At 32.9% G+C, this 72089-nt stretch overlaps 2 protein-coding genes across 7 annotated transcripts in view; both read right to left on the reverse strand.

Annotated features, from left to right (window-relative positions):
- The window catches only part of LOC143245570 (equilibrative nucleoside transporter 3-like), a 63034-nt gene extending 61490 nt beyond the window's left edge, over positions 1 to 1544 (reverse strand). Inside the window, exon 1 of the mRNA XM_076491930.1 lies at positions 1506 to 1544. Coding sequence (XP_076348045.1) covers positions 1506 to 1544 — 39 coding nt within the window. The remainder of the gene's footprint in view (positions 1 to 1505) is intronic.
- Positions 1545 to 6189: 4645 nt separating this feature from the next.
- Positions 6190 to 48419, reverse strand: LOC143244666 (uncharacterized). 6 transcript variants are annotated; one of them, XM_076489761.1, is made up of 6 exons: positions 47986 to 48117; positions 45720 to 45870; positions 32253 to 32653; positions 14618 to 14772; positions 11505 to 11571; positions 6190 to 6705 (listed from the first exon to the last, which is right to left on the reverse strand). In XM_076489761.1, exons 3-6 carry the CDS (start codon positions 32524 to 32526, stop codon positions 6530 to 6532), a joined length of 672 nt encoding a protein of 223 aa, XP_076345876.1. In that variant the 5' UTR covers positions 32527 to 32653; positions 45720 to 45870; positions 47986 to 48117; the 3' UTR covers positions 6190 to 6529. The 6 variants fall into 6 exon arrangements, with proteins under 6 accessions (XP_076345876.1, XP_076345877.1, XP_076345875.1 ...); XM_076489762.1 differs by lacking the exon at positions 45720 to 45870; XM_076489760.1 differs by lacking the exons at positions 45720 to 45870; positions 47986 to 48117 and adding an exon at positions 48180 to 48419 and having other exon boundaries at positions 6193 to 6705.
- Between the last annotated feature and the right edge of the window lie 23670 nt (positions 48420 to 72089).

Genomic DNA, 72089 nt, shown 5'->3' on the forward strand with positions numbered 1-72089 from the left:
TATCTTAGTTTATGCTAGTCATCACCACCCACCGCCAACTCTTGGGCTACTTTTTTTATCAGCAAATAGTAGGATTGACAGCACATTATAACGCCCCCACGGCTGAAAGAGCGAGCATGTTTGTTGCAACGGGGATTCAAACCCACGACACTTAGATTACGAGTACAAAATAGATGGAATAATGGACCTGCGCAAGTACCATCAGATTCTGATCCGTTACGATATGCCCCCTAGTGGCTCAGCGGTATGTCTGCGGATTTACAACGCTAAAAACCGGGTTTCGATAACCGTGTTGGGCATAGCACAGATAGCCCATTGTGTAGCTTTGTGCTTAATTCAAAACAACAACAACAACCTTTACGGTATAACCAGTGGTTTCCGTATCATTGGTAAGGGATTCTATAACCGAGAAATGAATTATTCCGAACACTGATCCAACTTATGCTATGCAAAAATAATTTAGCTTAGAAGAAAGCTGCTGGCGTCATTTAAGTGGTGAAATGGCTCTCGCAAAGTCCCAGTCGCAAACCAATTGAACAGATCTGGGATTTGATATGTCAAAACTTGATAAAATAAAAGTCAGTTTCAAAGAAACTTTACAGGAGTGTATTACAGACATTTGAAGCAAAATCAACTGAGGACACTTTGGTTAAATATGTTACAAAAATGCAACAAAATATTAGCTGTTTGTTTAACTCAAGCACTTCCATAGATTTTCTATTACACTGAATATAAATATTAATAAAATACTAATAAATCACGTGATTTACCTTCCATTGTTCTTTGAAAGAAGTCTTACATCTAATTGTTGACTTTGTCCTAATACTTTTACACATTAATATATATACATATACACACACACACGTGTCTGTATGTGTGTGCACGCAACTAACAAAGGAAAACAATTTCAAAGTCAAATCACACAGTATGGAATACTTCTGAGATGGTACGAATTTCCAACATAAAAGACTACGTTCCTTACTAGACGTAATAAAAGGGTGTGATTTCAGATCATATAGTTCAAAGTGTAAACTGACAGTTTGCAATTCAACAACACATCCAAGAGAATTGTTGAAGAGTATGAGCTTTGATCATATTCTTTCAGCATTAAAAGTGGTTGTTAAAATCAGGAATGAAACCATAATGTTTATAACATACACTGAAAAAAACCAGCATCAAGTTCTTCAGAGATCTATTTACAGATCAGAAAGTGATTTTCTTAGTACCGTGCCTAATATTATCAGTTTTGTAAAAAATTCATCAACACAACCAGAAAGTTCTTAAATAGTTTGTGTCCTTATAATATCATTGTGAGTTTCTTGAAATGTTCTGTGATATCTGTTAGAAATGCCAAAGTTATGAGAAATTCAAGACTCTGTAATTTGTCTCCTGGATTATGTTTGTTCACTTGTATGTGCTCTTTAAAAAAACCAAAAAACGTTACGATTTCTTTCTGTAAATCAAAGAAATATTTGGAGGGATCTACCAAAGCTTAGCCATCATACCTTTGTGTCTAGCAGTAGATCGCCAAAGCAGGTATCCATCTTAACCAGGAATGTTACGAAATGTTGAAAAGACAATAACAGATTATTGCTGTGATCATTACTGTATTAATAGCAACGACTATTTTAAAGACTTCTTGGTGGCTTACTAGATATTCGATCCATTTTTCCTCTGCAACATAGCTAGTCCATTCTGCTTTCCAACCATATACAAGGCTCCACTTGCAAAGTATCCACCTATTTTCCTAACAGCTCCAAAAAAATGTCTATACCTTTTGTGCAACCATGCAAAGAGGTCATATCCACTAATTACTCATGAACAACAAACACATGAACACAAAATAACAAGAATATATTAACAACTGGCTTAAATTCGTTGTGTCTGCACTTTCATTATTGGCTTGTTTGTTTGTTTGTTTGTTTTTGAATTTCGCACAAAGCTACTCGAGGGCTATCTGTGCTAGCCGTCCCTAATTTAGCAGTGTAAGACTAGAGGGAAGGCAGCTAGTCATCACCACCCACCGCCAACTCTTGGGCTACTCTTTTACCAACGAATAGTGGGATTGACCGTCACATTATACACCCCCACGGCTGGGAGGGCGAGCATGTTTAGCGTGACGCGGGCGCGAACCCGCGACCCTCGGATTACGAGTCGCACGCCTTACGCGCTAGGCCATGCCGGGCCGTTCATTATTGGCAAGAAAAACGTAAGCATATTTGATTGCCAAGTCTTTCAACCTACTTGATATATGGCTCGGTGCCAAAAATTTGTCTTATGACTGTTTGTTTAAAACAAAAAGTAAAGCTCTGAAAATACTTGGAAACTGTGTTTTCACTTATAGCCTCTGCCGTTTTACTGACATACTTTGAACTAATTTCCTGTCATTTAGTGGCTTCTTTGCCTTAACGAAAACTGACAACACGATTCCAAAAGAAACATCAACTGAAGTTTCGTAAAGATACTTTCATTGTTAAACGCATAATTTATAACAACAACGATTCCAGATTCACCAGAATATTCTGTAAATTTGAAACTACGATTGGTAACAGAGAATCTCTTTAAGGTGTATTTATTTTGTACTACCATCTATGTAAGCATACAAAGACAATGTGACTTTTTGTTCTTGTCTGAACACAAGAAGTTATCAATTTCACTCTTAAATTCAAAAACCATGACTTCAGTATTCACTTTACGGTTTTTGCTCAATTAACTCGAATTCATAATGCTTAAATTTGTATCACGAAATATTAAAAAAAAATATTTTAAAAGTTAGGCATACTAAATAATCCTCAAATAATACAGAAGAACTAAAACATAAACTCACTCAGTATGTTGCCAACATAATAATGTAACAGCCTTCGAAAGATTGCGGTAAAAAGTATTCAAAGAATTCAAAGACAGTGTCATTGTTCGGGAGGGTAAAAGCCCTTACATTTAATAGAGCAGCCAGTGGCGTCTTACCTCACGTAGAGTGGCAAGGACCCGTTTATACTATAGAGAAAGAGAAAGGGTAAAATAATGGAGTGTCATTATCCACTAAAATGACCACTAGGTAATTGCTTCAAAGAACAGATAAGTTATATATACCTACATTTAATCGTATGGTGTTGAATAAATATCCGAGTTAATATTTAAAGAAAATTCTCAAAACTGACTAGTTTTCTTGACCACGGTTTCGTTTTGCTAGTTTGAGCAAAAAAAAAAAAAAAAAGCACGTCCCGATATAATATTTTCTCTAACCGCTCGTTCACCATCTTTAGTGAATGATTTAACACCCAATATTTTATAAAAGCCGTTTGCTTATTTTACATCTTTTTCTCTTTTTGACAATTTTTAAGTTAGTGTTTTTTGTTTGTTTTAAAAAATTGTTTCCTATATACTTTTGTATACAGAAAATCGTTTCCGGTTGCTGCCATATGCTAAATGATATAATGCATTATCACATCAAATGACTTCGTTTTCGTCTTTTGAACAAAGGGAATTTTGTGTGGAACTAAGAACAAAGCCACATAATGGGCTATCTGTACTCTTCCCACCATGGATATCGAAACCCAGCTTCTAGTGATGTGTGTCCATTGGCATTCCGCCGTGTTACTAGAGAGCTTCTACAAAGTGTCGTTAATATTTCTTCATATAATAAAGACATTGTTAGAAGTGAATTATTTAAAATACATAACAATTAATAGAGGGTATCAAACTAATAACACAGATAGGGCTTATAAAAGATATGCTGTAAAAAATTACGAATTTCTAGATGTGCCAAATTGCAGACAACAAAAAAGGAAGTAAAAATATGTCTACCATATACACTGCTGGCCAAAATGTTAAGGCCAATGAACATAAAGAAAAAATATGCATTTTGCGTTGTTAGACTCAACCATTTATTTGAGTAGAGCTCAGAAAGATGAAAATAAGAAAAGGGAAAACAATAATAAAAAAACCTTTTTAGCATTTAATGGGGAATATGAAATTAGGCTAAATACTAGCTGGTCAAAAGTTTAAGACCATACTGAAACTAAGCGTTAATCGGTAAACACATTACGAAGTTTAGTCATTTGTGTTCAAGCATTAGCGTTGTCAACATCTCCCACTGACACCTCCTGTGATACATTTGGTAAAAACATGGCAAAGGCTAAAAAGTTGACAGAGTTTGAATGTGACAGAACTGTCGAGTTGCAAAAGCAAGGTCTCTCTCAATGTACTATCGCTGGTGAGATTGGGCGCAGTAAAACTGCTGTTACAAATTTCTTTAAAATTCCTGAGGGATACGGAACGAGAATTTCAAGTGATCGTCCCAAGAAAATTTCGCCGGCGTTGAGCAGGAGGATTCGACAGGTTGTCCGGCAAGACACCAGCCGATCGTCGAACCAAATTAAGGCTCTTACGGACGCAGAATGCAGCTCAAGAACAATAAGACGGCATCTACGAGAGAAAGGCTTTAAAAACCGTAAACGTCTTCAAAGGCCACGCCTCCTTCCATACCACGAAACAGCTCGGTTAAACTTTGCTGAGAAGCACCAAACATGGTACGTAAAAAGTTGACGATGGTTTTGTTCTCTGATGAGAAACAATTTAACCTGGATGTTCCAGATGGCTTCCAACGTTACTGACACGATCAAGATATCCCACTGGAGACATTTTCTAGACGACACAGTGGAAAAAGTTCCATCATGATATGGGGTGCTTTCTCCTTCCATGGAACAATGGAACTTTAGGTTATACACGGGCGTCTAACAGCGGATGGCTACATTGACATGTTGGAAAAAGCATCCTAATTGACTGAAGGCTCTCGCTTGTGTGGAAATGACTGGATCTTCCAGCAAGACAACGGTACAATCCACAATGTCCGCAGGATAAAGGACTTTTTCATAGATAATAACGTGATTCTTTTGGATCATCCAGCGTGTTCGCCCAAATTGAACCTCATTGGAAATGTTTGAGGGTGGATGGCAAGGGAAGTCTATAGAAATGGACGTCAATTCCGAACAGTGCATGATCTTCGTGAAGCCATCTTCACCACTTGGAATAACAGTCCAGCCAGCCTTCTGCAAACGCTTATATCGACCATGCTAAAGAGAATGTTTGCAGTTATTCGCAATGACGGCCGTGCAACTCACTACGGAGACCTCTTGTTGGACATTTCCTACCCTGTTTAGGACTTCTTTTTGGTATGGTCTTAAACTTTTGACCAGCTAGTATTTAGGCTAATTTCATAATGTTCATATTTTCCCTCTTAAATGCTAAAAAGTTTTTTATTTTTATTTTCCCTTTTCTTCTTTTCATCTTTCGAAACTCTACTCAAATAAGTGGTTGAGTCTAACAACGCAAAATGCATATTTTTTTTCTTTTATGTTCATTGGCCTTAAGATTTTGGCCAGCAGAGTATGTTCATGTTCCACCATTATAAAAAAAAAAAACGTGTTAATTAAAAGTACAGGTTGTAAAACAACTCTTATTCCAAAATTAAAATTATTAGTGGTGCGAAAAATAAAATTCAAAACATCAAATACCTGTGGAATATTCAAAATTTCATGTAGTTGTGGTTTAACTGGACAGACAAGTTGAAAGTTGAAACATAGAAAAAAAGAACATAAAAATGTTGTTGCTAAGTTAAGAATGAGTGATTGATCTTGATGAAACATGTGGCGAACTCTTCATATATCACTGATGGGGCAATGCAAATAAACAAATATAAGAGAATCGTTAGAAATTATCAAAATAAAATACATTTGATATAACATAGAAGTAAACTTTTGAAGTCGATTTTGTAAATGGCGACATTGTACAAGATACAAACTGTAATGGTATCTTTACCTTTCGCGCAAGTTACATGAGGGCTATCTGCACTAGCCATCCCTAATTTATCAGTGTAAGACTAGAAAGAAGGCAGCTCGTCATCACTACCCACCGCCAACTCTTAGGCTGCTCTTTTACCAATAACAAGTGGCACTGACTATCACATTATAGCGTCCCCACGGCTGAAAGGGCGAGCATGTTTGGTGTGACGGAGATTCGAACCCGCGATCCTCGGATTACGAGTCGAGTGCCTTAAAGGTGAATTTTCAACAAATTTAATAATTGCCTTAGAAACTGTACTTTGATTAAGTATAATTCCTGTGTGGTTGCTATATTTTTAAACACTTTCGTTTCTGAGTAAAAAATGAAACAAAATATGCGGGTCCTCTCGGTCGTTCGGCTGTTTCCGTGACGTTTTACAACTATGACGTAATAGCTGCCTGTTTTATGTGCTGGTGTTTTATGTAAATCTATTGGTGCTTTTTTCGGATTACATACTTTGCGAGACTATTTTTGTCTTGATGTTGATACTTTATGTTTGTTTTATGATAACATGGTTTACTGCGTTGCTGATGTTCGTGAAAACGGTTCGGCATCGGGCAAAAGCTTCTTTTCGTTTCCGTGCAAGGAGAAGGAACTGGCAAGGTGACGACAGTCGGTGCGGATGGTCAATAGGAAGAACTGGACTCCTTCACACCATGCAAAGCTTTGTCAAGATCACTTTGAACGCTCATGTTTTGTGTCGGATCCCACTGTTTTGGATTCCGTGGGTTTCAAGCCAGGCAGGTTGAGACTGAAAAAAAACCATCTGCAGTAGACAGGATCGTCCCCACCATCTTTCCTCGTGTAGAGCTGAGGACTGATCACAGCCTGCAGCGTACAGGTTCCACTCCTCTGGAGCCATCCCTTGCCATCACGAAAAAAACAAACTTAAAGGTATGTGTGCAGTATAAAGCGATAAACAATAACTAGTATAATATAATAATTTAAAAAGTACAAGTTTTTGAAGAATGTAACTAGACATACACATTTCACATTCATGAGCGTGTTTTGCATTTGTGGCACCTGAAAGTCAACGAAACCTTGATTTCCTAGTCTAGACAGTGGACAAATCTATCCCAAATAGAGTATATTCCAAGTTTAAAAGCTGGTAGATCATTCTGTAGATGCTTTTGTATCATTTTTACATATGGAAAAGTTTGAAGAATACCATTTTTCAAGTTTAACATTTCAAGATAAATTGATATAAGACTATGTCTTGAACATGTTGAAGTAATCAAGTACATGTTATGTATTTAAAAAAACAAAAAAAACAATCAAATATAAACTCCATAACATATTTCCATAATTCATCATAATAAAATTAATCTTAACACAGTACTTTGACATTGTCATATTAAATGTAAATCTCATAAACCTCATAAAGCATGTTGTTTTAATATATAATCTTATTTCTTCAGTATCACTCACAGTTCCGCTACTCTCGCTCGTGGAACTGTCCTCATCACTAGACCTTGTCAGATCTGTATCAAAGGTAACTGTTCTAGGTTCGTTCAGAGTAGGTTCGAATTGATATGGCGCTATTCGACACTGTTCAGAACACAAAGTCAAAACAGACTCCGCCTCTGTTTCTCCGTATGCACTGGCTATGTTTATTTACATTCAACGCGCTGGCGTTGGCGGTTTGTTTGGCAAGTATTACGTCACAGTACTTGTCCTAGCGGTAAACGTAAAAACTAAAACGTTCGGATTGCCGCTCGGAAATGGCTTTTTCTGCACCAAGTTCTATGTTTCATTTATTAGCACATATGTTTTATGAAAAATATGAACCTGCAAAATTAATCAGTATGAGTAGTTCTTTTGACTGCAAAGTTTTTTTTTTCTGTAAAATTCACCTTTAACCACCTGAATGAAAAGTACAATCTAAATATTTTTCATGCAACATATCAGTTTCATTAAAATGTAAGATGTATAAAAAAATTTAACAAGCACCAAAAGTATAGCTATGTCATTGTAGCGCCGTTTACTAGCAGTTGACTAGTTGAGACTTTCAGGCTCAGTCATGTAAAAGGTTAAAAAAATTACACATACAAGAAAGATTCTATTTAGACAGAAAACGTGTCTTAGAAAAGTTTCATCCTATAAGGTGTTTCCCAAATCTTTATGAGTTCTCGAAACACTACTGATTTTCACGATAATAGCATTAAAAGAAAACAACGATAAGGGGAGTTTGGTGTTTTTTCCTTCTCTTAAGCCCGGTATGACCAGGTAGTTAGGGCGCTGGAGTCATAATTTGAGGGTCGCGAGTTCGAATCCACGTCACACCAAACATGTTCGCCCTTTCAACCGTGGGAGTTATAATGTGAGATCAATCCCACTATTTGTTGACAAAAGAGTATGGTTTGTTTGTTTTTTATTTCGCGCAAAGCTACAGAAGGGCTATCTGCGATAGCCGTCGCTAATTTAGCAGTGTAAGACTAGAGGGAAGGCAGCTAGCCATCATCACCCACCGCCAACTTTTGGGCTTGTCTTTTACCAACAAATAGTGGGATTAACCGCACTTTATAACGCCCATACGGCTGAAAGGGCAAGCATGTTTGGTGTGGGTAAAAGAGTAACCCAAGAGTTGACGGTGGCTGGTGATTACTAGCTCTGGTCTTACGCTGCTAAATTAGGGACGGCTAGTGCAGATAACCCTCGTGTACTTTTGCGCGATATTCAAAACCAAACCAAACGTTTTGTTGATTAAATGTACTGTTTTTAATTTCCTGTAATATTTAAACGCGGACTAGATAGCTGAGATTCTAGCGAACAGCACATATGCACTGTGTAGTTTAAAAGAAGTTATGACTTTGACGTTAAGTGATTAAAACATTTGAATCACAATTTAACCTAAACGATGCATTATGTGCACATGGGCTAAATAAACTGTCAATTCAAAGATTCAATATGATTCAGATGTAGTCCTTCCTAATTTTGAATTATTTATCAAAAGGAAGGTAGCCAGTCAGTAGTACCCACTGACACAAGACTTATATAACCTAATAACGGGAATGATTCTCACTTTTATAACGCATCCACAGATGAAAGTGCGAAACGTATTCAGCAGAATCACGTTTGGAATTCCTGAGCTTTGATCTTTAGACTGACACGCCGTAGATAAAAAGAAAATGCACGAAAAATCCATTTACGTAAAACAATATTATAATATTCGTTAAAACAAAATAATTATTTTTATATTGAACAGTTTTTATGAGTACATATAAAAATAATAACCCTCTTCTAGAATTCTGTTTATTTCTAAAGCACATAAACAAAAAACTACATCTAATATAAACATAGGTTGCTTATGAACGTTTGGCAACTAGAGACGACGGACGTTACAATACAACGGCTTTAATGGTTTAGTCTTAACTTCGGCACTCGGTATGATACGCAGTACTGATAAGGGTAGCTTAACGACGTGTGCAATATGTTCTTTCAGTGTCATATAGATGTTAAACGCCATGAACGAAAACGACTGCATGTGATAGGGAAGTTTGACATCATGGAGAATGTCCCCCGCTGAAGATCAATACCGTGGTTTAAGACAGAAACCCTGGAAGAATCAAAAGCTATACATTCATCAGTCTTGACAGTCAAGAAAATGGATAGTCGTTCACCAGATCAGAGAATGATTTACTGTTACAAGTCACGCACGATCAATCAGAAAGTTCTGATCTTTCACTTGATAAACCCCACTCAACTGAAAGAAACATCCTACACTATACATTGCAAGCCGCCGTTTTGTGACTGTGAACTTACTATCAAAATGATAGAAGTGCAAGGTTTACTTTTCTTACCAAAAGCTCTGGGCTTCTTGAAAAGCTACAGGTGGTTTATACTGTTAATTGTAATTGTTTTTTTCTAAGACTACTTTGTGAATATATCATTAATCTCAATAAATGAAATATTTGAATTAACTTAAAACTAATTAAAACAAATAAATAAAACAAAATTCAATTACATTGCAGACAGAATTAAATAGTGTGTATTACAATAGTGTGCAAATATATACTTTCATTATCTTCATAAAACAAAATTATACTACAATATAAAAAAATTATACTGTTGTACATGTGGCTGAATTACAATATTATCGTATGATTGGTCTTGTACAGTTCCTATTAAAGGTGGACCTAGTGATTCATGATCAGTCTCCTACAGTCACTATTAAAGGTGGACCTAGTGACTAATGATCAGTCTCATAGTCACTATTGAAGGTGGACCTAGTAGCTAATAATCAATCCAATAATGTTGCTATTAAAGGTGGACCTAGTGACTAATGATCAGTCTCATACAGTTGCTCTTAAAGGTGGACCTGGTGGCTGATGATCAGTCTCATACAGTTGATATTAAAGGTGAACCTAGTGACTCATGATCAGTCTCATACAGTTGCTATTAAAGGTGGATGTAGTGACTAACAATCAGTCTCGTACAGTTGCCATTAAAGGTGGATCTAGTGATTAATGATCAGTCTCATACAGTCACTATTAAAGGTGGACCCAGTAACTAATAATCAATCTGATAATGTTGCTATTATAAGGTGGACCTAGTAACTAATAATAAATCTGATAATGCTGCTATTACAGGTGAACCTAGTGACTACCATAGCAGTTTGCTTATCATATGTTCAAGGTACAACTTCATGATATGGCACTGAACATGCTACCCACTTCTGATGTGGGTACGATATATAAATGTTAAACCAATCAATTCTGATATTTGGTTAAGATTAGCCACATTAGAGGTGGAATTCTGCTTACTTAATGCCTCCCTCTAACCTGCACAATGAATTTGGGGATGGTTCTAACTGAACCCTGTCTCAGAGCATCATTCAGATTTTCACTGTTGTCCACATTATGAAAAATAAGTTTCATTTAATGTGTATCATTTTCAGTAGAAAACATCTTCATCATGCAGTACTAGTCATATTTGACTCTCAAACATACAAAATTGTGTCAGTATATCCATTTTTAGCAGGACAATGAGGAATAATATTTACATATTTCCACTAAGTTTCATCAAAATCTTATCATTTTGACCGAGTTATAGAGCAAAAATAGTGTGAAAATCTCTCCTTAGGCTAACATATGTTTTTTTTTTATTTTCATGGTCTTATTTTTATCTTGACTTCTGCCCTTGACCCTCTAAAAATTATTACTTTTAAGTTGGGTCATAGGTTAAATTCATTCAGTGATGTGAAAAACTTTGCTGAAAAACACAAACACAGAGGAAAAACATAACTTTCATGCACCTTCGGTGGCAGAAGTAGTAAATTAGCTTCCACTTGCAGCTTTAAATATAATATTTTCACATAAAAAAGACCTACAAATAAGTTGTTTGTAAACATTTTATAGAAGTAAATATCACTAACATATGAACACAAACACAAAAGATTCACAAAGAATATTATGTAACATATAAGCTTCTCTGTGAAATAAAACAATAACCAAGTTCAACAAAGAATTGTAATATTCGGTACAGCTAGGTAGGTAATAGTAAGTGGTATAAAATATGCAACATAACAATAACCAACAAGAAGGGACCTTTCAGTTCATCTAGGCTGTCCTATCCACTAAATTAAACAAAATCCTTAAAACAAATAAAAGGAAGAAATAAACCTGAAATAAAGTCTTTATCATTCAAATACTCATCATGCTTACCCTTAAACTCCTTTAATTTAACTGTATCCACCACATGTGAAGGCAAACTGTTCCAAAGGCCAACCCCCCGTCAGAAAAATAAAGATGTCATAGCTGAAAACGACTCCTGCCCTGCTAAACATTTATATTTTATGTCCCCTTACACTTACCTTTCTTACCATTAATTCTCTTAAATATCTTAAACTCCTCAATCAGATATCCTCTAACTTTCCTTTTCTTAAGAGAAAACAAGTTCAGAGATTTTAACCTATCCTCGTATGATAACATTTCTGTCCTCAGTATTATCCCAAGATTGAAAATGTTACTCACGATGTTGCCTAACCAATAACTTACACAACATTTTTAGACTTATATTCAGTATTTCAGTAGATAAAACCTAACATTTTCTTGGCCCCAACTACTGCCAATAGCACATTGCTTAGATGGCTTAAAAGATTGATCAACCAGAACACCAATTTTATTTTTTAAAATGTCCATAACACTGTTATTTCCATTGAAATTATACTCATATTTTAAACTGTGATATCCCCCATGCATTACCCTACATTTATTATGATTAAAAGCTATCTGCCATTTACTTGCACAAATCACCAAATAATCTAAATCCTTTAGAAAGGCAGTAGCTTTCTTCTCACAGCCAGCAATACTTAAATACTCTGTTGACCATTCCTTCGTCTATGTCATTCACTTTACTTACGATAGTACTTAACAGTAGGGCTTGACATAGATTCAAAATAATTCATGTGCTGACAAACCACCCTATCAAATTCCAAAAAATTCTAAACCAGCAACTTTTTCATCTACCATGTACTTGACCACCTCAGTGGGACAAGCCCCTAGACAGCTCAGAATATCATTACAAAATTTCTCCAGCTCACATGACTGGTCTTGCACCTACTTCAATATGTTTCTCAACACAATAGAGGGTGATATGTGTCAATGAATAGACACACTAGAGTTTCTAAAGGTAAAGTATATACTTTGTACAGGTATAATACAAAAATTAAACAAAGAAGAGTATTAAAAATATGCATTTTACAATGAAGCAGGGTTCAAAAATTAATGAAATAAAAATTGAAACCACAATCACAAATTTATAAAGTTTATTCCCTACTTTTGCAGCTTTATACACTTATCTGTAGGCCTAAGTAAGGATTACCTTTTACATATTTGTGATTGTGGTTTTAATTCTTGTAAAAGTTTTAGCTATCATGGATATGGCTATACTAAAAATTTAGAGATATTGTCCATTCTAGGGGCATATATATACTCAACAAATAAACAGGAAAAAATATTAAAATTTTATTGCAAAGTAGAGATCATCAGTTATTCACGAAATTGCTATATGAAGTATCCAAAACAAAATAAATGCTGCAATAAAAGTACATCAGCAAGTAAAGTGATATTAATTGGATGGATTTTAAAACGATTTTCAATCCCTACTTTGGTTGGTATTGTGGATCATGCAACTAAATGCAGCAGTATTTTATATTGCAGCACTTAGTTTGTTTTGGATACTTCTTATCCCAATTCATTTAATAATCAATAATCCCCACTTTCCATTAAATTTTCTTTTTTTTTCCTATTTATTGCAATCAAAAAGAGCAAAAGTCTTAACACTGAGCCCTGAGGTGTCCCACTTGTGACATTAATCCATTTTGACTATGCTCATTTATGACAACTTTCTGCCTTTGTGACTTAACTGTACTTATATTAAACACTGTGCTTTCTTTCATCCAGCCAGTTTTATATCAAATGATCCAACTTATCCCCCACACCTACAGAAATCACTTCCATTTTAACAATATTTTTACTTGGCATCTTAATAAGTGCTTTTTATAATCCAGATAAACCACATCCACACCCATAAATCTACATGAACAGTAACCTTTCATCATTGAATGCTTGAAACCCATCAGGGTTAGATCTAGATGTAAAACTGTACAGCTTTAATCATTGCTTTTGAAATGGAAATGTTGAAAAATAAAGTTAGCTGTATAAACAAAAATCTCTTTAACCTACAACCATATATATTTCATATTTGTTTTAATGTTTCAACTATCAAAAGAGAAAAAAATATAGAACAAATAAAATATAGCAGATAAAAGAGAAAAAGAAAAAAAGGATGAGACAGACAAATGAGCATATGGAAAAGACGACAAAAGGAGCAGACAAAGAATAGAATAATTAAACTAGAGAACAGAGAAAGAATATATATATATATATGTATGTTCATTCATTCTTGCTTTTCACATTTACCTTGATATTAAAATACTCAGAATGGTTTTCAATAACAAGCAAACTACAAGACAGTAAAACTTACTAACTTTCTTTTATCTGATCACACCCATACCTCTCTCTCAGATTAATATTTACCTCTACAACAACACACAATGATCTTTTAGTTTCAAAATATATTAAAATTAATGTGAGCTCTACATTCTCGTACTTTAAATGTTCCAATTATTCCAGAAAGAATAAACCTAAACATGGCAACTATATAATGAAGTTAATGTTGTGTTTAGCTCCAAAGATACATTCTTGTTTCTTCAAGTCTTGTTATTTTTGCTACATTAATATGGTTTCTGGATGTAAGTTAAGGAAATACAACATGCAGCACCAAGCAGGGTATTTTATATATATATATATATGAAGCTTCCTACTTAAGTTATACTAATATGATTATTAAATGGAAAATTGGCTACTTTATATATCAAATGTGGACAATCTATAATTTGTGAAATATATGTGTATAATGTATTGAACGTTTTTACTGCTCAAATTTTTACTGTGGCTTTGGTTCTTTCTTGAAAAACTTCCAGTCTAATACACTGACCACAACACTGTCAACAACTTAACATTTTAAATAAGTATTTGTAGACTGATAATCATTTATTGTATATTTAAATAACAGCCTTTAATACCTCTGAAGATGATCCTAGGAGTTTATAATGAATCCAAGATTTCCAAAAATCAAAGCTTTACATTTCAAGACTCTGTGAAGTTTGAAGTATAATATTGATGCACAGTATTATGTGACTCATATAATGCAAGGAAACACATAATCAGAAAGACAAGGTATCTTCCTTCACATCCAGATGAAAACCCTCTTACCTGTCTTTTGGTGGTTCCCCAGCAGGCTCTTCTGTGTTGGCAACATTCTTGAAGTTCAGTTCATCATTAGGAATATTCCTTGATTCCCAGCTGGAACCAAATTTTACAGGTCCTTGCTCCAGCAAAGCTTCACTTTCCATGGGATTCAAGAGTTCTTAAAGCATTATTAAACACAATTTAACTGTAACAAGCTTTTGAAAATCTGACTTTAAAATTCAAATTACAGAACAGGTTAATAATGCATCATAAGAAAACATTAATTTTGTTTTTAATGACTAAACACTTTACTGTTAAAAATGTAAGCATGCCATTATACAAACATATATTTTGTACCAGTAATACCTGATTAGGAAATTGAGAGATAGCAAATTCTACCTTTCTCTTATGGTTTTTACACTGTTCATTAATTTTTTATTCTATCATTTACTTTATCTCTGAATTTTTAGTTATAATTAAGCCCTTCTATCTAGAGCACATTGATATTGAGTAGGTATGTACATATTACAAAACTGACACAAGTTTCTCCTAGTGATGATATACATATATTAATGTTGTAAAAGATTATGCAGATTTCTGGTAATAGCTAGTCACATGAGATGCAACCATGTGGTATAACCACAAAAAGTTCTTGCTTTTTTTTGAAAATGAGATAGTTAAAAAAGATATAGTTAGAAATAATTATTGCTCAACATTGTTTGTAATATTGAGAAGTAAATTAATTTTGGAATATCGTGTTATTCTCTGGTAAATTAGGTTTTTCTTATCTTCTCCTGGTTTTTTTTTTTTTCTAATTCCTCTGATATTTACTGAAATCAATGAGATTTCTGTTTCGTTGGTTTGTACCTAGTCCTGACCAGGCACAAGAGGTAACTAATTGTTTTTTGGAAATTATAAAATTTTTATTCTAATTGATTGAAATATTTTCTTTGGATTTCTGTTTTTATATTTAATAGTTTTTGTTTGTCTCTGGTTGGCAGCATTTTGTTTAGGAACTAATTAAATAATCAATTATTTGAACTTATAATATTCCTAAACTTACCTGTAATATCAATTATCTTTCATGTAATGCTTAGAACACCTACACACACACACACACACAGATGGTGCTTGTACATTTAATACATAAGAATACAGTTTCATTTTTCACTATTTCTTTCTCTGTAACATCAAAGTGGTCTGTGGTGATAGCTTTAAACAGAGAAAATAGAAGAGCAATTTTGGTAGAGAACTCTGTGTAAAATCCAAAAAAATATCTTAAAAAAAAATCTTCAAATGTTCCTTCATGTACATACTTTAAAGTAGTTACAAGCAGTCAATAATTACCCTGTGAACTAGCCAGTCAAGATTACCTTTTAATATATTAATATTAGCCACCACCTGCTATCCAAAAGCTGTTGCACTGTTAATTTTTTTTTTTTTATGACTTATCAACTTTTTCATCACATCTGTTTGTTACATTTATGCATTTTTTTCATTTTCTTAGCTTCTTCATTATTACAAATCTTGTTGATTCTGAAAAGTATGCAATTTTTGACACATCTTTATGTTATTGGAATGATTTAATTTAGTCAGAATATTCACTCATATTGCTGAATTTCCTATAAACTCCTGTAACATTTGATTTATGTATCTTTATTACCATCACTTCAGGAATAGAAACTTATTTCTCTTTCCTAATTCACTTACGAAATTCAGAGTGTAAAGTGGTCTGTTAAGGTGATTTGTGTATTCTTGGATCTTGTTTGTACTTTGTGGCCATATTGCAAATGCATTAACTCATTAGTGTCTTATTTTCTGGGGTAGATCAGTTGGTTTGAAAGCATTAACTTTAAAATGTTTCATGTAGAAGTTACCAAGTGCTGTTGATTGAGGTAAGCCCATAGCTAAGATTTCTTTTTGGTCATAATATGCAACTTCAAATTGGAAAAGGTTAAGTTAACACAGAAAATTGCAAGTTTTATTATTGTGTAGATTGGATCAGTGTGGTGCCTTTCCGGTTCTCCCATTTTCAAGCTGTTGGGAAAGTACTTGTAGCATGTCAATAGTTGATATGCATATAAGAAGGCTGTAAACATCAAAGCTGATCATTGTGTTTTGTGAGGTTATTGTGGTTACTTTTATAATCAATACAAAGTGGGCTGAATTCTTAACAAATAAGATGATTTACCTATGAAAGAAAATATTAAATATACCATATATCTAGCTGAAGGGTGGCATGTTAAATCTCTGCAGTCAATTATGGAAAAGAGGGTAGCCTTGTTTGTGAATTATATGTCAACCACAGTGACATATTGTCTTCAAACTTGTCTTGCTATTTCTTGAGGATTTGGTTATTTTTCCTATTAATGTTAGGTTTGAACTGGACTATCTATTATTTCATTTTCAACTAGTGTTTGGAGTTTGATGGAGTATTTCTCTTTGTATATGATGACAGTGGCATTACCTTTGTCTACTGGTACAGCTGTTATGATGTTGTATTTCTTCATTTTCTGGTAGCAGTTTTTATTATTTTAGGGTGGTATTATAGTTCAATTTATATTTCCAAACTGCTGACTTCATTTTCATTCTGAATTATTCTTTTTTCTTCTATTATCTTGTTACACACTACTAATCATGATAATGACATATTGTAGTTGATGTCTTATATGTTAGTAATAAATATGAAATGTAAAGCACTCATTTCAGTGACACTTTACATTAAGTTATGTTTTATGAAATGTTTAACTAATAATCTCTAAATTCCAGGATAAACTAATATGTCTAACTTGAGGTTTAAAAATAAAAAATAAAGTAAATGAAAAATTGTGTCAAATAATGAAGATTCTTTCACATATACTGTATCAAACAAGTTCTAATTTAATTTATCAATTTAATAGATAAATGGTTCTCAAACTTTTTCTGGCTCGTGTTCCACTGTTGTTGAAACTTTTTTGAAACATACATTCAAGGACTTATTTAAAAGCAAAAAAACAAAAAGAAACTTAGTAGTAAAAATTATTTTTAACACTCATACAAGAAGGATGACCACTTTTTATGACTGAAAAATACATCAACTTGAAGGGAAGAAAACACTAGTGAGACTATGCAGGTATTAAGAAGAGTCTATAAATGAGAAGATCAAAAACAGCTTATTACAGTGTATTATTATGTATTTCCAATAGATGCTTATTCGTTGCACAGAATAGCTATTCCTTATGTGTCTACTTTTGAAATTTTGCACATGCCACTGACCATGAACTACCTCCCATCTAAGATAACGTGTTTTAATAAGAATTGCACTAGCAAATGATATAATCAATATGTGACAATAGCCCTTCACCAATAGAAAGGCAACACATTATCCATGTGCAATAGATCCCCATAAAAACTTGTACTCAAAATTAAATTCATATGTAGTTAAGGTAAGAATATTGTGCAATGAAGTAAGTATGAAGTATGCAGAGAGATATCTATCAGAAATACATCAGGTAAGGAAAAAGTTAAATTCCAAAACTATATCCTTATAATAGCTGGAATCCCACACTGATGTAGTGAAGGATTCAGTGCAATTGCAATATCTTGCAGGAACTCCTTTTCAAGAAGGTGACTGAACTGACCCATGGAGTATCTCACACTATAATGGGAGAAGGAAGGCAAAAAAACCAATGTGTCACACTGATGGGCAGAAATGTGCATGACCAACCTAGCATTTTCACACAGCCTCTCAGTTGGACATGTGGTGTAGTGTGGATATGGCAATGATCTGACTATACTGTTAGGTATGTGTTCTGTTGTATCATATGCTATTTATTACAAGAACAGGATCAAACATCCCTTCCTATCTCAGGATAAGAAACTTTTTCCTATTTGCTTGGCCAGATCACTGGGAGATTGGCATATTATATAACAGTGAGAGATCCCTGCCTAACTTTCCACTACATTATGCTGTCCACTCAGATTCTCTCTAGAGGGGTTACATTTTTGGTGAGGAATTCTCAGTCATTCACCTCAGCAGCTAGGGAATGGCAAACAAGGGTCTCCCTTGCCCGATGTGATGATCAGAGGGAGAGAGGAAATTGCAATGGGGATACATCTATGATGTACCTAGACTTGAACAGGTGTAACTGCTTCAAATTTCTTCTACTGGAGAATTTGTATGGTGTTACTATGAAATCTAATTCCATAAGATAGATTGTGTGAGCCAAGGAATTTGGCAGACATTTCCCTGGTACTGGGTTTGAGATACTGGTCCAGGGAAGGTATAGTCTGAAATAGACAAGGAAATATAAATATATACCATAGTAATGGTCTTTCAGAAAACACCATCTCAACAGTGAGCACATCTAGAGCAAGAGCAGATGGATTTAACACTTTCTGTTACTCCTAACTCAATGTACATTTAGGGAAGTAAGTACATTTTATGAGACAACAGCTACCACAGGATTGTTTCAGAGAAGTGAATCATATAAAAACAGAAATGGGTAAGAAAATACAAAGAGGAACTCATCCATCAAAAATGGTAAATAGACTGAACAAATGTAACTGGATGTAGACAATATCCTGAGGGCAACAAAACTACCAAATGATAGAGGTAATGAGAGATAAAGGTGTTGGGTATACTCTATATTCCAGCCTGTAGAATTTCTTCCTAGGTTTGCTAAAAGTTTGAGGTCAGAGAGTGAGTCAAGTGGTAGATACAATGTGATAAGACACAACACAGCCTGCAAACATCTCTGTCCAGGGAGGAATATATGATCAAGATGAGTTAATGACTCTATCCAGTAAGCTTAGAAAACAAGAGACTAGATGAGTCCTGGCTGATGATATCCACCACTAGAGTCACTGGATGAAGTACTGGAGACCAGAAGATTGGAAGTTTGTAATTGAGAGGAGTGGCAAAGACATTGAATATTGATGTGCCAAACTAGGAATAGCTCAAATGAAAGTCCTGAGGATGGAGTGGGAACTGTGTAAGGATAATCCTGTCTCATCAAGAAAAAGATAATCTGTCATAATGTTCAAAGCTCCCAGTACCTGGCAGGTGGTAAGATGAACCTGCCATTAATGAGCCCTGACAGTAAGCAGAAAATCTAACATGTGATAGGAAAAATTCTTGAAGCAAATCCAACCTTGACAATTAATATGGGAAATTATCACAAAACTACATCAGAGTGAATCATAACCAAATGATCAAAAATACAATGTAACAAATAGGAACATCTCCAACTGGTGGGTATGAGTTTCAGAACAATGATTTTGAAATTTTGCTCGACATGAAATCCAATCCCTGAGGACATGAGTCATCCAGAAATGCACCTGAAACTTTAAATAGGTGGAGATCCAGAGATAAATACAGCAGTGAATGCTGTATGTAGTGTTGGCACAATCCAACTGTTAAGACAGATCTTCAAAAATAGGAGGGGAAGCATCAAAAGAAAAGACAGTGGATCACAGAAAAAGCTGGGAGGTGGTAAGAAATAATCAGAATTTTTATCCTCTTGACTGGGTTTGGAGAGAGATGAATGCATTTGTAATGTAGGGAAAGGGAAATGAGGCAAAGAAGGCACTAGCAAGTTCAACATTGAACAATGGCATCAATGTCCTCCACAATCAGTGAAACTCCACTGGTTAGAATCAAAATATGAGAAAGGTTGTCAACATGACCAAAACTTCAGGATGATATATTATTTACTGTCACAGCAGAATTCCTTTTTGTGAAAGTAATTCTTTCCATCAGTTTTTGGTTAGGTAGTAATTGAAAAGCAAAGTATTTTGAAACCAATTCTGAAACAAAAGTAAATGGGCAAGAGTTAAAATTGGAAGAGATGCAGTGCAACTGTCATTAAACTGAACAAACTTTAAATTTTAATAAACATGCAATTACAATGTTGGCAAAGGAAAGAATGAAGTTAATTTCGAGTGCAGTGCTTATAGGAATCTACTATGAATGGAAGACGTGTTGCATTACAACTAGAGGAGGGATATTTTCACATACTGATTACATTATACACAAGTACAGTTTACATTAAAACATGCAACTCAGGTGAAAGGTAGGTCAAGGCTAGTAGCATGAGTAAAATCTTAAAGACAGATGTATGTTAATAGGTTTACATTTTCACAAGGTTGGTGTCTTTGGGGGAGTGTGTACATAAGAGGATATCACTTTGTATTTTTTTCAGTCAGTTTTTCATATCACTGACACTGACTTTGTGCTCCACAATTTGAAAATCTTTGTTCCAGATCATTGGGTTTATTCACTAAATATTTCATTATTTTACAATTATAAAGTGAACATTAAAGTAAGAAGCTTGAAGATGTAGTTTGAGGTGTGTGTGCATAATCTTTCAACACTCAAATAACAGTGGAGTTAAGTTTTAACAGTGTTAATAATTATAAAAATTGCTGTTCGATTTGGGAATCTTATAGTTAACAAACTTTCTAAAAGAATGCTGGTACATTCTGGCTTTGATTTTTATGATTAGTCTCAAATTGACAAAACTGATACCAATGGAAGTGCATACAAACCATACAAAGATATGCACTAAAAATATGACAGCAATGTTTCAATGTATAAATACTTAACTGGGGAGAGATATAAAAAAAAAAGGGTTATGAAAGTTAACATTTTCTTTACCTGAAAATAATTTCCCATAAGATACTCATCTCCATATACAAATAACTTCTTTCTTCTTTGATAAGCCAGTGAGTAAATGTTCATCAGAAAAGTGAGGAAATGAGTGGAAATATATATGGAGAAAAGTGTACCTTTTGTAAATACATTATCAGATAAAGAAAATGTTAACTTTTGAAAGAAATACCTCCTTACATGCAGCTACAATTCCACTTTAAGATACTGGAGGAACCAATGCAAAAATGTAGATAACTCCATTTAGAAAGCATACACTGGATGCCCATGGGTTGTGATGCCTTATGGAAGGGGCTTCATAGGGGCATGCACATGGGAAACTACATCTTGTCTCATTCATATACTCTTTACTCATGTGGGAGAAAAGAACAGGCAAAAAGCCAAATATGTGTTGCAAAGATAGGTAGAATAGGTACATGGTTAATGGAGAACTTCCACCTCCTCAACAGGCCCAGGCCAGCTGCAGGTGGAGAGCACCATATGAAAACATTAACATGTCTTTATGGATACTTATACAAACCTTTACTCAGTCATTAATCACTACATGCTCCTTGCTTTCTCTTGGAGTAGGATATGGGAGTAATACATCACTGTGCATGTTGTGTCTTCAATTAAACTCTTTAGTCAATCTCTATGGGCCCAAAGATAGCTGCAAGAAGTGGTAACTGTATCAGATACACCACCTCTCAATCATCAGTCTCTACAGGCCACCTACCAACTGTGGGAATAGGGTGTATTTTTGTCAGCAATTACTGAAATGGACAAGTAAGAGAAGTACCATCAGTCAACTTGTAGACTGTGATGTATCACAGTTAGATGTGGAATGACGTGCTCTATACTCCATTACAACCCCAGCCCAACTTCTCAGTGTAGAGGGATCCCTTGTTCTAGCCCCAGAGGTTAGGTTCCAATCAGGATTCTCTATGGTCTACCACCCCAATGGAAAAGGTCTCTCATGATCCACTCAATGATGGGGAAAGAATTTGCTAAGAGAATACCCACAAAATGTACCTGGATCCATAATCAATCACTGTCTCTGGAAAGTTCTTTTTCTGGAGACAGTGCTATGGGTAACCACAAAACCCTACTTTCTAAATGTGGTAAGTCAGATACATGGTTAGAAACACTATATTGGTACTGGTTCTTTCTATGATGGTCCATAGAATGGTTATGATCTGAATCAAACATATAACAAAAATATATATAAAAATACCTCAAGTAGTTTTGTGGAACATTTCATCTCACAGTAGGCATTTACATATCCAGGGAGATTATATAGTTAAAAAGTAAGAATACTCGAACATTACAAGACAAGTTATGGGTTAAAAGATGGCAATGGGTAGAAGTCTAAATACCTTTAGAGGTGAGACAGCTAGATGATACAGACAATCATCACTGAAAAGGTGAGTGATAGTTCACATGCCAGCCTAGAGAAGAGTATCAAAAGACAGCAAAAAAAATAGCTAGAAAACATGGGAGATAATGGATCTGGTAAGGAGACACTATGCTTATGTTCATCCAATCCCAAAGAGGTAAAGACCAAATGGATGGTCAGACATGTCCATGCTAGAGTGTGGAAGGAGAGAAAACCCAGGTATGGAAAGAGGCCCAGAGAATGAAAAGAATGATGATTGTAATCTGTAATGGAGAAAGAGTGTGACAATCAATGTATGGCCTGGACAGAATACAGGAGTCTGGCTGGTACCAAATGATAATAAAGAAGTGATATAATAAGAAAGAGCATGGAAGAAAAGTATGACCACTGACAAATGTTACAGAAGTACAGAAAAAGAAAGACACTGCAGAATAATGAAGATGGTAAATGCAGTTTAAGAGTATTTGAAAGAAAAAATGACAAAGGTGATCATAGGCAAGGAGGAGGAGGACATATGAGCCCAAGAAGAGATGATACATCAAACAAGTTGTTGGAAGTTTGAGAAGGTACTGGATATGAATATGAATATCCAAAAGCACAGTGAGACTCCAGTGAGACAAAAAAAAAGGATAGTGGTATCTGTGAATATGAATAAGCACAATAGAGTAGGAAGGATTGGTGAGGAAACTATCCAGTGCCATTACAGCAGGCAGAAGGAGATATAAATGTTACCTGAAAGCTCACAATAGAAGAAACAAACAAGCAATGGTAGAACACTTAAAAGAAAATGGAATATGTTATAAAGCAGGTGGTTAAAGGGGAAAAGGTGAAGGGGGAGACCAACTGTGTTAAGTATATATTTTCTACTGTGATATCCGGAAGAGGAAGAAGGATAACAAAGTGAGACAATAGAAGGGTACACAATTGGATGGTGGATTTGAAAAGCAATGGACCAGACAAATTCTACTTGAAAAGATGAAGAGATGTCACTCACCAATGAAAAAGTGATACATGGGAGTTGGATTAAAAGGGATGGTATGAAGGGAAATAGGAAGGATCTTGGTCAAAATTAGCCATACTATGGAAATGAAAGTTGAGATTACCAGCAAAGGGTGTTTTAAATCTAAGTAAGGATTTAAGGAAGAGGAAAGCAGACTTGCAGAAAAAAAATGGAAGAAATAGGAAAATTGATGGACCACTCCAAATAACCAGTGTCATAAAGAGGAGGAGAAGTGAACTGAGGAGGATTATTAATGAGAATACATGAGAAGGAGCCTGTTATTAATATAAAATGGATCAGAGTCACAGAACACAAGAAAGTCTAGCAAAGGCTCTTATAATGCTTATATAAATAAAGGGGTACCAATGCTATACCAAAGAGAAAAATATGGAACTGGAAATGTCATCCAGATAAATGAATAGGAGAAAATTTCATGAACACAGGGTGACTGGGATATGTAATGTAAAGAGCATTTGAATTACAGACTTTGTCTATACACGGGCTGGACTGAAATGATTAATGGAGAGAAAAATTCACAATCTGATATTATGTGATAACCAGAAAGTAATACAGAGAGGACAGGCATAAAGTCCATGATCTAAAGGGGAAGAACAGAAAAGTGGGAGAAAAAATCTGGAAAAAATATGAACTGTCACAATGAGTTAATTTTCCTACAATTCCAACATCACTCCACCACCCAAAAACATCAAAAGTATGCAGGATCAAAGGGGGAGTAGGAAAAACACTAAGTGATTGCTGGCAAGTTGTCCTATATAAGCAGGATGAGAAGTGGATGATAGATGGGATACAAGACACAAGATTAAGAGAAAGAAGGACCAAGATGAGGTACAGGGATAGGACCACATGATAGAAAATGGCTATCATATCATCTACAGGAAAAGAACTTGCAGCATAAAATGCATTAATCTGATCTTTGTGAGAATATTCTTCACTCACACCAGCTTTAAAACATTCACACTAAATTGTGAATAAAATTGAACATAAAAATTGAAATTTGAAAATTTCTGGAAAAAATTCCAAACCTCAACAAACTTAAAAACATGTCAGTATAATACAAGGCCAAGGAATAGAATGTGGATTCACAAGCATGAATGTAAAAGAATCACTGCAAATGAATATGTGTCTCATTCCTACTGGTATGGAAAATTTTGCTGCAGGATGACATCATCATGTAGTGGTGCAAATTCGTGTGTAAGATAAGGTAGGTTTTTTCACAAGGCTGGTGGCTTAAAATTTCTTTGGCAGAATGTACAAAAGACATTATCTATATGAAAACATGTGTATTTGTTTCAGAAAAGGGATAGTTGTCCTCACTTTTCATCCTGCTTATATAGGACAACTTTCCAGCGATCACTTAGTCTTTTTCCTACTCCCCCTTTGATCATGCATACATTTGATGTAATTTACAGATGCTTATAATTATTTTTAGGAGTCCTAATAAACTTGCTATAGTAATTAGTATTTTAAAACATATTTTTGGCACTCAGCAAATATATTTCACTTGTTAGTCCCTGAAAACCCACAAAATATTTTTAATGTACTGAGTTAACTTGGTATAATAGCTCTTAGTAGTGCAAAGTAAAATTCCTATAACATGTAGACCTCCAATCAACAAACAAGCATTCATACAAGTTTAAAGACCATCTTATCAATAAATTAACAATGATACAAGTTTGCAGATCTTTCTATTAAGAAACAAAGATTCAAGTTTTGAAGATTTTCTCATCAGCAAACAAGTAAAGACTGAAATCACTAGAACTTCCTATCAATAAACAACGATTCAAAATTGTTGATCATTCTCCTATCAAAAGTTATTTTTTCATATTGAAAATATATTTCTAAATATATTTACCTTTTCTCACAGAACGTTTTGTTTTTGTTCAGTACTGCTCTCTCTCTGCAGAACATTTTTACTCACAACTAATCTTTAAACTCCAAACTGCCTCATAATCAACGTGATTTATTCCATCTCCCAATGTAAACTATCATACAACAAGTCTTCACCAACAGGAATGTGACACACTCTCTAAGCAGGTTACTCTATTTTATTTTGCCTAAAAGTTACCATGAGATTAGGGTGACAAATAAGAAATGAAGAAGGATGAGAAGAGACATTGACAATCTTTTTTGTCAATTTAGTTTCATTAATTAGTAAATTTTTAATTTATTAACTCAAATTTTGATAGTTTATACTGAAAATGCATGACTGATATACAGTGTAGGGTGTATGTTAGCGAACAACAATTAAAGAGACAGGAGGTAAGCACCTATCAGAAATGTATGTTCAGTATAAAAAAAATAACTTCTAATACAGTACCTTACTTCAACTCATATAATAGCTTGAATATGAGACTAGAAAGGTTGAAGAATCAGTGTGAGGGATATAGACAAGCCTCCTTTGAAAACATCTGAAGAACACCCACAGAAAATAGCCTCTATCGGGAGAATAAAACCTATAGGATTTTGAACAACTTCTATACCAGATTTCCTCTTTGCCCACTTTGGTTACAAGTATAGCATAATTGGGCAGAAACCATAAGAAGCACATCTCAGATTTGATAGAAAAGGCAGTTGATCCAATTCTACATCCCACAAAAATTTTCAGAAAACATAATACTGCAGATGAATGCATGCAGTGTCCTCAATCATAGAAAAAATAATATTCATGGAAAAACTATACCAGATTTGTCTCATGGTATAGAATGGATAGGGCACACAAGATGGTTGATCAACTCCAATCCAAAATCAGATGGCATTGAGTACATATCTTTCAACCTTTGGTAGGAAGAGGGCCCATACTGTCTTCACCTCAAAGTTACGAGACAGAGAGAAATTTTGCACTGTCTGACTACATATAGCACATGTGGAAATCCAAAACCCACAGCAATCAAAGAGAAGTGGAGTGCACGGAATGGCAACATCTGCAATGCATATCATCAGCCTCAAGGGCTCTGTCTAGTTTACATTATATAGCTGATAAAAGTTTCTGTATTTCTACTGTAATTCTGAGGCATAGTTACAGAAGACTACATTTCACTTTGTTACTTTCCTCTTAAGTGCAGCAGCCTTCAATAGCAGTGTCATGTACAAAATCAACAAAATATAATTCTACACACCTTTATCACAAACTCATCATTTGGACTGCCAGCTCAGTGGATTCTCAGTATATTTTTCCAAGTCACAAGCATCTGCCCACAATGGTGGCTGAGAGATGGTTGGAGAAGTCCAATATAATGTTATCTCTTTATTGCAACTTGTACCTAACATTAAAGTTACTGTGTATATCTGAAGTAGCACACAAATGCACAACTTCTTTGAAGTCACTTGTTTTATAAATGATTGGAAAATGCAAACTCATTCTCAGATGTCAGCATTTCAATGAGAATAACACATCTGATAATATTGCAGCTCAATATGATGACATAACAGATCTCTTTAATATAAAGAAAAAGGTGTCATATGTGACATCTGATAATGCATTCAATATGATATTTGCCTGTTTTTGAAGTGTAAATACTACCTAGTATTAGAGATGATGATAACTCATCTATAGATAGTGACACAGAAGATGAACTTTTGGATGGATCTAAATCAGCAAACAATTTATCTAAATTTCTTCCTGAACATGACCCCTGTTTTTCCCACATGCTACAGCTTGTGGTTAGGGATGGTATGAAAATAGTTAGACCAATACTGAATGTAATTTCCAAAGCATCAGCCATCATGTCCCACATTTGGAAATCAAAACAAGCAACTGATCTACTTGAGAAAGAGGATAGAGTTCAGTCAGTAATGCCACCATGATGGAACTCAGAAATTAAGCTGATTAAGTCATTATTGAAGATTCCCCAGGAAAAGTTGGAAAGTCTAAATATTTTTCATGATCATACTGTGCTTTCAGATTTGGAGACAATACTGACACCTCTTGAAGAAGCAATAGATTTCATCTAGGCTCAAAACATTGTTACCTCCAGATAATGTCAATCTTTTCACTGCATTGAAAAAATATATTCACACCCAGCTGACTCAGTATGAGTGACAAAGTGTCTCCCACTTGACTGTGGCATTGGGTGCTAGATATAAACTTGAATGGGGTTTCATCAGACCTATGAATTCGACCAAATACCTTTGCAACAAGAAGTCAAGAAAATTTCTTCAACAAATAGTCCTACATCATTGAAACCTAAAACAAGATATTGATAAAGAACAATGGCAGGACAGTTAAAATATCCACATGTCTCCTTTACAAATATATTTTTGTTCCAAATCATTATTACTACATTTTTAAAGATAAAAATATTGTGGTATGATTATTTATTCATATTTTGTGTTTAAGTGTCTAAAAAGATTGTTTCATAAAATAAATGTATTGAAATCTTATTCTATGCTTTTTTGTCATTAATGCATGTTACCTGACAAGTTATTCATGTATAGTTTCGAGGTATTAATCTTCAAACACTTGCATTTTTCTTGTAATCATTTTGATACTCATAAAAATATAAAATATTCATATACGTGTTTCACCCCATCCCACCTCTGCCTTCTACACTAGCAGAATGCAATTGCATACTCTCAACTGAATGGAATTAAGCATATTCATGAGGCAGCCTCTATGGTCCATCATTCCAGTAGATAGGAATTGGTAAGTGACAAGGACTTCTTTTCTCCAGTAGAAGAAAGAGTAAATACACTGGAGAGTCCAGAGAAACACTGACACCATAGACAGTGCAATGGGTAACCACAAAGTCCCTATTATGATTAGCAGACTGTCAAGAAACAATGAATCACAGAGATGGATGGGATTGGCAGCCATTCCCTTCTGCTTTATTCATGATAGTCCACAAGTCAGTACAATCTGGAAAGGATATATTTATGAAGCCCAACACCATGAGGAAAACCCACAAGCAGTTATTTGAAATACCTTCTCTCAAAATAATTAGTGGTATCAGCAACTAAATTTGGTGGTTTATCCCATTGAACCCTTGCCTTGCTACACCATACAAAATCAACCTTCTGGGCCCAACCTTCTAGAGTAGCAGAGTATAATCTATGCAATATCACTAATGAACACAACCTCATCGAGTAAAGGGCATAGAGATGATGCCATCAAACAGAGATGAAGTGCTTGGATCATCAGGAGGTAGATAATATACCCTGGTATGACTTATAGTAGACTTTACAGTACAGAATATGTATGACTGATATGCAATAAGTAAACCTGAACAGGAAACACTCATTAATAAGTAAGATCTATGACATAATAAGAGCATACCACTATAAGGGAAAAAAGGAAAAGCAAACTTACTGAGTCACAGTTGAATCACCATGTAAAGATGGGCAGATGATAGTACCCAGATAAAGCAAAAACACATGCGTGATGAAGGTAGTGGAAGATGGATGTCTAAAGGGTAGTCCACATACTTGACTGAAGAATCTCTTTCAAAGAATGATCTGGAAGGAGACAGGGTAAAATATGCCAGACTGATAAAACTGACAAAGCCCATGTGTCAGGCAGAAAAGATCAACACTGGGAAGGGGGAGATTTCGATGAATGAAGAGGTGGGATCAGAAACCTCAGAAGGAAGCTGTGCAGGCAATATAACAGAAAAAAGTATGGACAAGACATACAGGTTTATCCAGATCTGCTGGGAATAAAGGCAGAAAATGAAGGGAAGGGAACTGACAGAAATCCAGATAAAGAAAAATATACTGAAAATGAAAGTGTGTGTGGAATATTGATTGTAAAGATTGCAGGCTGACAATATTCATAAATGAAAAGGAACATGAAGAAATTCTGAAGGAATAGGTGATACACAATAAAACAGGTGGCAAGAAACTGAAATATGTGGAAGGTCCAAAATGACTATCTAATGAGGTTGACTAATTTAGAGAGAATGTAATAGCAGGGAAATGGTAGAAGAAGAAAATACATAATGATACTTAGAAAAATATAGGGTACTATAAAAGGCTATATGATAACCTATAGCAGATGAAACAGAAGCATCATGATTGAACAGTCAGGAGAAGGTCAGTGGGTCAGAGTGACCAACAATGAAAGATCTTCCACTTCTGTTGATAATCCATGAAAGAGGAAAGATGAAAGGAAAGGTACAAAAGAGATGCTACATGCATGGATAAACCAGGTTTTCTTGCAAGGGACCAGATAAATGGCATGCATGAAGGTGGGATGTGTGATGAACAAGACTGAGGTTGATGAAGAAGAGACAATATCAAATGAAGAGAAAATGGTGGGGTTGTTTGGAGCTAAAGAAGAAGCAGAAACTGGTGTTGTGCTAGCCAGAAAAAAGCAACCCAAAGAACCAGACATGGAGTGTATAGGGCAAACAAAATCACCCTCAGAAAGAACCAGACTGGGGGTAGACATATGGGAATTAGTTGGTCCAATGCTGACTGAGAAAATTCATGGACAATGCTTGGGGATGAAGAACTATAAACAAGAAAAGAAATAATTTGGTAATGAAGCAAGTAGCAAAAACATCCATGAGAGAAACATCCCAACGAGTGCAAAGTCACCAAAATTCTGTGGGTCAAGAAACCACTCTGTGGTGTAAACTAAATGAAGTTGGAAAAGGCAGTCTGTCACGAGATTTAAAGCACCTGGAATATGAAATGCCATGAGTCATATAAGAAGTGTGTGAGCCATATAAAAGGGTTCCAATGTCTGAGAACAAAGTAATGAAGAACAAGTGCATTCTTCAATTTGCTATACATGAAAACAGTGGAGTTGTAGGAATGGATTATAACCACTTTGTTCAAACAAAGGGAAGGTAAAAATCCAAAGCACAACATACTGTTCCAAGCTCCAAGATGTTGGTACAGAAGGATGGTGTGCTTGGAGACTACATCTGGAATCTTCCTAATGGTCGATCCATAACCCAATCCTAGAGAAAAGCATTGGTGAACAGATGCAAATCTACTTGAAGTGGTAAAAGTACACTCTTCATAGTCTTGTATTTTTTTTTATCCAACTGCCAATGGAGATCATCCAAGATGAAAGGAGAAAGGGTAATGGACAACCTCCAGCAAGATTCTACTGGAGGGCAATGTTCACTGATGAGAACACATTTGCACATGATGCAAGGGATTAAAGGCTTCCATGGAAATCCAAGTCCCTCAAAAAAACAGGAAAAAACAAGGTACTTAAATGGCATAGCAGTATGTAACAGGGAAAGGTATAACATAAGGCTAAGGAAACATATAAAGTAACATACTTGAAATAACAAACCAAAAAAAGCTAATAAAGGCCTAATTTATTCCTCAGGAAATGCATGGGCTTGGGTGGCAAAGAGTGTAAGAAACAGGTTGTAAAACTCTTCATCATCATGTATGGGTTCCATTGACACTGGAAGTGCCTGGATAAAGTTGGGGAAAAGAAGGATGACAAACATAAAGTTCAATTTCTCAACAAACTAAAGCCAAGATATCCTCAACAAAGATCTTCATACCTGAAGCTTCTGTCACAACATTTGAAGTAGTTATAATAGAATAATTCATGACAAAATTTGGAAGTCATGTTCAACTATGAACAAGTAGAGAATTCAATCAAAAGGTCTAAAAAATGTCAAGCCAAAGAAAAAACAAACATGGGAAGTTAATTTGATAATAAACTACAGTTAACAAACAACTGTAGAAACTTGAGAGTATCACGTACATTTTCACAAAAATTTTGAATGTTTGAGCTTTACATCTGCCTAGTGAGAAGTGAGTGTTAAGTGAAATCAAACAGAGGAAATAGCCTGAGTGAGGAAAGCATGTGGCACTTCCACTGGTGGAAGGTTGTTGCATGATAACTTACCTGCAAAGACATGTAAACCACAGTGATTGTAAGGTAAATGTGAGTTTCAAGGCTACTGGCAAGCAAAACCATTTTACATATTGTTGGTAGTACTGGATGACAAAAGCTATTTTGTGAGATGTGGTAAGATACTACATTGGAAAATAATGACTAAAGTTGGTAAAACTAAATAACAAACAATAATTCAAGTTTTCATAGCTTTTCAGTTGCAAGTAAACCATAATTCAACTCTGTAAATCTTACATATATAGTTTTAATAACTTCAAATGGGGTTAAAGTTAAAAAAATGTATTAGAGGTGTTAGATCAATGTAACTGTTACATAACTGGATAACATCAGTCTTTATCTACTAGCAATGCACATACCTTGCTTTTATAACAAACATTTGATTGTCTTGATGACAAAAAATGACAGAAATAAACTACATTTATGCTGGATTACAAATGCTTATAAATTCTTGAACATATTGTATTTATTTTATTTTTACACTACTGCTAAGTATACAATTATTTGAAGATTCATAACAGTTTATCATGATTATTGTTCTCTCATAATTTTATGTATTACTATATTTCTTTAATTTATTTATATTTTATGTCATACCTTATAGATAAGGTATGAGTTCTAACTATACATATTAATACAGTATGGGTAATGTTAACTATATGTTGAAACAAAGGATGTAACCATGTAGGTGTGAATGCAGAGATATAACTTATTCAGATATTCAGATCAGACTTCTTTATCAAAGTCATTTCTACATCATAATTAATACATTTCATTAAAAACTTCGTTACCTAAGTTGCCAATTCTGGGTTTCTGCTGTCTAACGGGTGGCATGGCTCTGTAGCGGTTATCAACAGGAGCAGCAGGTCCTGGTGTTGGAACTGATCGTAGTGGCAAGGTTTCTCCTTTGTGATACTCACTGTCACTAAATGTGCTCCATCCTGTACAGGTGGTGTCACCTGAATAGACATGATAACCACGATCATACGTCTCATCTATATAGGTGTCACGGGTACCAGATGGTTGAACATGTTGATAAACATATGGCGTCTTATAATAAGACATGCTGAGAAACTGGCTATTGCAGCTATTCCATAGAGTTCTCAGTCAAGATGTCTCTCTTGACCATAGATTCAGATTCATCCTTGAAATGTGTTTGTGGTTATGTTTAGTATGGACCTTACACGAATGGCTGTGAAAAAAAAAAAGATACAAGCTATGTGTTAATGATATTTCTACAGAAAATCCTCATAACAAGAGAAGATCACTGTGTATTATGAAGAATGTTGTGAAAAAAACATTACATCATGCTTCCCAAAATATGTTTAACCTTACTGTAGCATTTCACTCTTCCAAATCTCTGTAACATAATTGTAACAGTTCACTTTTCTAAGTCTCTGTGATCTCAATATAATACCTTACCAAATCACCGTAAACTTACTATTAGGTCTAGCACATGCTATGAAGATTCAAGACAAAGTATATACGTAGGTTAATGACAACTATCATTTACAATTAAATTAGTAGTATAGTTATCATTAAGTACTATCACACTTAATAGTAATGATCATGATAAAACAAAATGGCAGCCATAAAATTCACCCATTTAGAGCCACCTTTAAAATGTTTGAATATTAACAATGACTGTTTCACAGTATAAGTTATGTAAAACTAAACTTGCTGTACTTATAAAGCCATCTACCTACTTATTTATGGAGTGAATCAAAATTTCACTATTTCAATGTATTGTTATCACCTCCTAAAATGTGGCAAGGACTCCCATACTCTACAAGAAGAACAGTGGGTGGGGTGAGGTCGGGAAATAAATGCTGAGGAGAGTCCAGAGGAACACCAACACAACACTGGATAAAGGGTAGTGAGTGATAAAGAAAACCCTATTTTTAAAAGACCACCACCAATGATTTATTCAATCAAAGACATAGCACGGATGGACACAGGTTAATACCATCTAGAACAAGCATATTAATAAAGTAAATATATTGTGAGGAAAAACCTACAAAAAACTTATGAAACACCCCATCTCAGCCACGTGTATTATTTACCATGAGATTATTGTATTTTATGATAGCATCATGGCTGTACAGTGTGGATTTGTGAAATGTTAAATATACATAGACAAGGTTGAAGAACTCAATGATTGTTAGTAAATTCCCATAGAAGATGTAAAAAAAATCAGTAAACAAGCCATCACTGGACCAGAACCCAATGTATAGTCCCCAGTACCGCTGGCAACAATAAGACCTGCATCAATAAACATGACAAACCATGGAAATCATAATGAAAGGAAAATTTAAAAGATGAGAGGGTATCAGATGTTGAACAGGGGATTACAAGGGCCTAACATGAAACAAATGAGCAACCACAGATAATAGGATCAAATTTTGCCTCACATATTCCACATTTGATGCCAGACTTTCAGAAATATTTCCCAAAACAAACTATTGTAAATGAAAGAACCACTCACAATTCATGAAAATAGTGTATGGTAAACAAACCTGGGACAAGACAGCACCCTTCTGAGAAGATCCCAACAGCAAAGAAACCACATGTGAAGAGAGAGCTGAGGAAGACAATTGCACCTACACAAAGATATGGAGGGAAAAGGTAGCATTCAGAAAATCAGTGGAGTGCCTCAGAGAAAAGCCGCATGGTGGGCAAATACTGCCAGAGTTGTAAAGGTAAGATGAAGAAGAGAAAACCAGACCTGGGATAAATATAGAGGAGTGTCAGGGTCAGCCCCATATTAGCAGTACTGGTTATAACTGCTGAGAGTCAAAAAAAGGAGTAACCTGCCTAATAGTAAGCCAAGGCAAACTTATCCATGGCCTTTGGAGGGCAATAAATGCCAGCACCCACTTACAACTGAGAAACAAAATGCTCAGCATGAACTCCGACATCAAGAGGAAGAAAAACAAAATACTTGGAGGAAGGGATGTATGAAGAAAGGAACAGGATTATAAGAAATTGTGGAAATGGTTAAGATGGAACAAACTTAAGGAATTATGCCAAGAAAGGCTAATCTAAGCCTTTATGAGAAGAAGATCGACTCAGATGATGATCAATCTCCCAACAAATTAAAAACAAAAATTATTCAGTTGAGTTTCCAAGCCTGTGTAATTGTACTGATAGCAGGTTGTAGAATATCTGAAATGGTAATCTTAACTTTGGCATTCAATAGAAAATAATGATATTTTTTAAAAACTTCAAATAAAAAGAAGAATAACCAAGATAAATTACTACTGAAACACTTTAAAAGTTAATACAGCAGTAAAAGATAAAAATATTATTCCACTTTGTATGATAATATTAAAGAGAATAAATGATGAGAGTACAATCAAAACACATCTTGAATATTGCTTATATAGAAATGATAATTTGGTAGAATTGAATAGAGGAAGTCTTATGCCTCAGGAAGGTGTGTCACACACCTATCAGTGGAGGGTTGCCAAATGATGATTTGCATGAGAAGTGCAGATGAATCACGATAATCATGGGATATGTGCAAAAACGTTTTCAATATACAGGACTGCTGTAAAAAGCAGTAATATACTATATCAAAAACTTTCTGTATTACTAAACTAACTATGTTGGATAAATTTTGATTCCTACTTGCCCCTACTTTTTTTTATTATACTCAATGTATGCACATGTAACATAATATTAGGAAAAGTGCTTAATACACATAACAGGTATGTAACAGGAGAGGTTGGTATAGTTCATATTATGTCCTTTAGATTCACTAGTATTATGTATTCATTATAAGTTCAATGAATGTAATAGGAGAGGTTGAAATAGTCCATATTACATGTTTTTAAATTCACTACTATTAGATACTCAGTGCAAGGAAAGGTACAGAAACTGAAGGACGCCTTTGGATTTGACAGTAATAGATTTAGTACAAGAAACAGTTACGGAGGGGTAAAAGGGAGTGAAATTAAATACTCCATGTTATATGTGATCTTTGTAATTAGATATTGAGTACATTATACATATATATAGTAATAGTATTACTACAAAAAATCCATGTGGTAGATTCTTATTATTCTGGTATTATATAATTAGTAAAAGGTTACTATTGGTGAACTTTTGATAAGTTGCTTTCTTAAACTTTGCTATAATTAGAACTGAATTTCCAAATCAATTTATCATTGGTCTCTTTATTAAGTTACATCAAAATAATAATTATTCTCAAAAGATTGTTAAAAAAAATAGTAATGAAAATCTGGTCTCAGTGCACACAGAAGGCAGAGCACAGATAGCCCATTATGTAGCTTTGCATTTAGAAACAAATAAGCATAATAGCTATACTTTGAGAACTTGTACACTTAGAATAACTGAAAGTAGTAATTATCAGAAAGCTATGTTCATTTAGCTGATTATTTTCATTAGTTATGATACCAATAGTTTGAGTTTAAATAATGTAAATTAATAAAAAATAATAAGGAAAAATCTTAATTGTAATATTTTTATTACTGGTTAAATGGAATGATGAGAAACACTAACTTTGATTACTTTATTATTTTCATGATATTAAACAAGTTAATTACAAAATTTAAATTACTGGCTAAATGGAGTAACCAAAATCATTTATAATCAGAAAACTAGTTTATTAATCATTTCAAGTTTTGAAGTTAAGGTATATCTGACAGCAATCTAAGTTATTTGAAGCAGTAGAATTTTACTGATACCTTAAATTAGGCTTTGATAAATATTTTCAGATCCAGAAACCAGCCCAAAAACTCAGGAGCCAAGTGTGTCTAAACTAACTTCACTACTGTTTGTACTATTAAATAGGGAATACAATAGAGCCTTTATTACCCATTCCTTCTGTATCTGTGATCCCATTACAATTCTAGACAATAATATACACATGTTGAAGATAATGTCAGTTAGAAATTAATTTTGATTGTAAAAGTCAGGTATCGGATGATATTCACCATTTCTGTTATCTATGATCTTTTGCCTTCCCTGGATAAGCATGGATAATCAAGATGCAGTAAATATTTACTTACCTTCACAGCAAAAAGTGCATACTAATGATCACATCATATTCACAAACACTTAACTGTATTGTCTGAACTAACTGCTTTTGGTCCATTATGAATCTAAACATGTTCACTGATTTGTTGAATTGAGAGATAAAAAGAAAATGAAAATGGAGCAAAATTGGTAATATGTTTTACAACTGAAGTGCTTTGTTCCTGTAAAAAACATAAGTGCTGAATCTACCATTAAAATCCTAGAAACAAAGTACAACTTAAAACTCAAGGAATATGAAAATAATTCTGGACTTCCAAGAGTCAAGAATTGTTCTAAACTTGAGTTCTGGCTCAACTTATACATGAATAAAATGGGAGAAAATACTAAATGTTGTGGTGAAATGTTTTAGTTACCATGGCTTCCTGGCACCTGGGACTTGTTGAGACCTGCTATGAATTATGTTAAGACATCTCTGAAAGTTATACCACAATACACTAGAGAAGCTGCTTTACGAAGGGTGGTAAAATACCATATTGGAAAGACAATTAAACATTAATTAATTACCCAACTATTACTTTATTAGAATTCTTACTATAGAAAAATACACTGGAGCAAGTATAGTACATAGCTTTGTCATAAGCAAAGTGTGTATTAAAGAGATGAAGTAATACATGAAATATTGAGAAATGCAATAACTTCTATATTTCTTTTAATAAATACAACTACCTTGACTGTATAATGTATATTTTTAATACTTGAAATTCACTTGTGAAAAATGGAAGTGACAATGTAATGTACTTCCAACCACATATATATCCAGTCACAATATTTTATAAAATGAAAACAGCTTTTTTATACTTGGCCAGTTTTCCTTATTAAACTGATACTTCTTACTGCATATTATAAAAATGGATCTATATTTCCTTAAAACTGTGCCACATTAAAATATCTGTTCAAAAGTTTGAAATATAGATTTTCTTCTTCTTTCTACTAAACTCTTAGTGTAAAAGAAATTTAAGTAGTATAAATCTAATCAATATTTTGTAGTATATGTAAAAATTATTGTATCAGATTCACAAACAGATAAGCCCAATTTAATTTGTGGTAATGTGGGTTATCCAATTCATTAAAAATAGCAGTTTAATTTTTGCTTTTATTAAGTTCATGTGTGTAAACAACTTGTGCTACCAGCTTTTCAGGCAGGAAACAAATTCTTAGAGCTGCTGGGAAAAAGTTCACTTCTACCCATCTTTTCATTTTGATCCAAAGCATAAACCTTATTGAAATAATGCAAAGAAAAACTATCAGAATGCTTCTAGTCTTCATGAACCTCAGTATAAAGAAAATATAATCTTCACTTTCATTATTTCAATGTAAAAAACAGCTTAATGATGGAAAGACTGATTTCTAGAATTAAATGTTTGGTGTATGTAAAATGGATCAGTTTTGGAAATCTTGATGTATGCTGTAATGGGCTTAGTTTTTATTTTTGTTATTTACAATTTAATTTTATAATATTTGTTCTTATGTGACTCATTGAGGTAACCTGTGTATCATATTATAAAAATGATGATAAAAGTAATTTCATGAATCTATTACGCATAATTAGAAAACACCTGTAATAATAATTTACATAAATACTTATAGCTGCATTTAATATTAGTGTCTGTGAAATTGCTCTTTCACACTGTATAAAAGATGAGTTTTCCTAGTGATATGCCTTGAATACGTGTTTATCAAAATAATCAATTTGTTCACGTAATGTTTTTGTATTATTTGAAACAAATGATGTTAAATAATCAGTAATGTAGTAACAACTGAGAATTATGATGAATCTTTGTTATATTCTGTTCTTACCTGTACTTAAAGCCTATAACAAATGGCACCCTGGCCAGGACAATATTAAACTTTGAAAAACTGTGATACAAAAGTTATAATATAAACTTTTCTTCTCAAGCAGATTTTCTAGGAATAATACCATATGGAAACTATCAATATAAATTATTCAAAATTCTCTTCACATGTACCTATTTTTTGTAGCATACTTGGTTGTTAAAACTGTTAAGATGTTGATAAGTAACTTTGACGTCCCAGCCATCCTACTTGGTTCTCATACCCTTAATTAACTACTTCTTCAGAAGTAAGATTACTTTTAGATTAGAAATACAATACAAGTAACTGATCCTAAAGAAATTTTACAAGTTTGGTTCTTTCAGAGAAGCTGAGCAGCTCTCTGCACAGAATATGTGGTTATTGACATAGCACATCCTATATTAAATATAGAATCAAACAGAAAATTTTCACCAAACTGTACAGCTGAACTGAGTAACCTAATAATGTATGAGCATCAACAATTATTATATAAAGTAATAAATTAATCAAAGTTACAATGAAATTAATTAATGACATAAAATTAATCAACTAATCAAAATTAGTATTTTCAATTATTCTAACTTTCTTAGTTATCAAATTATTGTCATTATGAACTCTCATTAATCTAAAATAATAAATCAAGCTTATTCAGCTACCTTTATTAGTGTTAGAATTCATGAAAACAATCATATAATCCAAACTGATTACAATTGATTATAACAATTTTTAATTTTTCCAACTACCACATAAGAAACATCAATTATATGAATGTAACAGATTAATGAGCCTGATATTAACAAATTATCAAGTTCAACCAATCACTCAATTCTATCACACCATGAACTTGCAAATAGGAAGTGGCCAAACAATTGGAAAACTGTTATAACAAGAACACTAAACTATTAAAGTAATAATAGGTTTCAAATTAGTCAGAAAATTAATAATTCACATTTAAGTGTATTGGAAATATGGTTCATACTTGGTAATGTTTCTTTAGGTTTGGTATACAAATATTAAAATATGCATTTGAACCTTCATAATCTCATATCTTATTCTGAATTTATTATTTTATCTGCATATGTGCAGGTTTTACTTAAAATATGGTCAAAAAAGTCATTAAATTAATGTTCCATCTGTTCATATGTGTTTATTCAATGAGTACACATGCACAAAAAAAAATATTCCTAACTACAGGTGGCAGCACTTATCTCAATATTCTTAACACTGTCTGCTTTTGTTCTTTTTCATTTTATTGAGGCCAAACCTGTTCTGCCAATAAGACAGGTGGAGTAGCTGAAATGCTGCATATTGTATAAGTAGATATATAGAAATGTGTCTCAACAGTAACTAAGATGGTATCTAAAGGTTATAGCCTCCCCTATGCTTGAACAAGAATGAACAATCACATGTATATAGATAGATAAATATGATATTACCTGCAAAGTAATGAACACTGAAAATCTGATGCTGTCTGAAAAATAAGAAACATTAAACTTGGACAGTCTGTCAAATGATTATTTCACAGTTACCACAAAGTTACCATTGGAAAAATTACTGAAGATATATTTGACCTTTCCAATACTAAGATTTATGATATCTTGTCCTTTTGCCCACAAAGTTCAACAAGAAAATCTCTAATGCATCAACCTTACAAGTTCATTTAGTAATTTACATACTTCATCTATACTTCTACCAACCATCCTTTTTCACAGGAATGAATGTGTTAAGAAATTTTATCCCAATATGACAATCAATTCAACTCATTCATCCTCAGATCTCACCTCTGAAACCTCTTCAATTACTTAAATTAATGTCCTAATTCCTTGAAATCATATGTATGGTCTGTTCTCTTATATGGCTGTGAGAGCTGGACACTGAACAAAGTTACAGAGAAGAGATTAGAAGCTGCTGAAATGTGGTTCCTTAGAAGGATGCTAAAAATATCATGGACTGAAAGAAAAACAAATGTGGAAGTCATGGAACTGGCAGGATACAAAAGGTCCCTCATGAAAACTATAAGAAAGAGACAAATGGAATTTCTAGGACACATCTGTAGGAAGAATGGGATAGAGAAACAGATGCTATGTGGAAAAATAGAAGGGAGGAAAAGCAGAGGGTGTCAAGGAACTAAATATATCAACAGCCGCAATAACTATGTCACCAAGAACTCAATGAGCAACATCGAGTTGATAAGGAGGATTGACAACAGAGATGTCTGGCATGCCATGGTCGTCGATGTCTGCTGCAGATTTGACACATGAAGAAGAAGAAGAAGAATATCCTAATTACAATGTGGGAACTAAAACTGCCTACAATACTCTGACCAAAGCTTAAATACTGCATTACACAAGAAAATTGTGGCTTCATTAGATTTAGACAACATTGTACTTTATTATATAATATGAAATTCTGTTACTTTTACCATACTTCAAAGGCTCAAGAACTGTATCAACCAGTATTTCTTTTTAAAACAGAAAAGAAACAGATAATAAATATCAATACTGTTTAGTCATATATTATCCTGTATGGCTATTTTAGCAACATAAGCTGCCCAACATAGTGGGATGATGATTTTTTTCCAGAAAATGCAAACTTTTTTATTATTATGAACATCTTTCAACATTAAATCAACCAAGAATTGTGTGAGGTGGAAAGATAAAAAAGTGTAGCAGAAAGTGATTGATTTTTAAAGCTGATATCACAAGTGAATCAATATACAAAAAAAAACATTCACACATAGCAGACAGTGACAATGTGTTCACTGTACTGAGTAGTACTGCTGCCACTCCTAAAGAAAACTTATACAAAGTAAATTAAGTATTAGTGCTGATGTAAAAATGTCTAAATTTTAAAGGTAGAACACATACAAACAGTCACTTGAGATCCATAAAAATGTATTTTAAAAGAAACTGAGAAAAACATATGTAGTCTAACGTACTTTATCACATTCAAGTTTCACTTAATAAAACCAAGTCTTGCTCAAAATATTTTATCTCTATAATGGATCTTTGCTTGGTAGAGTACAACTCATCTGTTTCTTGTTTTTTTTTATTATATTATAATTTAGTTGAATTTAGGTTAGGTAGTGCAACTAAATTATAATTCAGGTTGCCTAGAATTAGCCTTTTTGAAAGTCCAATTACTTATTTTAAAATGAGAACTAATCCTGTATAAAGTCTAAATAGTTATTTTAAATTGAGAATTAATCTATTTCTGAAAATATGAAAATAAATTAATTATGTTTTAAAGGAAATGAGTATGTATATATAAACTTCAAGTGAAATAAAAATATGAGTTTTACAAAAAATACCCTAGTAGAGTTTTCAATGGATAATTAAAGAAACTAAGTATTTTTTTAAAAAACAATGTGCTACAGATTTTAAGGGAGATGATGTTCATATGTGACTAATCACTCACTTCAACACTAGAAAAACAACAAATATTAATGAAGACAAGCCCTCTTATTGACAAAATTATTTCAAAATTCTTTGAATTCAAGGATTTAATTTTTGGAGTATCAAAAAGATGGTTTGTTATAAAAGGTAATAAAGTGATTTTAAATTACCTTAAGAAGTACAAAGTTACAGACAACCATTGAAATTATCAAAGACTCATTCATCATCCAGTTTCATCTTTTACTAAAAACAAAATTTAACTATATTTATTTAATGAATTCATAAAAGGAATTTGAATAATGAACTGTAGTCAAATAGAATTTTAATTCAAGAATCAAAGACAATTTACAGCATATGAGAGCTAACACTTAATTTAGAATACAATCAGTGATGTCGAGAAAACCCACTTGTAGAGAAATATATATGCAAAAAATGAACCTGATGATGACCTAAGAAGGTCGAAACGTTGTTCGCTCTTCTACATAAAATATTTTCTCAACCCAAATGAGCCATTTTTGCATATATAAATTTAGAATACATTTTCACCTCATTTTATAAAGTCCAAATAATTATCTCAGAGTAAGAACTAGCCACCTTTAAGGTCAAAATAATCATTTTCAAGTTAAATTTATTTATTTTTGAAAGGGGTGATATGATGAAAAGCAAAATTGATTCAAAATTTAAGAGAAGTGAACCTAGATGTAGCAAATCAAACTTATTTTTTGAGTTCTACGTTTTGTTAAATTGAAATAAGAATATTAGAGAGATAATGAAGTTTACTTAGATTAATGCTTGTCCTTTAAATATCACACAAACAATGAGAGATAATCTACACTTTCAACTCTATCCTTTAGAGATGGACCATTAACTTGATTAATTGATTACCTATGAGCACCAGTGACATCAAACAGTGTCAGGTAAAATAATCAAATAGTCACATTTACAATTATATTGATTAATATCACAAAAATAATCATGTAATTAAAAAGTGTTCCTGCTTATTCCAATTATCCAAGTAATCAAAATTTTGTAATTATACTTTTTGATAAATTCAGGGTTGTTAAACTTAATTGATTAGTGTTGCAACTTACACAAATTCTAAATTAGTCAAAATGTTTCCAATAACTACTATTTTTGATTAGTTAACTGTCAAAAGGCTCCTGTGAGAATAATCATCTACTAGACTGCAAGTGATTAATAAGCCAAAAGATTAATAGATTATCAATTCATCTACCTTCCTAACTCTTCTGCCCTCACACATTTACCCTTAACAAGAATGATTAAGCAGCCTTTTTTTTTAACACTGTTAATTTCAAAGGATGTGATAAAAAGTGACTCAGCAATTATAGGCTTATTAATCAGATGTTAGTAGCAAAGCAAAGATTTTGAAAATCTAATAAAAGATGCTTTGCAAAGTCATTTAATAAAACGGTAAATGTTATTAGCTATTAAACATGGGCTCACTAAGGGAAATTTTCCCTTACTGATCTTTTGATGTTCTTTTGAAAAGATTATTGCTTATGTAAATGAGGGTAAAGTGGATTTAGTGTATATGGATTTTTGGAAAGCATTAACATGGTTCAAAATAAAAGTCTTGTTAAAAATTTATTTCTGTAGGTATGGAAAGATAATTTGATTATTTTATATAAATATGACTAGATAAAAGAAACCATTGTTATAAATAAAGTTCAATCAAATTGAAATTATATCACAAATGAAATACTCAGAGTTTAGTGTTAGGTAGGACCTTTGTTCTTTTTGACATAAATGAAAGATGAAGAAAAAGTCACTCATTATATAAATTTTCTAAAGACATTAAATATTAATGTTTTAGATGCTTCTAACTGTGAGGATGCCACTTTACAAAAAGACTTGGATAATTTAGTAAGCTTAGCAAAAAGACAGTAGGTGTTTTCTTGATTAAACAAATGCAAGGTAATGTATATGTGTTATCATAATTAGTATTACAGGTACAGTTTTGATAGAAGAGCTTTAATAATGTTATGTCACAAGAAGATATTGTCCTTCTGGTCAATTAGCCACTTAAGCCATTGAAGCAGTGGGTTGTTGCTGGTGATAAAGCAAAGAAGGTTTTACGTTGAATCTTCAAATATACTGAATCAAACTATTAAGAGATTATACTGCTATTGTATAGTCACTGTGTTCAGTCTTGAGCACTTTACTTTAGAAAGGGCATTAAATTCTTGGAAATGGTTAAGAGCAAGTCTACTAAGAAGACACCTAAGATAGGAAGATTATAATATGAGGACTGGATGAGATCTCAAACTGCTTTCTCTTGAATAAAGAAGAATTAGAGGGAATTTGTTCGAGATATGTAAAATTTTTAAGAGTATTAACAATGTTATCAAATATTTTTTTTTATATATTTGATGGTGAGAATGGAATGACTAGAGGACTCAAAAATAAATATTGGCAAAGTAGGAGACAGCTAAAACAGATTAATTTTTCTAACAAGGTAGTTGGCTTTTGAAATGAGTGATCGTCAGATGTGATGGATAAAATAAAGTTAAAGGAGTTTAAACAAAAGCTGGATAAACATTTGAATGATAATGGCCAGTTTCAAGTCATTTTACAACAGCTGGTTGGTCCAGTAAGTCCAATGTTCTCCTAAGTTTCATATAATGTTATTTTCTGTCTTACTGCCTTGACTTCTGATTCTAAATCTACTATTTTCATCTATAATAGAACAATCTTTTCCAAATTTATCTCTAACCTATCCTTAGAGCAAGCAAGTTTTTCAAGTGTAGTGTATTCTTATCTATCTGAGCTTTCTGAAAGTCACAAACTAGTCCACAGTTCTAAAATAAATTCAAAAGTTTAGATGTATTTTCTTTTCCCTTTAATTATACTTTAGCCATTTTCCTTTCATTTGTAATAAGGTTTTATCTCTTGTATATGTCCATTATTTTTCATAACTGCCTTTTTTACTGTTCACATAAGAATAACAAATGTTTCAAATAAAATCTTTCATTTGTAATACAGCTCAGCATCATTCATTTCATTCTTTTGAAAACTGATATTTTCTGCTATAAACAATAATCAATTTTACTTATCTATATATAGAAATGGGTTTTACAGAACTATTTAAGAGGAATAGATTGAAATGCAGTGGACTCTCTTGATTATTCAGGGTTATGGACTAACAGAAGACACACAAAACAAAAAACAGATAATACAAAAGACATGAAAAATGCTTACATATGTGTATGCATTTCTAAAAGGAATGAAAAAAGTTTGAAACTGATTTTTTACATAATACTTATTTGAAACATTGTACATAATCTGTTAATCTAGAATCATTCAGAATAAAAAAATTTAGTCTTTTGTTTGTTTGACTGATGTTTTTTTTCAAATTGCAAAATGCAGTTACAATAGATTTCACTGTCTTACTTGTTCATGCTTTTCAATAAATTTGATTTATTGTCACAACGTCAATAAAACTTCATTTACATTTTGACACTTTCCTCTCAATAGTCAATAACCATGAGACTAAAAGATAAAGTAAATAAAAAATAAAATAATAAAAGAAATGGTGAACAAAATTAATCAGAACCACAGTGAAAGTAGTTTAAAGCTACACTGAAATATAAAAGCTTGTGGGATTCCCTCAATCATAGCACAGTTAAAGTTCAAACCAAATAATCTATCCACAAACAAGTTAATCAACTATAATACGAATTTCTCAAGAATCATTAAAATGTTTATATTCTATGTTACCTACACAATTTTTTCATCCCAAGTTGCAATTTCTGAGTATCAGATTTTTGAAAACCTCAGACAAGACTGTAATTCACTCCACATGCACAACTATTCTCAACACAGTCACAAAAAGTAATAAGGTTTTAACTGTTAACACTAAAGTACTCAGTAGAATCTCTTACTGAAAATCAGTGTGTTAAATTGAAACTTGTACCAATATAAAAAAATATTAATACTTTAATAAATAAAGTGTACAATATAATATAATACCCAAAGTAGCATTTTTTTCATTATAACAATAATTTTGGAGCCACACAGATTACAATATTTTTCAAAAATCCAAGAATTCTAGAGTCACACAAAAACTATTGTGCTCTTTCAAACCTCCAGAATTTCAGTCACACAAGGGTTATAGTTCTTCCTGAAAGAACAGTTAGAAGAGAAGACCATTTTAAAACTCCAAATAATGTAAAAACAGCAACAACAAAAAATATGCATCCAGATTTAATTATTCATCCTCTTGTATGTCAATCTACTAAACACTTAGAGAACCAAACTTAAGGTATAAACATGCACCATAACAGCATAGAAACTACTACACTAAATAAAAATTCTACTAAGATTTAAAAAAATCATAATTTCATTAAATGATTTTCCATTCTTTCACAATTGATTAGCTGACAAAATTGAACAAAATTATCTTGTCAAAAAAACAACCAGTGATTTTCTAATACCTTGCCAATGTTATTTGTTTATGCAACCACACATGTGCACATTCAATTCTTAAGGGATGTTCCCAAATCATAATTTAACATGATGACATTAGAAAAATGTTTTTCTTTTTTTATTATTATAGAATATTAGAATTAAAAATTTCATCATCATTACAACTTTTTTGACACAGTGATCTAAAGTACCCAAGTAATATTCTATGTGAAAATTTTCTAAAATAACCTTATAATTTCTCAGTTGAAATAAAAAATATGAAGTACCGAATTTAGTCTCACTAGCCTGTTAATTATTTAAATTATCTTGAAAATAAAATATACTTCAAAAAAAAAACTTTCAAAATTATAAAGCATTAGGTCTTTCAAAAAAAATTGAAAATTGAGATAAATCAATTTCCATAACACAGGTAAGCTGCTATATTTTTACAAAATGAATAACACATGTGAGTCCGTATTTAAAGTTCTTGTATTGAAACATATACAGAGTGGTTCAAAACTATGTTTTCTATTTTAACAGTCTATAATTAAATAACTAAGGAAATACAACCATGTAGTTTTCAAACTCTTGAAGTTCAACTCAAACAGTTTCTACTCTCATGTTTATTTTCACTCCAGTGAGGAGTTATCTTATAAAATAGCAAATGTGTAAGAAAAGGTTCAATGAGTTATTTGGCTTATAGAAACCAAGTCAGTGACTGTGCTGCAGTGTAATTACAGGCATTAGTAAGGAAAGAAATATAGAGGCATGTTAAAGATATCAGCAAACACCATGGAGCTAAAGGCCAGGACAACAGATGCTACTTCCACTTTAACTGTGGGCACTTTGCAGTGAAGTGGAATGAAATTAAATATCAGTCATATTTGCTAAGACCACTAATGGTGCACATATATAATTTTGCTGATGTGTCAATAAAAACTGTTTTAGTTGCACTACAACACATTCAAAGATGCATGGTTTTATAGTTTTAGTTAATTATTAAATTTTGAAATTGGAAAAATATGTTTGGCACATCCTGTATATTTTGCCACATTATATTTATACAGGATATATATTTTGCATGTAGTTTCAAATACATGGGTTATATTTAATTACACACATAAAACTAAAATATTACAATCTGAAAAAAAATTTTAAAGATGTAACTTTAAAACAATATTTGTAATGACAAATTTTTCTATTACATTTAATGCTATACAATGCCCAGATGATGATTTCAACCAAAAAACAAAACTGTTTTTTTAATGAAATTAGCATAAACATTATGTGTATTGCATTAATTTTCAAATTATTTTTATTATACCACAAAATGCTCTCACTGAAAATATGCAACTTTAATCTGTAATAAGTAGCTCAAATTATATTTAGACATGACGAAATTATAACCACAACTCTAGTTTCTTAAAGGAAAAGTTAATGTATGCAAATGTTCATGTCTTACTAATTCTTGATCTTAACATTACAAGATTATTAATATAATGTTGACCTCCAAGTCTGGCTCATCTGTGATTTAATCAGAGGTTAATAAACAATGAAAACAGCATCAGTATCATTCACAAAGATTAAAAAAAAATTTACCTAATCCTACAATTTACAAAAATTACAATATATTTTTGATATTTATAATGTATACATAATACATTCTGTTAGTATGCATAGAAGCTGAAAGCTCAGGCCTATGAAAGTTTTAAAAAACACCACCCTATCTTTTGCGGCTATACTACTACGAATAGCACTTGCTTCTTTGAAAGCAAGGAAACGGTTAGATTACTGACAGGTGCTTTTTTTCGTACTGTTACAGAACGCTTACCCAAGAGGCCATGATCATGTCAAACTCAACTGATGTCACGAATCATGACCATTCTGATTTAGATTAACTCACAACACAATTATTATCCCTAAATAAAAATACTTAATGATGAAAGGCGTAACAAATAATTACACGTGACCAACTACTTAAGATATTATATTTTGTTTCAAAACAAAATATTTCATCGGACTTACTTGTGGTTCCTTCCACTTCGACGAAATTTCTTTCAAATACCCAGCTCTGTGAGCATGCACTGTGTGAGTCATCCACGCTACTGTAAATATTTACAACTAACGTCACACCTTCACAACCAATCATATTACCGAAAGTAATTACACTATATTATCGCTATTAATTCATACAACTCATTATTATGTCTGGTTGTTTTTGAATTTCGCACAAAGCTACTCAAGGGCTATCTGTGCTAGCCGTCCCTAATTTAGCAGTGTAAGACTAGAAGGAAGGCAGCTAGTCATCACCACCCACCGCCAACTCTTGGGCTACTCTTTCATTAACGAATTGTGGGATTGACCATCACTTTATAACGCCCCCACGGCTGAAAGGGCGAACATGTTTGGCGCGACGGGGATGCAAACCCGCGACCCTCAGATTACGAGTCGCTCGCCTTAACACGTTTGACCTTGCCGGGCCCATTATTATGTCATTTTAACAAAGTGTTCCTGGAAATGTAAAAATAAAAATGAAAAATATACACTGAATGCTTATTTACACTTAAACCAAAAAACAAATGCGTTTTACAACGCTGCTGTTAATGTTAAATCTAAAATTAGATAAATAACACAGATATACACTTAGATGAATATATACATAACATGCAAAAACGTCTAAGAGAATATTTAAAGGGGCTCATTCACAAAAATGGCAGTTTTCAAGTATCATAAGCGTGTTTGTTTGTTTGCACTATACATTCATACATAAATGGAGACTTTGGTTTGCATCACATACAGTCCCGGCATGGCAAGGTGGTTTAAGACGTTCGACTAATAATCTGAGGGTTGCGGGTTTGAATCCCCATCACACCAAACATGCTCTCCCTTTTAGCCGTGGAGGCGTTATAAAGTAACGGTTAGTCCCATTATTCGTTGGTAAAAGAGTAGCTTAAGAGTTGGCGGTAGGTGGTGATGACTAATTACCTTCCTTCTAGTCTTACACTGCTAAATTAGAGACGGCTATCGCAGATAGCCCTCGATTAGCTTTGCGCGAAATTCCAAAACAAACAAAATTCTCAAACACATTAGTGCTTGCATTGCCATCTGTAGGTAAAAATACACACTACTGAGATATATCTGAAATATATGTTAGAATGAATAATATTTATGTCCATGAAGTACTCTTACCGTATCTCTCATTTCACTTTAATTTTACAACTAATGATTTTGAGTGAATTGTAGCATGTTCCGTGAGCCGTTCCTTTTATGTGTGTTCTTGTCTTTCAATCAAATTATTTGTATAAATATATAGAGATGAATGTAGTTATTAGATCAAACTCACACTGGGCTATTAGCTGTGTCTATCAAGGGGAATCGAAACCGGATTGCAGCGTTGTAAATCTGCACACTTATTGCTGTTCCACTGGACACACACACACACACACAAACACATATGCACACTAATACATATACATACATATATACGTATCGATATATCCACGAAATTATTACACGAGTTCATTTCTATCTTTTTATTAGTATTCCAAAAATAGCCAGAGTAACTAAAATATGTGAAATATAATGCTTTTATTTTCATAAACACTTTAAAGTTATTTCATAACTATTTTGTAAAATTAATTAAAAATACATTTACTGGCAACATTTAATCTTTAATAAAAAGTATATAAAGGTATTAAATATTTTCTTACGAAACTATTTTTAAACAAACCAATTTTGTATATTTTTTTTAGAAACAGTTATTTTCTTGCAAGAACTTTACAGCTTGTTTAGGTCTGTTTCGTTAAGTACAAAGATATTCAATGGACCATCTGCGTCCCAGAATGATACCACTGGAAACTGATCACTTTTATGAATTGTATACAACAGCTGTTTCCAACGGAAATTTTTAACACTTACATCATAAAAGAGTGTTCAAATTGGGGATTTATAATTCCCAAGACAGGTAAACATTTTTATTTAATTACATCAGAAAACAAAAAATTATGGATTAGCTTGTTGCGCCAGGACCATACAGAAAATGATTTATAAAAGGTTATGCTTCAGCCCTGGTAAGCAAAGTGCGGCATTTTTAATAAGTAAGAATCCATGAACACACAGGAAAGTGACAAAAGCTGCCAAAGCGTCTTGGCCAAAATTAGCATTATTAAATAGGATCTTTTTTAAAGAGCAACACAAGCCATGAGTACACAAGTTGCATCCAGACAGTTAGAGAATGAAATGGGTATTTATGTTATTTATATGAAGACATACCTGTTAAGTCGCCTTATGTAGTACCTGTGGATTTCTTAACAACTGAATTATCGAAACAGATTCTCACAGACTGTCAGTTGGATTATAGGAATCCTGCAGGGAGGAGGGATGTGGACATGAATGCCTTAGGTTAGAGCATTTTGCAGTAGAAAGTACACTATGGGATTATTGTCAATACCCACAGTCGTCAGATAGAATATGACCAGGCATGACGACATGGTGAGGTTCCAAAATCACTTTAACATAACATACTAAATCTCTATATTAGTTTCAATAACACCATTTTTGACATCAAATAGGATATAATATACCGTATAATAACATATTAATATGTCAAATTTGGCTATAGTTACTTAAATATTAGCACAATCAGTTAGAAGAGAAACGTTTTCGTTGCTGTCATCTCTACCTAAGCACAATCAACACCATGTGAAATTCTCACAGCTTTAATATATACTTACTGTATTCTATATCTTTGAATGTGGTTCGAAATCCCTGATATGGTGACCACATTTCTAAACTGAAAAAAACAAAACCTAAACAACCTAGTCCTTGCCTCTAATTTCAAAATGGTTGCTGCAATTTTTTTTTATTTCATTTTAAATTTATTGAACTGTTCAACACTAATTCCAAGGATATTAACATTAGCATTGTTTTTAAATAATGTTAACCACTTTATTTTTATAACAGACAAAAACCAAACCAGAAAAATTAGTCAAATTAAACATCCAAGAAATCTTAAATTACTCACTTTGTCCAATTCATGTTAAAATAAGTTACTTTGTACCTGAATTTATTTAAGAATTCATAACATTTCAAAAATAGTTCTTAGGTTTTATCATTGCTTTGAAACTTTCTAAAACATATTTTGTGATGAATGTATAAAACGTAAAAATTCTTCTTTTTTTTTCCTGATTAAATAGTCGTAAAATTTAGTACATTACTGAGTAAAATGTGTTTTGAAAACGAGTACTGCCTTAATATCTCTCATAACATCGGGACGGGCCCGGCATGGCCAAGCGTGTTAAGGCGTGCGACTCGTAATCTGAGGGTCGCGGGTTCGCATCCCCGTCGCGCCGAACATGCTCGCCCTTTCATCCGTGGGGGCGTTATTATGTAACGATCAATCCCACTATTCGTTGGTTACAGTTGGCGGTGGGTGGTGATGACTAGCTGCTTCCCTATAGTCTTACACTGCTAAATTAGGGACGGCTAGCACAGTTAGCCCTCGAGTAGCTTTGTGCGAAATTCAAAACAAAAAACAAATACCGGGACATCTCGTAACCTTAAACCCATTAGTGGTGACTAGAATTCGTGATTATAGTGGAGCATGGAAAGAAAGATTTACCGGGGAATATATAGAGTTGAAAGAGCGTAAACTGGAAATATTTGGGTGCAAATTATTATTTCTCAATTAGGGTATACCGTATTTGCTGGTTTATAAGACAACCCTAAATTTTTTGAGCAAATTAAGTGTATTTCTTTGAGATTCTTTATATAAACCGATCTCTATAGTCAAGTAAGCTTGGTATGTTACTTTGTAGGAAAATTCTTAGAAGTTATTTTTACACTGTTCTAATCTGCTCTTCAAATACAACAATGCGGCGTAACTTAAGTCACAAAGATATAATAAATACCTTTACAAACATTTCATCTCACAAAACACACAATGATATTTAAAAAGTTTACAAAATTGATGTACGTTACAGAAACTAACTTTTATGTAATATTAGCAATACTTGAATACGACGAATGGTATCAAAATATTTCAAATAAGAAATGTCTTTATTAATTCAAACTAGTATGTAAGGTTTTGTTATAGGTCAGATTCTATACAGCAAGTGTCTGTGATTTGTTGGCGATAAATTTCAATAATAAATAGACAACACAAAATCCATTGTTTTACAATAATATATTGAAACAAGTCGAATGTATGTATAAAAGTTTGTTACACTACTGGTTATCACAGTTGTATCTAAAACTTTAAATAATTGTCTCTTTAATCGAAGTCCACACAAATGGATTCTATTAATTTTAAACACCCATTGACAAGAAAGATCACTCTCCTCTACTCCAATCTTACAATATCATTAGTAATAAATTCGCTTACTTTATCTTGTGAATTACCACAGTTGTATACAGAGCTTTAAATAATTTTCTTTTATGTCAAAAGTCTACATAGACTGGTTCAGTTACTTCACATCCCAATAGAAAAGTTCTTCCATCTCGGTTGTTATAATACAGAAGTGAAACTTGCTTTATAAATTGCCTGTTTATATTTGTCTAAATATCTCTCACTTCTTTCTTTCTTCTGAATTGTTGGACATCTACTTATAGATATTTTAACTGAAGCATAGGACTTTCTTGCCTGCTAGTGACAATAATGTTACACACAACAGGAATAACTTAGAAATTTCTAGTTAGATAAAGTTAAAATATTACGAAAGCCTAGTATAACAATTGAACAATACACACATCGTATAAGTCATACAGAGCTACGTAACAGGCCCGGCATGGACAAACGTGTTAAGACGTGCGACTCGTAATCTGAGGGTCGCGGGTTCGCATCTCAGTCGCGCCAAACATGTTCATCCTCTCAGCCGTGGGGCGTTATAATGTAACGATCAATCCCACTATTCGTTAGTAAAAGAGTAGCCCAAGAGTTGGCGGTGGGTAGTGATGACTAGCTGCCTTCCCTCTAGTCTTTCACTGCTAAATTAGGGACGGCTAGCACAGATAGCCCTCGAGTAGCTTTGTGCGAAATTCAAAAAAGCAAACAAAAAACAAGCTACGTAACAAAACTTGTCATAACTATCGTTTTAAAATGATTAATTTTTAACACTCTTATTATAAAACTAAATAATCGTTAAATATTAAATAAACTACATAATAAATGTTAAACTAAACACCCTTGTATATCCGACACTATTAGACTTTTTTCAAGAATAAAACTTCCACTAGTATAAATTTCGAATATTAAACTCTACCATTGAATATGTTGCAAGATAGAGTTTCAAATACTAAAATATACCATTAATTATACAATAACGTAGTGCTTGCACTTGTCTAAATTTCGAACAATATTACATTCTGTCATTAAACATGTGAAAAGACAGAGCTTTCACTGTCTAAATTTCAAAAAGGACACTCTACAATTAAGCATGTGTCAAGATCGACTGAATTCTCAGTTTGTCCCTGAAGAAGAAAGGTTCACTTTTCGAAAGCACCTGGGTTATAGAGTTTTTATTCGTTTTCATCAAGACTTGTTGAATTCATGTGTTTCTCTAACATGATGAATGTCAAGTATTCCCATCTACATTTAAGATGTAGATACATTACAATTAATTATTTGACAAAACATGGTTTCATCTATCTAAATTATGCGTATTATACTCTACTATTAAGTACGTGATAAGATAAGAGTTTTCACCTGATAAAATTTCAAATATTCCACAGAACAATTAAGTAATTGTCAAGAATACAGTTTCAACAGTTTCATTTTCAAATATTATAGTTTACCATTATATGTATGAGAAATGGTACAGTTTTTCACATGTCAAAATTTCTAATAGTATAAATTGCAATTAAATATTTCACATTATTGAGTCTTGATTCAAATATACATTCTACCACCAAATGTGATCAGGTAGTGTTTAACATGTAAAAACTAGAAATATTTCTCTACTATTAAATATGTGCTAAGATAGAGTTCCACCAGTTTAAATATCAAATATTATGTTCTAATATTAAATACATTACAATATTAAATTTTTATTTTTTAGAATTTTAGATATTACTCACATTCTTCCATGAAACTTGTGACATGAGAGTTTTGTTGCCTATGCTTAAAATATCACCCTATACAATTAACTATGTGACAAACTAGAGTTTTACTTTTTTAACTTTCTGATATTTCATTCAAGCATTAAATGTGTACGAAGACAGATTTTAACCTGCCAAAATAACATCAGATAATGTTTAGGGACAAGAGACCTGTTGATCCATCTCGACTTTCCCATCTTTTAAACTAGAACTAATGAATAAATAAATTTAAAAATAAATAACATAAACATATTAAAGCCAGCACTTATAATCTATACAGTTATTAATATTAAGCTTTTTCTTAAATTCACTTACATTTACTGCCTCCACAACATCTGAAGGCAACCCATTACAGAGGCCAATAACTCTGTTAGACAAAAACAGTTGTCTTAGCTGAAGATGACTCCTACTTTGGCAAAATTTACATATTCTCACCTTTAAATATGATAAAAGATAATACATCAATACTATAAATTCCCTTTATGCTCTTTAAATACCTCAGTCAGATTATCTCTAATTCTTCGTTTCTCAAGAGATAACAATTTCAGATGTTATAATTTCTCCTCATATGATGACCCCTCTTTCCAATGTACCATTCTAGCAACCCTCTTCTCAACCCTTTTCAACAATTAATTGTTCTTTCTAAGATAATGATCCCAAAACTGAACACAGTACTCCAAATGTGGCCTAATCAGTGATCTATACAATAAAAGTATAACTTCTTTAAACTTGTATTCAGTATTTATGTATAAACAGCCTAAAATACTATTTACCTTACCACCAGCAACAGCACACTGCTTGGATGGTTTAAGAGACTGATCAAACATTACACCAAGAGCCCTTTCTTTAAAGACACTGTTAAAGCTACTCCTATCCAAATTATGATAATCCAGTTGCATTATCTTACACTTATTATAGCTAAAACCCATTTTTCATTTATTTGCCCAACTCACTAAACAATCTAAATACTTTTGTAAGTCAGCAGCATCCTCTTCACAACTAGCAACAATCAAGACATTAATATTGTCAGTCAATTTATTGATTACACTTTCACCTATATAATTGATGTAGATCAAAATGAGTAAAGGTCCTAAGACTGAACCCTGAGGTAGTTCACTTGTGACATTAATGCAGTTTGAATGAACTCTATTTGTAACAACCCTCTGTCTTCTTCTATCCAGCCACTCTTCTATCCAAGTAGCTAACTTATTCCCTATTAATAAACATTGTAATTAAATACGTGCCTAGAAAGAGTTTTACAACTCTAAACTGCAAATACAACATACTATCATTAGATATGTGACAACATAGATTTTTTTCCTGACAAAGTTTAAAATATTTTATTCTACAAGTAAATATATTACATAACAGTATTTTCAACTGTTTCATTTTCAAATATCACACTCTACCATTAAAAATGTGACAAGTGTTTTACCTGCCTATTTTTGAATAATACACTCCACCACTAAGCTTGTGTTTGTTTGTTTGTTTGTTTTGGAATTTCGCACAAAGCTACTCGAGGGCTATCTGTGCTAGCTGTCCCTAATTTAGCAGTGAAAGACTAGAGGGAAGGCAGCTAGTCATCACCACCCACTGCCAACTCTTGGGCTACTCTTTTACCAATGAATAGTGGGATTGACCATAACATTATAACGCCCTCACGGCTGAAAGGGCGAGCATGTTTGGCGCGACTGAGATGCAAACCCGCGACCCTCAGATTACGAGTCGCACGCCTTAACACGCTTGGCCATGCCGGGCCTCTAAGCTTGTGTCAAGATACTTTCACTTGCATGAAGTTCAAGTATTTCATTCTATTATTAAATACGTGTAATGATAGAGGAGTAATTTATCTTAATTTCAAATAATTCACTTTACTATTAAATATGTGGCAAGATATATTTGCAAAGTCAAAGAATAGATATTGCACTCCACCATTAAGTTCACGATAAGATAAAATTTCATGTCTATATTTTAAGAAACAAAGTCTACTGTTAAATTACTGTGAGAAAAGTTACACTGTCAAAATTATAAATATTACACTCTACCAATGGGACTGAGAACAGTGACTACAGACCTTAATTTACATATCAACAAACTCTCCTTTATTTGGAGGCTCTGTTCATCATTTTCTCTGTCCAAGAATTTAAACAAATTATAATTTATGGGAACATCACATTCACTTAGAGCATGTATAAGTATATTAGATTTAACTGGTAAATGGAGGTTAGCATGTCCTATCACATGTGTTAGTAATTTTCATCTAAATTGGTTCTTAAATTAAAAAAAAACAACTAAACTGATTTGAGAATATGCCTCATCTGCATCTCTGGCATACCTTTTTTACATTTCAGAGCTGATTCTCAATAATCATAGAGTATTTACTAAAACAGTGTAGAGTGATAACCAGAGGATCATCAGTAATATAATATGTAACAACACTTCACTTGTTTAGATAATAACAAAATATTTTATCAGTAAAATAACTTAGAAAACCATTTTTACATAAGAATTTTTATGTTCATAAATTCTTAATGAAAATCATGTTATGTACTTGATATCTCACAAGCACAGTAAAAAGTATTTTAAATTTGCTTTAAACGTAGTAAAAATGAAAATTGTAAGGTTAAAATACAACTCCATAAACGTTTTTGTGGCATATTTCACATTAAATTTTCCACTGCTGTTATTTACCAGAATGCCCAAGTAGGGAAGTTTATAATTTACTACAGTGTTAGCTGTTCAGATATATTGTAAAAATCATGAGCCATGACCAGAGTTTTTAACTGAGGAAGTGTCAACCACACACTTCTAATAGTAGAATAGTTTAAACTCTTGTAAGCATACAGTTTTCCAAGAATGGTTGTTCATGGAAACCCTAAAATAAGTCGGCAATTAAGAGATTGTGCCAAACGTGACCCCATGGCAACACCATCAACCTGATGATATATATTTCTTTCAGAATGAAATGAGATACTTTAGTGGCAAAACTGATTAATTTAAAAAGATGACATTGGAATTTTTGCTGGAATACAATGATTTGTTTCCTATCTAAATTTCAAATATCCCACTCCATCTTTTATTTTATGAAGAAATAGAGGTTTAACTACTTTAAATTTAAAATATGAAGTGCTACTTTTAAGTATAGGCAAATATATATTTTCAACAGTCAAAATGCTAGATATTATAATCTACTATTAAGTATGTAACAAGATAATGATTTCACTTGCCTAAATTTCTAATATTCCACTCTACCATTAAATATGTGACAGGTTATAGTTTCATCTCTTTACATTCCTATGGTTATACTATTACCAATAAGCATGAAGAAGAATTTTACCCCTTTAAATTTCATGTGTATATTGAATGTGTGACAAGATAAGAGTTTCGACTATCTAAATATGAAGTATTTAAATAAATACTCTACTATTAAATATTTGATAAAAACAGTTTGCCTATGAAAAGTACAAATACTACATTTTATTATCAAGCAAGTGAGATGATATAGCCTGACCTGTCAAAATTTTAAATATCATAAAACTTGTTTTAAGTATGAGATAAGATATTGTTTTTGCCCGTATAAATTTCATGCATTTCAATGTACCATTAAATATGTGATAAGAGAGAGCTTCACTTGTCTAAAGCTCAAATATTACACTGTATTATTAAATTTTGGAGAAATTTCAGTTTCAACCATTATAATTTCAAATATTAAATCATACCATTAAGTAATTATCATGAACAGTGTTGTGTGTTTTTTATAGCAAAGCCACATCAGGTAGTCTGCTGAGTTCACTGAGGGGAAACAAACCCCTGGTTTTAGTGCTGTAAATCCATAGACTTAACACTGTACCAGCAGGGGACATCATGAACAGAAATTAACTTGTCTGTTTCAAATGTTACCTACAATTAAATGATAAAATAATATTTTTACTAGTCCAAAGTTCAAATATTAAACTTAATCATTAAAAAGGAGACAATTTAGAGCTTCACCATACTGAACATTAAATGTTATTCTCTCCCACCAAAATAGATGTTTATATGCCCAAATTTCATATATCATATTTTAGTACATAAGTGACAAAGCAGAGTTTCACCTGTGAAAGCTGAAAATACTACACTCTGCCATAATTATGTGATTATAAAATTTTCTTCAATTTATAACATTTCAAGTATTAAATTCTACTATTAAGTATGAAAAAGAACAGAGTTTTCACCTCCATATAGTTTAAATATTGTTAATCTACCTTTACATGTGTCACAATTAAGATAGTTTTCACCCCTCTACTTTTCATAGTCTATAGTTAAATATTTTTGAAACAGAGATTCACATGTCTAAATTTTAATGTACACTACTATTAAATATGTGAGAAGAGAGATTTATGCCATCAAAAGTTTAAATAGTGCAGTCTACCTTTTTTTTTTATAAATAACAGACTTTTACCTGAGTTACGACTATTACATTCCCTCATTAAAAGTAGGGGGACAAGATAGTCCCAATATGTTCAGATATCAAATATTACATTCCAGCCTTAAATATCTGCAAAAGTTACATTTCTGCCTTTCTACGTTTCCTATAGTTTTTATTTACTATTATATATATGAAAAGATAGAGTTTCACCTGTCCAATCTTGACTGAATACGTCTACACCAAGAGCTGATGGGTGTGGAACTGGAGACCAACAAGAAGAAATTAGTGTTGTGTTCCAATGAATTGCAAAAGCATTAATAAATGGTGTCTTCAGTTGAGAAGAAACACACCAAAAAACGATCTGCAACCAGATTCATATCTCAGTAACATGGCAAACTAATGCCATCATATTGTAATCACGGGCTCCAGGAAAGAAGATCCAGACTCTGAAAATACAGAGATCTGGATTTGGTTTCACCTTGCTTGGTGATATAATTGACAACTGTGGAGTTGTCAGAGTGGATCATAACCACCTGCTTCTGCAGGAGTGGAAAGAAATGGGTTAAAGCCTAATGAATGAACAAAAGTACGAGGATAACGATGGGAGTGCAGACTCCTCTATGGACCAGATATCTTTTGACAGGCCCACCAGTGGCACAGCAGTAAGCCTGCAGGTTCACACCACTAAAAATCAGGTTTTGATACCTGTGGTGGGCAGAGCACAGATAGACCATTGTGTAACTTTGTGCTTAATTCTAAACAAATAAACAAAAATTTCTTGAGAAATTAGGAAACCCCCATCTCACTAAAGATTCACATATGAACAAATCAAACTCTGGATGAAGTGGAGGGATGGAAATCCCTACCATGGTCTGATCCTTGTCAAGTCAAAGAAGGAGAGGCAAGGGCTTTTATGACTGTCCATTCCACATTACCAAACGAGATAGAACCATTCAAGCAGGAGAAGTAAGGGCCTTTGTGACTGTCCATTCCACGTTTCCAAGATGAAGGAAAGAGGACTGGGACTGAGTGAAGTGTGAACTAAAGAAAACTTCCAAATGAACAAGGTATTCAACTGGAGTAAGAATAATCTTCTCCAGCTTGATCCAAAAGCCTACGCATGCTGTCTCCTGTAGAAGCAAATATGTGTGATTCACCGAATGTGAATGTGTATAGATGGGCAGGAGCCAGTCACCCATATAATGATGAATGCAGAGACACAGTGAGTAAAGATGACGAGCAAACCATCTGACAAAACATATAAAGGAATGAAGAGAGATTAAACAGCAGTGCCTTGAACTGAAACATTTAGCCCCATGAATGAACCAAATAATGAACTCTGTAGCATGAGAATGTGAAGGTAGGCATACGTTACATCGAATTTGGCCATCCAGGTTCTGGAGGAAAACACATAATGAAGTGAGAGACAGGGTTCAATGGTGAAGTGAGTGGGTTCCAGAAAGTAATTTATTTGGTAAGTCTATAATCGGTCTTCAACCACCCATCCTTTTCTGAACTAAAAAGGGGTGAAATACAAACCCAGATGAATAGGAGCCACTCCTTTGATAGTTTCTTTGCATAGAAAGTCTTGGACAGTCTCAATAAGACAACTGAGAGAAGAAGTGTCCTCAGGAGAAGGAAAGGAAATTGGGAAAATAGAATGGGGGAGAGGGAATTGGAATCAAAACCAGAAACCTTCCATCAGAATTCTTAGAACTCATGAATCTTTCATGAAGTGCTTCCACATGGTTGAGAAGAGGAACAATATGGCTTCAATGGAACAGGGATCTTCTGCTATGTCGTTGATAATGCTGACATTTGCCCAAAGGAGTACAGGTAATATGAGGATAGACCAGAGGGAAGGCAGCTACTCATCACCACCCACCACCAACTCTTGGGCTACTCTTTTCCCAACGAATAGTGGAATTGACCGCAAATTATAACGTCCCCACGGCTGGGAGGGCGAGCATGTTTGGCGCGACGCGGGCGCGAACCCGCGACCCTCGGATTACGAGTCGCACGCCTTACGCGTTAGGCCATGCCAGGCCCCGTAGTAAACCAACAATATTAAACTGTCTTTTCGCGTGTTGCGATATATAAACTTTAAGGCGAGGTTTTCGAAAATTCAGTTGGCAATAATGCTGGCAGTCTTTAGTATTTTACGTACACACATAGTACATTGTTGATCCTTACGCTCGAGAATCTTCTGCAAATCTAGAAAACAGGTGAGAATTTCGCAATACGCATTTAACAATAAAAGTTACAGGTACTTCTAAATATATATTAAACTAAACTTAGGATAAATTTTATAATCCCACATTGTAGTTTGTATCTTAGGATTTTTTTAAAAATATGCAGCGTATTTGGTTTAGTTTTAATGTGCTTTGTTTATGGCTTAAAATTTATAGTTATAATTAATCAGAGGTTGAGATTTGCCTTTTTTAACATACTTCTTCTTCATGATTTTGTTTAGTTATTTAACTTCATTTAAATTTTTTTAATTGATTTCAGTAAAATATACACAGACATTAAAATAAATATATAATATTAAATCCATTACATCAGTCACAATTAATGACAATAAAAACTTAAGAAACGCAAACTATATTTATCGTAAACACTTCTATGAGAAAAAGCTAGACTTTCCAACAAAATAAGAAAAGAAATAACATTTTGCTTTGTTTATTTGCATTCTGATATCTATATCCATTCGATTATACTTAAGTTAAGGAGAATATTAATAGTTGTACGATATCTATACTTCAGAATGATAGTAGCAGAAATTTAATATATGATTTTATCATTATATTACTAAACTTTACTTATGTTTATAGCATCATTTTTAATCTACGTATGGTTCCATGTATATAGCATTTTACAATTATAGTAATAACTACATCTGTACAGATTTACCATGACATTAAGGGACAATCCTGTACCTACGAAGTACTATTTTCGTATTGATAGGTATTTAGTTCTGTACACTTTTATACCGTATTAAATATAAACCATCATCTACGAAGAATTATTTTCATATTCTTAGATAAGTAATTCTTTACAATTTTATTATGATATTAACTACAGAGCATCAACTGAGTAGTACTATTTTAACATTGATTTGTCGTTAGTTTTACTGTGTTATCAAGGTACTATTTTCGTATCAAGAGATACTTCGTTCTTTACACTCTTACTGTGATATATGACACAGTCTGTCACTTAGGAAGAACTATTGATAAATGTTTGATTTATTTAGTACTAGCCAGAGTACCTGACCACCGGACGGAAGTTATGTAAATTCGTGATTAATGAAGGGTTATAACTTCCAGAAACATAACTTCCCTTATATGTAATTGGGAAAAACGCCTGTAAAAACTGCAAAACATAAAATGTGAAATCTCAAGTTTACACGTACCTCCCCATGGACCCAACAAACCTTCAATCCAAATTTGGTAAAGATCCACCTAGAGTAGGTGAGGTAGTGGCAAAAAACACAAAAACGTCTATAAAAACTGCAAAAATCTAAATTTATATGTATTTTCCTCTAAGTCCAATAAAACTTCATATCAAATTTGGTGAAGATCTATCAATACTCTACGAGGTAGTTATATGGACAGACATACAAGCAGTACTTTACATTTATATACATTTTTATATTTATGAGTGTTTCCTTTCGTACAGTTTTACTGAGGTATTAGATATGTGTGTTTTCTTATAGCAAAGCTACATCAGGCTATCTGTTGAGTTCACCGAGAGAAATTGAACTCCTGATTTTAGCGTTGTAACTCCTTAGACTTACTAATGTACCAGCATAGATATGGACCATCACCTATGAAGTACTATTTTCATACTGATAGATATTGAATTCTGTACACTTTTACTAATATATTGAGATACAATCCATCACCTAGGAATTCTGTTTTCATATTGTTAGGTTTTAATTCTTTATAGTTTACCTGTCTGATTAAGGTAAAATTTTTACCTATGATGTTCTGTTTACGTATTGAAAGGTATTTAATTTCTGTACAGTTTTACTATCATATTAAATACAATGCATTACTCACGAAGGTCTGTTTTCACATTGATAGATATTTCATTCTGTACAGTTTTAATATGATATTAGATATAGACAATCACTTTTAAAATGCTACTTTCCTACTCATAGTTATTGAGTTCTGTATACTTTTGCTGTAACATTAAAGCACGATGTGTCATCCTACGAAATACATTATTATTTTGTTACGAAAAACATAATTTTGTAGAGTTTTACTATGTTATTAAATTCAAAGCATCAACTAAGAATATTGATAGATATTTCTTTATATAAATCCTTATTATGACATTAGACAAAAACCATCACCTACTAAGTATTATTTTCGTATTCATAAATAGTTTTATTAGAATATTATATGCATACAGCACAAAGGAAGTGCTATTTTCTATTGATAGATATTAGCTTTGTACAGTTTTAATGCGATATTAGTTATAGATCATCACTTACGACGTGCTATTTTCATATTCATAGATACTTAACTCTGGAGAATTTTACTATGATATTAGATTTAATCAACACCTACTATTTTTTATTTATAGTTACTTAATTCTGTACTGTTTTACTACGGAATATTATTTTCGTATTGACAGTTTCACTGTCATATTAGATAAAGATAATACTTGTTTAGATTGATAGACATTTCGTACAGTTGTGCAATGATATTAAGGTAAAATCCATTACCTGCGAGCTATTACTTTCTTATTATTGGATATTTCACACTGTTCATGTTTGCTTTGAAATTAAGCTACAATTCATTACCAAACGTGTGTTATTTTTAAGATCATAGATACTTAGTTCCGCACAGTTTGAATACGGTATTTGTTATACACTTTTATCTACGAAGTATTATTTTCACATTGATGAATTTTTAGTTTTCTAAAATTTTACTTTGATATTAGGTATAATCATTACCTATGAATTATGATCTTCATATACATGTATACATAATAAATCTTGTACCATTTTACTGTGATAGTGGATAGAGATGTCATCTACGAAGAACGATTTTCATAGTTAAAGATATTAAATTACATATAATTTACTAAGATATTAAAGTATAAGTCTATTATCCACGAATTACTCTTCTCAGCATGATAGAAATTGCATCCTGTGCAGTTTTATAATGATATCAGATAGAGGCCACTACGTACGAAAAACTATTTTCATATTAATAAGATATTAAACTCTGTAAGTTTTACTATGGTATTAAAGTACAATCCATTACATGAGAAGTACTTTTTTTTATAATGATAGATGTTTAGTACTTCAGAGTCTTACTACTGTATTAAATGCAGAACATCAGTTACGAAGTATTATATTCGTACTTATAGATAATTAATTCTGTAGAGTTTTACTCTAATATTTGATATAGGCAACAGCTCTATTTTTGTACTGAGAGATATTTTCTTGTATACAGGTTTGTTATAATATTACACCCATAACCGACGAAATATTATTTTCATATTGATAGGTATTTAATTGTGTACATCTAATATAAGATTAGGTACAATCCATTACTGCTAGATGTATAATTCTGTGTAGTTTTACTATGATGTTAATCTAGAATCAATTACCAATGAAGTAATATTTCCACACTGAGATTCTTAATTATTTACAATTTTGCTATGATATTCATCTATAATCCATTACCTACTAAGTACTATTTTCATGTTAATAGATATTTAATTCTATAAAATTTTTCTGTGATATTGAAGTGCAATTCATTTCCTACTAAGTACTATTTTCTTACTGATAGGAAATTAGTTCGGTACAATTTTAATATAACATAGATACAGATTATCACCTACAAAGTATTATTTTCTTATCAATAGATATTAGACACAGATATCGTCTATGAAGTACTCTTTTGATATTAATAGTTATTTAATTTTTTACAGTTTTATTGTTGTATTAATTGGAGTACCCGTTCATCGAACGGTTGAAATAAATACGCGTCTGTAAACAAAGGGAAGAAAAGTATGCTTCTTTCTTTTTTCTCCTTAAAATAAAAAATAGTAAAAGTGCAATGAAAATACATAAAAGTACCAATATTGAAATGACAGACATACTATTTTTAAAAATTCTAACGATAGTTGTTTCGTAGTTCATTCTAACGTTGAGTAGAATTAAACGGGGTCCATTTCTTCCATCCATAACCTTGTTCAACTTGTTCTGTATTACTGATTGATCAAGAAATGTGTAAACGTACGAGTGAAAAGAAATACACATACTGACGTTTATTTGTATAGATTAGATACAGACCATTACTTGGAAGTTACCAGTTTCATATTTATAGATATTTAAATATTTACACGTTTACTATAATACTAAGATAAAATCCATTACCTGCGTTGTATTTATTAATGTTGGTGAACTTTTAGTACTATACAATTTTACTGTGACATTAAATGCAATCATCACCTCAGTATAACTTTTATCGTATTGATACTATTTAATTATATACGGTCTTACTAAGAACTACTGTTGTCACCTTGATAGATATTGAATTATCTATTAATATACTCTAATTTTAAAAATGAAGCACTTGTGTCTTCCTATTTTCGAGTTAATAAAAGTCCAGATTTAACTAGGTTTTCGGTATTAAAGAACAGTCAATGTATTATCAAACTTGCAGATTAACGCATGATACGTTGTAATGTTTCTAAAAAAGAGTTTCACAAGTGAAAGGTTCTTATTCATGTGATCACACTTTATTGAGCTGCGTCTGAGTTTTATTTCAAAAGGAATCACCAGTAATTACATCTTTAATGGGTCTTGGGTAATATGCGTGTTACTATTTAACTATATAATGAGCCTATATTAAAGTTATTATTTGAGATCGTAAATCAGAATAATACTCTCTAAGGTGAAGTTATTTTCTTTTGCGCTGCTGGGGGCAGTGGACTTTTGCCGGTAGTAACAAACAGGCCTATACAAGGCCACTAGCAACAAATGGTTGCCACATAACAAGGAGCTGGTGACGTAATACTGTTTTGAAATCCTGATTGTAACTATACCCCCCACTGAGAAATGACACTTGTGGTATGACAAGCGAAACTGGGACTTAATCAAAATAATTGAAGAGCATAAATCAGAGGGATTTGATCTCTAATCATTGTGTAAACTATAAATACTATCACACTGGAATAATATTTAGGATAATACAACTGTTATCGTATTGTTTCTAACAGGACAACGCGACACAATTAAGTAGTGTATGTTGTTTAAAGAAACAAGCAACGTTTTAGTTGTATTTATAAATCCTCTGTTGTTATTTTGTTTTCTTTCACACCTTCCAATAAAAATGCGAACACACAACTTGTTATCAGGTGCTCAAGAATTCGGAAATATATGTTCTTTGACTTTCTTTTGACGTCAATGGTACAAAGAACAAACGAGTAGTCAGTTTCTGTTTGGTTTCTGTTTTTGATGTTTGTTTTCTTTATGACTAGACTTATATAATATACAACTTAGTCTTATATAATAACAACTTGTTCAATTCTGGTCAATGTGTGTTACATAGAGAAATAAGTGTTTTATAAGGTGCAAGCTCATAGAAGAATAAAGTTAGAGGAAAAACATACCAAAATTAATGTTAGTTAAGTTGAGGAGACAACGTATCGCTATTACAATGAAAAATATATAAAGACATTAAATAAATGAATTTCATAAAATATATAATGAAGCCTATAATAAAAAAGCTTCTTCCAATTTTTCCAAACTCTAGATAAATCAGCAACTTTCACATTTCTGTTTAATAGCCACAATCCTATTGGTTATATATTTTTTTCTCAAAAAGTAAGAAACTAAAAACTGACAAAAGTAAATAGTGTTAATATTTTTCCTACGTTTTTCTTTCACATCCTCGTCTTAGAATGTGCTCTCTGACGAAGCTATAAATAGTGTAGTAGCATTCAAAAAGTTTTCATATATTAATAAATGTTCGTTTTATTAAAGCTACAAATCTAGAAACGATGTAATTACACACATTTCTGAAATTCATTAAAATGGATTAAACATTACAGAGAATTTTAAAACACATCTTTGAATGCAAAGTAGTACACACATATGACTTTTATAATAGCAGGTACAACTTGATAAATATCATGCATAAAAAATATAAAAATCTACAAACAAACAACGTTTTATAATACATAATTAAAATATTTGTTAAAGTTAATCAAGGTTGTTAAAGTAACGTGTTTAAAAGTGTTTTCATGTGTTCTTTGGTACTGTGAAAAACAGTTACTCTCGTGTGTCTACTAGTTTACAGTAAATACAAAACAAGATTACGCCATTTACATAGTTCCTGATTTTCTAACCCTTCGTCCTTATTTAAGATCATGTTATTTGTGCTGTATTTCATTATATTTTAATTGTTTTTCTTTTATTTTCACCAGTTGAGCTAAAATAACCGCCAATTATACTGCTTTGTTTGTTTGTTTTGAATTTCGCGCAAAGCTGCACGAGGGCTATCTGCGTTTGCTGTCCCTAATTTAGCAGTGTAAAACTAAAGGGAGGGCAACTAGTCATCACCGCCTACAGCTATTTCTTGGGCTACTTTTTTACCAACGAATAGTAGGTTTGACCGTCACATTATAATGCTTCCACGGCTGAAAGGGCGAACATGTTTACTGTGAGGGGGATTTGAACCCGCGACCTTAAAATAAGATTCGAGTCGAGTACCTTAACCACCTGACCATACCGGGCCCAATTATACTGGACAGACTTTTGTTTCTTGAATAGAATTTGCAGATTGTTACCCAGCAAATAATTCATAATTACATGTGGGCCTACAACGCTTATCAACTGTAACTAATTCGCTGACAACTAGACAATCATCAGCTATTAAAATATATAGAATACAATTCATCCAGGTACAAATTCTGAAAAGCTAGGGTAAGTACAGAAAAATTATACGCGATCATTTGTTACAAAACTATTAGATATTTCTAACAGTTTTCTCTTTCTTTATCACACAGATAACACTCAAACACGTGCATAGATATTTTATTCATTAAGTATTCATCTTATCTATTATTAAGATGTATAACAGCACAAGAGCAGTTGGGAAAAGATAAAATCAAAGAAAGAAAAAAACTAGAGAAAGTAGTAGCTAAAACTAGGTAGCTAATTTATTCACTAGTGTCGAAACTTCCGCTAGCTGTGACAGTGGAAACAATAATGTAGACAGTAAATCTCTGGATTCTGATGACTTTTCAACCTTATTATAACAACTCGATCCCTTGCTTTTAACCAGATTGTGACGAGAACATAACTACCAACCAGGACTGTGCAAACAGTCATTGTAGAGACTGTACCTCCTGGTGACCTTCATCGTCATTAAATTGAATATTGCCTCTACCAACAGGAAGAAATCAATTATTGCAATGATGATGAAAATACTAACCCATCCCTTACATTCGACTTTGGAACATGATGAAAATTTCTGATGAAGAGCAGTAATTTGTTTGTTTTTTAGCCAGTTATTACCTTGTCCCAGAACATGGATGCAGATTTCAGTTGTATCTACAGAATCGACTCCGAGTGACAATTATAAACGCCAATGCTCAATCCTCTCCTTTTTATTGAGGTCAAAAGAAAAAATAAAAGGTTAAAAGAGAGTAGGTGTACTACTCACTGTGGAAGGGAAACATCTTTTGTGTATTATGCATTGCATCTCAACAGCAATGAAAACTTCAACTGGCTACTCTCACTGGAAACATGATGCAAGAAACATTAAACCAGCAGAAAACAAGCTTGCTACATCACAGTTGCATCATCAATTTTGACAGAGGAGATGGAGCTAGAGAAAAGATACTGGCACCAAAGTCTAGAACATATTCTCTTTGTTATTAAGTTTTTATCATCAAGAGGGCTAGCATCCTGCGGAAACTAAGAAGTAATTGGTTCAGAGCATAATGGCAATTATCTAGGAGTACTAGAGCAATTGGCTGAGTATGATACATTTCTTGCTAAACGTTTACATTGAAAATGCACAAATAGGGGAAAAGATTATGCTTCCAAATTATGCTCAACTGTTTGTGGAGAATTCATAGAAATCCTACAAAAAAGTTCTCATTGCCGTTATTCAGAAATGATACAGGGCGGGTTTGGCTTAATGTTCGCGACGCATTGCCACAAAAGTGCATTTTGGGTATCTTGGGTGTGATATACGAGTGATATCTGAGTTAAACCTCATAATTCGATCAAGCAATAATAGTTCAAGAGTTGGTAGTGTGTGCTGTTGACCAGATACTTTATTTTTTCTATCATTTCCAAACTGGGGACTGTCATGACAGTCTTTTTGTACATTTGTGCAAAAATTCTGAAACATATAAACAAATCAGCACAATTTCTTTTTCACTGAAGGTCGAAAAAGTAAATATCAATTAATCTTTACGTCTAAAGATACACAGTGTTCCACTAAGTAGCATTCTAAGGCTTTGATATCGATCGAACTGAGTTGAACAGGTCTGTTATATACTTGAAAGCTATTAATCAGTGGAAGATGGAAGATGACTGGTTAATTACTTAGGGTATTGGTCCACATTGGTGTTCCAGAATATTAAATAGGTTGGCTTGAATAAATAGGTGTTACTTACTAGCCCCGAGTGTATGTATCTTTTTCAGTTAACAAAACCTGATCGAGATTTTGGCTCTTCTACATGTAACACCTATCTTATGCTTTACTTTCTGTTTACTGTAGCCTGTTTTCTGACCTATGAAGCTAATAGTGGCAGTCTTAAAAATGTCCGCATGCCATAATCAAGTTATGGGCGACAGAGTATTGGTCTCGTATAGCAACGTGTGGTTTAAATTAACATAGTGAAAATATGTGTCGCTTTTTATCATAAAATTCACTACCTTTTTGTTTAAATTAACTGGGTTTCCCCAATCCAGGACTTTACGATATGTTGTACATAAGTGCTATTTATATATACTGCATTGATGAATAATGTTCATCATATTTATACACAGTACAAAAGAAGTATTCATACTACATTAACGGATAATGTTCTTTATGCTTATGTATGATACAAAATATACTTGCATACTACATATAATAACGTTACGTTTTTAATTTATTCAGTTGGTTACTAAATACATACTGTAGTTACAATAATTGCTAACAATTGAAAATAAAATTATTAACTAATACTATTCTAGAATAAGTTTTAAGAAGTTGGTTGAAACCTTAAACGACAGGCGTATTTTATGTAATAGAAAATAAATATTTTTTGGTATGATGCACCTGAGTGTCACTGACAGAGAATTCTGCTACTAAATGTGATACAGTTGTTTTTTTTCAGTGCCTTTTGTATGAAACCTGAGAATAAATGGTGTTGGCCCGGCATGGTCAAGCGTGTTAAGGCGTGCGACTCGTAATCTGAAGGTCGCAGGTTCTCATCCCCGTCGCGCCAAACATGCTCGCCCTTTCAGCCGTGGGGGCGTTATAATATGACGGTCAATCCCACTATTCGTTAGCAAAAGAGTAGCCCAAGAGTCGGCGGTGGGTGGTGATGACTAGCTGCCTTCCCTCTAGTCTTACACTGCTAAATTAGGGACGGATAGCACAGATAGCCCTCGAGTGCGAAATTCAAAAACAAATAAACAATAAACAGTGTAAATTTACTGTTCTATTTGATTTCAAGAATAATGAAGTAAAATGTACTTCACTTCCTATTTTAATAAATCTAATTCAAATTAATTTAAATCTGTTCTCTTTACTTTGGAAAATTTAGATTTATATAAACTGTTTTATCTTTGTTTCAGAAACAGAAACTAAAGTATTGCTCTAAATATAATACATTTTATTTCTATCAACTGGTCAGGTTGTTCATAACTTGGTAAAAGGAACGACAGAAGAAAATACTTACAATACTGATCTTGTGTAAAACACGAGTATTTTCCCGAAAATAAAGCAAACATACGAAGCAAAGTCGGATAGTCATTCTTATGAGCCATAGCCCTTTTATCTACTTTCTGTTCCTAACATGTATTTTAGCCCTTTTTCTTATGGCTGTTAATTTCTTATACTCCAAAGAGCATGTGTTAATTGTGTGCATCGTGAGAAGACTGAAATAAAATAGTAACAAATATTATTATAAGTTGAAAATTATCTTAACTAAGAATAGAAAGCTTGTACATGTTAACCTGTATTCAAATTATGAAAACTAGGAACTTCTTAGGACATGAATTAGAATTAAATTCAGTATAATCTACCTATTATTGAACAAGTAGTAAGGTTTAGCCATAATTATAAAATATCTCGTTAGCTCACCTTCCATGTTTCGTAAACACGATTTTTTAGTTGAAATTTTCTCTCTAAACAGTAATGGAGATAATTAACACATCTGTCTTAATTACTGTCTTCGTAATCATTAGCCGCAAATGATTAATCTGACTATAGCTCAAAAATTAGGTATCCACCAAAAGTAAGGTCACATTGGTCACCTAATTATTATCAAACAAAATGTAACCTACGCGAAAAATTTGTTCAAATTCACTAAATATAGCAAATTATACATAGAAATGAACGACTTCGAAGCCATGAGGTTTCAACATTATAGATCAATTTCTTGAATGTAACGTAATAACGATTAGATTAGATAATATTAGATAATTAGTCACCTAATTATTATCAAACAAAATGTAACCTACGCGAAAAATTTGTTCAAATTCACTAAATATAGCAAATTATACATAGAAATGAACGACTTCGAAGCCATGAGGTTTCAACATTATAGATCAATTTCTTGAATGTAACGTAATAACGATTAGATTAGATCTGTAAGTTGTAAGTGAAAATTCCAAAACTTATAATTAAACACCTACATAACACGAGAATGGTAGCCTTCTCTTACACGAATTTCATGTTCTTGAATCACAGCTAATTTCTTTGTCACTTCTGCCAAAAAGCAACAGATATGAAAACAACTTTAATTATTAACTTACAGGTATGCGTTTTCGTTTTTTTTTATGAAGATAGTATTTACGAATAATTAAATTCGTTGTAGACGCGAGAGATAAAATGGCCCAAACTCCTTTTTCTTAACCAACTATTCAGATCCTATCCAATCTAAATTTTCATTTCTGCTGAAAAATTATAACGTCGTTAGACTGTATTTTGGTTTAATAGTTGTATAGCAGACGATGTAGTTCACATATTGACAACGCATTTCTATAACCCTTCATATTTTGATGAGTAATGTCTTGCGACATATTCGTTATGAACGTTTTGAAACATATCACGAATTCATAGATCTAATTCTTTAGTGCAGACACATCTTTGTTTGGGAGTTTTGTCTAATTCATCGTATCAGTATGAGCTATTCGTCGTTTGCTTTTATCTGGTACAATTTGGGTGTTGACGATTACA

The sequence above is a fragment of the Tachypleus tridentatus genome, chromosome 2 (assembly GCF_004210375.1).
Source record: "Tachypleus tridentatus isolate NWPU-2018 chromosome 2, ASM421037v1, whole genome shotgun sequence".
In the NCBI taxonomy this organism is placed as follows: Eukaryota; Metazoa; Arthropoda; class Merostomata; order Xiphosura; family Limulidae; genus Tachypleus; species Tachypleus tridentatus.

Bases quoted from the DNA above. Each gene is read 5' to 3' on its own strand.
- LOC143244666 (XM_076489762.1), bottom strand. From the start codon at position 32,526: ATGTCTTATTATAAGACGCCATATGTTTATCAACATGTTCAACCATCT. The intron at 11,572-14,617 runs TAAGAGGGTTTT...TTTTTCTGACGG, and splicing joins GGGAACCACCAAAAGACAGG to GGGGTTGGCCTTTGGAACAG. The intron at 6,706-11,504 runs GTAAGCATGATG...CGTGATGGCAAG, and splicing joins TAAATTAAAGGAGTTTAAGG to GGATGGCTCCAGAGGAGTGG.